The sequence below is a fragment of the Lepidochelys kempii genome, chromosome 1, assembly GCF_965140265.1.
Source record: "Lepidochelys kempii isolate rLepKem1 chromosome 1, rLepKem1.hap2, whole genome shotgun sequence".
Taxonomy (NCBI): domain Eukaryota; kingdom Metazoa; phylum Chordata; order Testudines; family Cheloniidae; genus Lepidochelys; species Lepidochelys kempii.
The window spans coordinates 2,665,874-2,737,627 of NC_133256.1; the positions used below are offsets into that span (position 1 = coordinate 2,665,874).

General features: G+C 46.4%; 2 protein-coding genes across 2 annotated transcripts; both read right to left on the reverse strand.

The window, feature by feature from the left end:
• Window positions 1-7,724: 7,724 nt before the first annotated feature.
• On the reverse strand, window positions 7,725-40,250 carry LOC140905558 (uncharacterized). Its single transcript, XM_073329085.1, has 4 exons — window positions 39,488-40,250; window positions 38,375-38,900; window positions 8,744-8,822; window positions 7,725-7,877 (listed from the first exon to the last, which is right to left on the reverse strand). The coding sequence occupies exons 1-4, from the start codon at window positions 40,065-40,067 to the stop codon at window positions 7,725-7,727; spliced, it is 1,338 nt and encodes a 445-aa protein (XP_073185186.1). The 5' UTR covers window positions 40,068-40,250.
• A 5,851-nt stretch (window positions 40,251-46,101) lies between these two features.
• On the reverse strand, window positions 46,102-47,611 carry LOC140916209 (olfactory receptor 52P1-like). Its single transcript, XM_073357505.1, has 2 exons — window positions 47,566-47,611; window positions 46,102-47,084 (listed from the first exon to the last, which is right to left on the reverse strand). Exon 2 carries the CDS (start codon window positions 47,038-47,040, stop codon window positions 46,102-46,104), a length of 939 nt encoding a protein of 312 aa, XP_073213606.1. The 5' UTR covers window positions 47,041-47,084; window positions 47,566-47,611.
• Between the last annotated feature and the right edge of the window lie 24,143 nt (window positions 47,612-71,754).

Sequence of the window (71,754 nt, forward strand, 5' to 3'; positions counted from 1 at the left end):
ACCAATTACAGTCTTGGTCTCACCAACATCCTCTGGTAAAGAGGCCATCAATGGCTATTAGCCAGGATGAGCAGGGACGGTGTCCCTAGCCTCTGCTTGCCAGAAGCTGGGAGTGGGTGACAGGGATGGATCACTTGATGATTCCCTGTTCTGTTCATTCCCTCTGAAGCACCTGGCATTGGCCACTGTTGGAAGACAGGATACTGAGCTCGATGGACTTTCAGTCTGACCCAGTCTGGCCATTCTTATGACTAAGACAGGATATTATATCGATCTATAAAACTGACTGGTGTGGAGAAATTGAATACAGAAGTGTTGTTTACTCCTTCACATAATTTCATTTGGTGCTCTCTAGTTCTTGTCGTAATAGATAGACAGCAGGTTTAAAACAAACAAAAGGAAACATTTCTTCAGTCAACCTGTGGAACTCTTTGCCAGAGAATGTTGTGAAGGCCAAGACTGTAGCAGGGTTCACAAAAGAATTAGCTAAGTTAATGGAGAATAGGTCATAGATTCATGGAAGATTAGGGTTGAAAGAGACCTCAGGAGGTCATCTAGTCCAACCCCCTTGTTAGCCGAAGACCAAGGATGTTTGGTGAGGTGCCAGCTATGCCCGTTTATACCATCCGTGACTTTAACCGCTAGGACGCACTGTCCCTTCGCGGCGGGCAGCCCAGGCTAGGCTGACGGATGCCCCAAGGTCCTAACCACCCGTGACTTTAACTGCTAGAGCTCAGAGCTCCTTCGCAGTGGGCAATCAATACTGACTGACAGGTGCCCCAATGGCAGCACTAAGAGCCTCTCCACACCCGTGACTTTAACTGCTCGAGCTCAGAGCTCTTTCGCAGCGGGCAGCCAGGATTGACTGACAGGTGCCCCAAGAGTTTGCCCCGTGGAGGCGGCACAACTCAACGCTAGGCTCTTAGTACTCTCACCTAATGGCCAGGCTTTAGAGCCAAAACGGCTGAGGTTCTTTAATTGTGTTGGCTGCTTTACAGTAAACCAGAGAAAACAAGTCAGGCTTATGCACAAATGGTTACCAAAATTTATTACACTAGATTCTAATCATGTGGTTACAAAATTGCTAGTCCCTACTTATTTAAATGTAGAGATGTTACACACACAAACAAGTTACAAAACTGAAGCCACAATCCCAAAGAAAGAAAACAAAGTATAGAGCTCTATTTCAAAATATGTGTACACTAAAGATAGGAGATCAGGTGTGGGTGCTTCTTACCCTCCTTGCATCTCTCGATTCCAGCGGCGCCAAGCCAGGATCGGTCACTCAGTTCCACGGAAAGACGAATAAGGGACAAGGCTTAGGGACCCTCTTAGTTGCAGAAGCCTTGGGAGGCTGTCACTTATCTGACCAGCAGATAGATAGTGAAAAGCACTCAAAAATCATGGTGCTGTAGGTCCCCTACTTATACCTCTGTACTCCTTTATTCTCTTTCTCCTTTCTTATGCCAAATTGAGGCTGGTCTGTCTGGGAGACGCCAGCTTTCGCAAGAGTAGTTTACACTTGCAAGGGAGAGAAACAATAAGTGTCAACTACTGGACATTTCTTTTATCAGGGTAAATATTTTCCCACCTAGGATGTTGGTGTGTGTGCATCACGCTATTTAGTAGGGGCTAAGAGCCATGTCTGTCACAGGGCCTCTGCCTGCTGTGAGCCTAATCCTTGTATCTGTTCCCAGAGGCACACTGGAGCAGCACACCTGTGCTTCTCACCGCTTCAAAGGCTGTGCTGGAATTGATGTTAAGTGCCCTGTTCCGGCTTCCTCCTGTGTTTCCCTCAATGCTGGTCTGAGCGGGGGTGGGCTGGCTGTCTGGCTACACCCCTGCTCAGCTAAATCATCCCAGCCAGGGCTTTGACAAGCCGGGCCTTAAAAACCTCTAAGGATGGAGATTCCACCACCTCCCTAGTGCTTCACCCCCCTCCTAGTGAAATAGTGTTTCCTAATATTCAGCCTAGACCTCCCTCACTGCAATGTGGGACCATTACTCCTTGTTCTGTCATCTGCCACCACTAAGAACAGCCAAGCTCCATCCTCTTTGGAACCACCCATCAGGTAGTTGAAGGCTGCTATCAAATCCCCCCTCACTCTTCTCTTCTGCAGACTAAATAAGCCCAGTTCCCTCAGTCTCTCCTCATAAATCATGTGCCCCAGTCCCCTAATCATTTTCATTGCTGTCCACTGGACTCTCTCAAATTTGTCCACATCCTTTCTGAAGTGGGAGCCCCAAAACCAGATACAATACTCCAGATGTGGCCTCACCAGTGCTGAATGGAGGGGAATAATCACTTCCCTCAATCTGCTGGCAATACTCCTAGTAATACAGCCCAATAAGCCATTGGCCTCCTTGGCAACAAGGTGCATCAGTGTCTATTAGCTAGTTTGTTCAGGGACACAACCTCATGCAACCTCATGCTCTGGGTGTCCTAGCCTCTGATCGCCAGATGACGGGACTTGATATTGATCCCTCAATAATTGCCCTGTTCTATTCTTTCCCGCTGAAGCTCTTGGACACTGTCAGAAGACAGGATATTGGACTAGATAGACCATTGGTCTGATCCAAAGTAGTCAGTCTTATGTTCTTATCTAAGTCTCCTTTTTCTTCTCTGGGTGCTGCAGCTCATAATCAATGGGCCCCACGTGCCTCTCTACCTCAAATGGTCCCTGCCATGGAACCAGTATTAGGAAATGCAACTTGGTAGTAACAATAACACGCAATCACCCAGTGTGAACACACACAGCTGGACTCCTTTTTTGTGGGCTTTTCCTTACAGCAAGAAGGAGGCTGGGGAAGAGTTGGTCCCAGTGTTTGTGTTTGGGATCCCATGCTACAAACTTCATTAACATCACCATGAAAGTTCTGTGAAACCAACCCATCAGTTTAGGGATGGTAAGTCGATGTGCTGAGTGTCATTACCCTCAGTAGATTGCACAGTTCTTTCATTAGTTGTAAAGTAAAGTTAGGTCCTTGATCACTAAGGATTTCTCAGGGTATTGCCACCTGGGAGAAGAATTTCATAAGCTCATTTGTGATGGTAAGTGTGTAGTCCCCCCTCCTGTTCACTGGCCCAGTATGAGGTTGTTCAAGATATAGGAAGCCTGATTTGAGACATTTTACATAACTTTGGGAAACTGGGCCTGAGCCTTCGTTGTGTGCTCTGTACTGTGCGTCAGTGTGTGCTTACCTCAGACCAGACCCGCTCAGACAAATCACAGGAACAAGGCTTTATTCTGTAAAGAACATGGAACTGGAATACAGTCCTGCAGCCTCCTCTCTGCTTGCCTGCTACATGTTCCCGGCTCAGTCAGGGCTGAGACCCCCCGATGGGAGGGCAGAGAGTACATCCTGGCAGGGACCAGGAAGTTCTCCCAACATGCCACAGTTTGTAGTTCATAGCTTGTAGTTCCCAAGGCTGCTGTTGAAGCACACTGGACCTTGGGCTGCAGGTGCATTGGAGGAGCATAAAGGGATGGCTTTGGAGTATGTATTGTGTAGTCAAGGATAATGAGGATATGTTGATATCTCATAGTACTTCTCTCTAGGTGCCCCACAAAGTCCACGCTTATCATTTCAAATTGGTGATCAACATGGGGGAACAGAATGAGAGGGGCCTTACATAGTCCCTTAAGACTGGATAGTGTAGTAGTGAGAGAGAGAGCCTTTAGCATGGGGCCTGGTGCAAGATCCCGGGCCTGAAAAAGAGGCAGGTATTAAACCAGCTGTTCACCAGTTCATTGTCCAGTCTACAAAATTCAGAGGACCTCACCTTAACCCTTTGTGTGGCCTAGGGGACAGCAGAGACTCCTGCTGCTGACTGAACCACTGGGCACTCATGTTAGTATACCTTTAACCATGGAGGAAGGGCCCTTGGGCTATGCCTTCAGAACTATAATCCTGGCCGAGTGCTTTTGTCACTGTGCCTGTGGTCATTCTTTATGAGTAACACTGAGGTCTGCTGAATGAGCAGGCTGCCTTCTCTGCTAATACCGATAACACTAGAGCGCCAAGGACAGAAGTAGTGAGCAGCCTAAAGAGCCTTACTGTGGCAATGACATTCCAGCCTTCAGCATTTAACAACGGCCAGCTGCCTCTGGGCAGGAGCACAACAGTCACCGACTTGCTCGAGAAAGTGGAGCTGTTCACGCCTGGGCTCAACTGGCCACTGTCTGAGTCACTGTGTTCCACCACTTCCCCAGTCACCACAGCAAGCTGCTCACTGGCACGGCTAAGGATAAGATTCTGTCACGGAGATCACAGAACCCACGACTTTCAGTGACTTCCGTGACATTTTCCACTTAGAATCATAGAGTCATAGAATATCAGGGCTGGAACGGACCTCAGCAGGTCATCTAGTCCAACCCCCTGCTCAAAAGCAGGACCAATCCCCAATTAAATCATCCCAGCCAGGGCTTTGTCAAGCCTGACCTTAAAAACTTCTAAGGAAGGAGATTCTACCACCTCCCTAGGTAACGCATTCCAGTGTTTCACCACCCTCCTAGTGAAAAATGTTTTTCCTAATATCCAAACTAAACCTCCCCCACTGCAACTTGAGACCATTACTCCTTGTCCTGTCCTCTTCCACCACTGAGAATAGTCTAGAACCATCCTCTCTGGAACTACGTCTCAGGTAGTTGAAAGCAGCTATCAAATCCCCCCTCATTCTTATCTTCTGCAGACTAAACAATCCCAATTCCCTCAGCCTCTCCTCATAACTCATGTGTTCCAGACACCTAATAATTTTTGTTGCCCTTCGCTGGACTCTCTCCAATTTATCCACATCCTTCTTGTAGTGTGGGGCCCAAAACTGGACACAGTACTCCCGATGAGGCCTCACCAATGTCGAATAGAGGGGGACAATCACATCCCTCGATCTGCTCGCTATGCCCCTACTTATACATCCCAAAATGCCATTGGCCTTCTTGGCAACAAGGGCACACTGCTGGCTCATATCCAGCTTCTCGTCCACTGTCACCCCTAGGTCCTTTTCCGCAGAACTGCTGCCTAGCCATTCGGTCCCTAGTCTGTAGCTGTGCATTGGGTTTTTCCGTCCTAAGTGCAGGACCCTGCACTTATCCTTATTGAATCTCATCAGATTTCTTTTGGCCCAATCCTCCAATTTGTCTAGGGCCCTCTGTATCCTATCCCTGCCCTCCAGCGTACCTACCACTCCTCCCAGTTTAGTATCATCCGCAAATTTGCTGAGAGTGCAATCCACACCATCCTCCAGATCATTTATGAAGATATTGAACAAAACCAGCCCCAGGACCGACCCCTGGGGCACTCCACTTGACACCGGCTGCCAACTAGACATGGAGCCATTGATCACTACCCGTTGAGCCCGACAATCTAGCCAACTTTCTACCCACCTTCTAGTGCATTCATCCAGCCCATACTTCCTTAACTTGCTGACAAGAATACTGTGGGAGACCGTGTCAAAACCTTTGCTAAAGTCAAGAAACAATACATCCACTGCTTTCCCTTCATCCACAGAACCAGTAATCTCATCAGAGAAGGCGATTAGATTAGTCAGGCATGACCTTCCCTTGGTGAATCCATGCTGACTGTTCCTGATCACTTTCCTCTCATGTAAGTGCTTCAGAATTGATTCTTTGAGGACCTGCTCCATGATTTTTCCGGGGACTGAAGTGAGGCTGAACTGCCTGTAGTTCCCAGGATCCTCCTTCTTCCCTTTTTTAAAGATTGGAACTACATTAGACTTTTTCCAGTCATCCGGGACTTCCCCCATTCGCCACGAGTTTTCAAAGATAATGGCCAATGGCTCTGCAATCACAGCCGCCAGTTCCTTTAGCACTCTCGGATGCAACTCATCCGGCCCCATGGACTTGTACACGTCCAGTTTTTCTAAGTAGTCCCGAACCACCTCTTTCTCCACAGAGGGCTGGCCATCTATTCCCCATGTTGTGATGCCCAGCGCAGCAGTCTGGGAGCTGACCTTGTTCGTGAAGACAGAGGCAAAAAAAGCATTGAGTACATTAGCTTTTTCCACATCCTCCGTCACTAGGTTGCCTCCCTCATTCATTAAGGGGCCCACACTTTCCTTGGCTTTCTTCTTGTTGCCAACATACCTGAAGAAACCCTTCTTGTTACTCTTAACATATCTCGCTAGCTGCAGCTCCAGGTGCGATTTGGCCTTCCTAATTTCATTCCTACATGCCCGAGCAATATTTTTATACTCTTCCCTGGTCATATGTCCAACCTTCCACTTCTTGTAAGCTTCTTTTTTATGTTTAAGGTCTGCTAGGATTTCACCGTTAAGCCGAGCTGGTCGCCTGACATATTTACTATTCTTTCGACACATCGGGATGGTTTGTCCCTGTAACCTCAGCAAGGATTCCTTGAAATACAGCCAGCTCTCCTGGACTCCTTTCCCCTTCATGTTAGTCCCCCAGGGGATCCTACCCATCCATTCCCTGAGGGAGTTGAAGTCTGCTTTCCTGAAGTCCGGGGTCCATATCCTGCTGCTTACCTTTCTTCCCTGTGTCAGGATCCTGAACTCAACCAACTCATGGTCACTGCCGACCAGATTCCCATCCACTTTTGCTTCCCCTACTAATTCTTCCCAGTTTGTGAGCAGCATGTCAAGAAATGCTCCCCGCCCCCAGATGTCTCCTCTAGCACTTGCACCAGGAAATTGTCCCCTACGCTTTCCAAAAACTTCCTGGATTGTCTATGCACCGCTGTACTGCTCTCCTAGCAGAAATCAGGAAAATTAAAATCACCCATGAGAACCAGGGCATGCGATCTAGTAGTTTCCGCGAGCTGCCGGAAGAAAGCCTCATCCACCTCATCCCCCTGGTCCGGTGGTCTATAGCAGACTCCCACCACTACATCACTCCTGTTGCTCACACTTCTAAACTTAATCCATAGACACTCAGGTTTTTCTGCAGTATCGTACCGGAGCTCTGAGCAGTCATACTGCTCCCTTACATACAGTGCTACTCCCCCACCTTTTCTTCCCTGCCTGTCCTTCCTGAACAGTTTATAACCATCCAGTTTCTAACTTCAGCCTTGGGGTGGTAGATCCAGAGCTGTGAGTCGGCGGGGGCCCGAGAGCTGTCAGCCACTGTAGGGAACATGGTCCCCAAAATTGCCAGCCATGGTGGTGGCACGTGCTAAACTCAGGTGTAAGCCTGAACGCTACCACCTGGTGCCAGGCCCACAGTAGATATTTCTGTTCATGAACGCAACACAAGTGTGCCTTTTCATGACATCCCAATAATCAAGGATGGTGGCCTTAAATCTGTGGTTATCAGGACCAGTAATAGATTTGCTGGGGCCCAGGTCAGAATCTAAGGTGTGAGCCCACCGCCCAGGGCCAAAGTTTCAGCCCTGTTGCCTGGGGCTGAAGCCTGAGCTGCCTGACATAGCCTCTCACTGCCCCCGAAACATTCCTCCGTGCAGTCACAGTTTGAAAACCTCTGCTTTAGTGTGGTGTATTTCCACTTTTAGATGTTAAATTACTGTAATACCCGCATTACTATATGCACAGTTTTCAGAGGAGCAGCCGTGTTCGTCTGTATCCGCAAAAAGAACAGGAGGACTTGCGGCACCTTAGAGACTAACCAATTTATTTGAGCATAAGCTTTCGTGAGCTACAGCTCACTTCATTGGATGCATTCAGTGGATATGATGTAACACAGATTTGCAGCGCCCCCTCTTGATATCCCCTAATGCTGACCCTGGGGCTAATCCTGAGCAGCCATCAGGTTGAGCCCCCGGTTGCTGGCCTGGGCTGCTCTAGTCAGGATGGCGGTGAACAAGACAGGGGGACACTGCACTGCTACCACCATCTGCTCAAAGGTGGTAAGGAACACCTCACGGTCATCACCAGTGCCCATCTTAAAGAGTTTTCCAGGATCAAAGTGGGATTTGAAGTCTCACTGTCAGATTCCCCACTGCCCCTGGAGACCGGAGAAAGGACAGCGTTTGTTGCACCAGGCATTACTGCTGATCCGTGTCCTATTTCTGCAAGGACAGAGGCTCTGCTGGCCACCTGGCCTCTGTCTGGGAGCTGGGAAGCTAAAGAGCCGCCCCTTTCCCAGAGTTGGCCCCATCTGAATGGAGTTCCCTCCTTTTAACTCTTCCTCCATTTCTGGCGTGATTTGTGCATGGGGTGGGTCAGGGCTCCTCCAGTCCAAAGCAGCTCCTCAACTCCTGCCATGCTGGTCCGGCATTATCTGCCCCATCACACACACACTTTCAAAATCGGTTGCCATTTTTTCATCACCAAATGCCTGAGCCACTGAGTGGACACCTTTTAACCCCATCCCCAAAAGCCTTTTGACATTGCACTAGCTCAAGGGAGGCCTTGTAAGATGCAGCCAGTCTTGCAGTTCGTGCAGTTGCTAGTTTCATCAGTATGTTTCTCTGCTTTGAAGTTTATTTTCCAGCCCTTAACTAGAGCGACACATGACTCTCTGGAGTGCTGCTTGTATTTTGCTGTGTGGATTGTGGGGTAATTTCAGCTGTTATTGTACTCCTTCCACACAGCGATCGTAGGCACACCAGGTCCTGTCGTTGTCCATTACGACCAGTGAACGCATAACTTTCTTCCCACTTGCTGGTACTTGAACCTTTCATTTAGATCACTGTTGCACCACATTTTAGTGTGACAGGATTAAAATCCAGAAAGGACACGCCACAATAAACACAATGCAGAGCTCTGCTCACAATTACTGTGGAACTACACCCTGCTTTGACTTACCTTATGCTTCTCGGGGACGTGGAGTCCAGAGATTGGCAGGAGAGCTGTCTCCCATTGATTGAGCGTGTCTTCATCAGACCTGCAAAATCCATGCCGCTGCATTGACTACAGCAGCTCCAAAACCGTGCTCTTCGGGAGGAGACGCTGGCAGCAGCCTCACAGCGGGCAGCCACCATGGGGAGCAGGGACTGCAGAGAGCTGAAAATCGTTTGCGGGCCAGACTGAATCATCCCATGGACCTATAGCTGGGGCCTGTCCCTTGGTGGCCAGCCTCTCAAAAAAGTCATAAAATCAAAGGGTTAGAAGGGACTGCAAGGGTCATCTAGTATAACCCCCTGCCAAGAAGTCCTTCTGCTGTGCTCTGTCCTCCTCCCTCAACTTCCAGCCATGTTCCAGGAACCATGCCCCCATTCTCTCCTCCAGCTGGGCTACCTCCCTCATCCTCTGCAGCTGCCTCTCCTCCCTCTGTCTCTCTCTGGAGCTCCAGCTGTTCCTCTGCCTTGGCCACACTGTCCTGCAGCATTTTGTCCTTTTCCTTCTCCCACACCTGTCGAGTGTCTGGTCTCCCAGACTCCTGATTCCTTTTCTCTGCCCAGCTGAGCTGTATTAGTATCTAGAAGAAGTACGAGAGCTTACCATACAAAAATCATAAAAAGTTACTAATCAAAAGCCTTTTTATTTTCAGAATCTACATATTTGTTGCCCTATATATACTGAAACGAAAAAGAATTCTTTGTCCTTCAGTGAAACTAACGAGTGAAGGGTAAATGAACTCAATGGAAAGTATGTAATTTTTTACCTTCCTTCTTACCTTTGTTGTCAGTGCTGTGGAGAGTTGTTAAGGCTTCTGATTTGTTACAGCTGCTTTGAACTGCTTCTTGGAGCTCCAGTGTTAGCTGCCTGAGCAGAGGACGCAGCTTGCCAATTCAGCAGACTTCGATGTTACTCCTAAAGACAGACCAAAGGCTCAGTTCAGAGGCGAAGGTAGTTGGCCAGGTTTACTGTAGATGAACCAAAATGGAAACAGATTGCTGGCACTTAGTTTAAAAACTAGTCTATGACCTTTTTAAAGTTAAGGGTTGGGGGAAAGCGAACAGGTGCGAACAAGCATGTGGTTCGGAGATCCCTAAGGGGCGGATCTGTTAATAGAGCATCTCTATGTCCTAGAAAGTGCGAGAGGATGGAAAATGATAAAATTATAGGCAGGATCTGATCAGAAACAGTCAAATAAAAAAGGAGTCCCATTCAATCACATTATGTAATAGCAGACAGCTAAAAGGAGACAAGTTTTTAAAGTGCTTATATACCAATGCTAGAAGTCTAAATAATAAAAGGGGTGAACCAGAGTGCCTAGTATTAAATGAAGATATTGATATAAGAGGCATCACAGAAACTTGGTGGAATGAGGATAATCAATGGGATACAGTAATACCAGGGTACAAAATATATGGGAAGGACAGAACAGGTCGTGCTGGTCGGGGAGTGGCACTATATGTGAAAGAAATAAAAGAATCAAATGAAGTAAAAATCCAAAATGACTCAAACTGCACCATAGAATCTCTATGGATGGAAATTCCATGCTCTAATAATAAGACTATAGCGGAAGGGATCTATTACCGACCACCTGACCAGGATGGTGATAGTGACTGTGAAATGCTATTTAAATAAAAAAACCTCAATAATAATGAGGGATTTCAATTATTTCCATATTGACTGGGGACATGTCACCTCAGGACGGGATGGAGAGATAAAGTTTCTTGACACCTCAAATGACTGCTTCTTGGAGCAGCTGGTCCTGGAACCCACAAGAGGAGAGGCAATTCTTGATTTAATCCTAATTGGAGCATCGGATCTGGTCCAAGAGGCGAATATAGCTGGACCGCTTGGCAGGGAAAACACCAGAGTGGCCCAACATGGTTGCATTTAATTTCAAAGGGGAACTACACAAAAATGGGGAGGTTAGTTAAACAGAAATTAAAGGGTACAGCGCCAAAAGTGAAATTTCTGCAAGGTGCATGGAAACTTTTTACAGACACCATAATAGAGGCTCAACTTGAATGTATACCCCAAATTAAAAAAAAAAAAAACATAGTAAAAGAACCAAAAAAGAGCCATCATGGCTAAACAACAAAGTAAAAGAAGCAGTGAGAGGCAAAAAGGCATCCTTTAAAAAGTGGAAGTAAAATCCTAGTGAGTACATCAGAAGCAGGAAGCCGGCTAAATAACCAGTGGGGCCACTGGACGATCGAGGTGCTAAAGGAGCACTCAAGAACAATAAGGCCATTGCGGAGAAACTAAATGAATTCTTTGCATCGGTCTTCACAGCTGAGGACGTGAGGGAGATTCCCAACCCTGAGCCATTCTTTTCAGGTGACAGATCTGAGGAACTGTCCTAGATTGAGCTATTGTCAGAGGCGGTTTTGGAACAAAATGATAAACTAAACAGCAATAAGTCAACAGGACCAGATAGTAGTTCTGCAATTTCACATTTGAGTTCCTTCGGAACTCCTGGGCGAATACCAACTGTAGTCTGTAACCTATCATTTAAATCAGCTTCTGTACCAGACGGCTGGAGGATAGCTAATGTGACTCCAATTTTTAGAAAGGGCTCCAGAGGTGATCCCGGCAATTACAGGCCTGTAAGCCTGCCTTCAGTACTGGGCAAACTTGTTGATACTATAGTAAAGAACAATATTGTCAGATGCACATGCTTTAGATATATATGTAGATGAGATATAGATGTAATATAGATATAGATGAACATAATTTGCTGGGGAAGAGTCAACATGGTTTTAGTAAAGGGAAATCATGCCTCACCAATCTACTAGAATTCTTTGAGGGGGGTCAACAAGCTTGTGGACAAAGGGGATGCAGTGGATATAGGGTACTTAGATTTTCAGAAAGCCTTTGACCAGGTCCCTCACCAAAGGCTATTAAGCAAAGTAAGCTGCCATGGGATAAAAGGGAAGGTGCTCTCATGGACTGGTAACTGGTTAAAAGATAGGAAACAAAGGGTAGATATAAATGGTCAGTTTTCAGAATGGAGAAACGTAAATGGTGGTGTCCCCCAGGGATCTGTCCTGTGACCAGTCCTATTCAACATACTCACAAATGATCTAAAAAAAGGGGTAAACAGTGAGGTAGCAAAATTTGTAGATGGTACAAAATTACTCAAGATAGCTAAGACCCATGCAGACTGGGAAGAGATATAAAAGGATCTCTCAAAACTTGGTGACTGGGCAACAAAATGGCAGATGAAATATAATGTTGATAAATGGAAAGTAAAGCACATCGGAAAGCATAATCCCAACTATACATACAAAATGATGGGGTATAAATTAGCTTTTACCACTCAAGAATGAGATCTTGAAGTCATTGTGGATAGTTCTCTGTAAACATCCTCTCAACGTGCAGTGGCAGTCAAAAAAGTGAACAGAATGCTGGGAATCATTAAGAAAGGGATAGATAATAGGACAGAAAATGTCATATTGCATCCATGTAAATCCATGGTACGCCCACATCTTGAATCCTGTGTGCAGATGTGGTCGCCCCATCTCAAAAAAGATATATTGGAATTGGAAAACATTCAGAAAAGGGCAACAAAAATTATTAGGGGTGTGGAACTGCTTTCATATGAGGAGAGATTAATAAGACTGGGGCTTTTCAGCTTGGAAAAGAGACGGTTAAGGGGAGATATGATTGAGGTCTATAAAATCATGACTGGTGTAGAGAAAGTAGATAAGGAAGTGTTTTTTACTACTTCTCATAACACAAGAACTAGAGGTCACCAAATGAAATTAATAGGCAGCAGGTTTAAAACAAATAAAATGAAGTATTTCTTCCCACAATGCACAGTCAGCCTGTGGAACTCCTTGACAGAGGATGTTGTGAAGGCCAAGATTATAACAGGGTTCCAAAAAGAACTAGGTAAATTCATGGAGGAATGGTCCACCAATGGTTATTAGGCAGGATGGGCAGGGGTGGTGTCCCTAGCCTCTGTTTGCCAGAAGCGGTGAATGAGTGACAGGAGATGGATCACTTGATGATTACCTGTTCTGTTCATTCCTTCTAGGGAACCTGGCATTGGCCACTGTCAGAAGACAGGACCCTGGGCTAGATGGACCTTTGGTCTGACCCATTATGGCCATTCTTATGTTCTTATGAAGCAGGGTATTTGAGCTAGTACTATTTTCATGGGCATATGTGTGGTGGTGTATCTGTAATCACTAAGACAGCACTGTCAGAACAGCAGTATCCTGTCCCCTTGGCCAGCACAAACATACCTGTCCTGTGGCTTCCCCTTTTATACCTTGATACGAACAAGTTGTGCAGCACACTCCAGATGTTGTCAGTTACCATCCTTATCCTTGTACCTGGTAGAACAAAACATCCTCATCCATTATTTCGTCATTCTCTCTTTATCTTATGAGGTGTTGGTGTGTTCCTGTACCATCTCTTTAGAATATGTTTACATAGATACTTGAAAGATCTGTGTGTTTGTGTACCGTCCTCTTGGTCAGGAATGAGCTGACTTGGTTCACTGGCTCCTGGTCTAACTGAAATGTACCATTAAAACAATATTCACCCAATATACTTTTGGCTTAGAGTTAGCACACCTTGACTTAATCTGTTCTTTCATGTTTTCTTAAATTGTTGAGATTAATTAAAATGTCACAACCAATTTAAATCAGCGGGGGACACTTCACACTGCACAGCCCCTCTGAAGATGGGAGTGGTTATAACCCTGGATTCTGTTTAAATGGTAAACTCTGAGCTCAGCAATAGTCTCTATCATGGGTGCAATGAAGCCCGGTAATAGTCTCCGTGGCTCCCAGCTTGGTCAAAGCCCCAGCAGGCTCTCAGCAGCAGTTCCTGGCTTGGACAGAGCTCCACAAAGCAATCTCCATTCCCCGAGTGGGATCCCAGCTCCCCTCCAAGGTGCAGACTACCGTATGCTCTCCCTGCATCCCCTGGAGTGGAACTCTCTCTCTTTCCCAAGGCATCATGGGAGATGCAGTCTCCAAGGCTGGATCGCGGCCCTCAGGATCTTCCCAACTAGAACACCCCCAACTAAGTTCAGAGGCCTCTCTAGTAGAAGGTGCCTACATAAGCATACCATCCTGACTCAGGAGCTAGTCATGCAGGACTGCAGTCTCTGTGCTGGGAGCAGCTCACAGCACCCAGTCCAATTTAGGGTGATCAGATCGAAAATATCGGGACACATGGGGGGGTGATATATCGTATCATACATAAATACGTAGAAAACAAATTGATATTAATAGTAATGGTATATCCATAACCTCAAGAATTATAATAGAACATCACTAACACAATATATTGTAGACATACATTTATAATTAATCCACAGTATTCATTAAAAACCGGTTTGATCTTCTTATCCTCATTATCTCATTTTCATCTGATAACGCACCAAGGCATAATTACACATTAAAACTCATCTAAAATGGTAATTGATACTGAGTAGTTATAATCCATATTTAAACATTCAGATTTGTTTGTACAGTAAACAAATAACACAGGTAAAGGGAGCATTTTTTTTAATTCAGTCAATAAATCAACTTCACAATTTGCACACATGTCAGACATGCCAGCAGTCTCATACTTCTTTGATGACTTTGCCATAGTCAACATTTGCTTCTGATCAAATCACAAAGCTGTAGAAGTCCTTGCAACTCATCTGGAAATTCATTTTGACAAGGGCTGCACACCGCACCAAATCTATGCTCCTCCAATTCCGGACATTAGTCCATGCACCTTTTAGGATTGCAAATCACACGCTCTGTGTATGCGTTGTTGACTGGTATACAGAGCACATATTGAACCAGCTTTGTCATGTTCAGTAATTCAGTGCTATCGTCCTTGTTTTTCAGCACTTGAGACCAGAGTTCCCCAATTGAGTATTTGCCAGGCCCCATCTTGGGGCTGATGTCTTTGAGATACAGTACTCATCGTAAAGCTGATGAAGACCCATTGTTTTCTGTAGATTTACAGCTGTCATGGCCACAGGCAGATCCCTGTTATTCGAATTCCCTAATAACTTTGATGTTCAAGCACTGGGGATTGAACAAACAGCCAGTTGTCGAAAAACTGAACCATTTCTTCAGATATTGGACTGACACACTGTAAAATTTCATGAAGTCTTTCAGGAGATATTTAGCAACGAGAGGCAGCATTTTAGTTAATACATTTTCAACTTCAAAGCCAAAGAATTTATCATTCTTCTGTTGCTGAAATTTAATTCTCAGATTATTCATTATGGCATACACTTTACCGACTGTCACACTCTCATTTTCCAAACAGAGCACAGCATCATTGAAGACTTTCAGGACATTCTGGGAGAAAAACAGATGAACCTCAACTTTGCTAGGCCCCTCAGCATGTTCACCATTTTCCATGTCAGAGAAAAGCATCCATAGAAGTTTTGGACACCCTTCACTGCTAATAGAAACAAAGTAGCTCCTAACACCCTGCCACATATTTAGAAGCTTGTTTACAGCTGGGAAAAGACTCAACCAGTGTGTCAGAACGTGGTGCAGTAAAGTGGCGTGCTGTATATCCACACACTGATTCAAAGTCAGACATAGTTTCAGTGCTGCTACTCTTTCAGCAGAACTGCTGAAATGACTGAACGTTTTAATCACCAGAGTCTCGTTGTCAGTTTGCAGGGTACTGCTAGCGTGTTTCACAGCATTGTGCACAAGATGCAGAATACGGGCAGGGCTGTTTGCAGGCAAGATATTTTCATTTTTTAAAAATTCTGGTACACGGATTGTCATTTTCCATAATTCATGTTTGCATTCTGAGTGCAGTAGGAAGACACTTTGCTGAGGTCTAGTTTGTGTGTTGCAAGTTTTTCAAGTAAGGTGTCCCTTTTATTCTCTCTCTAGTCTCTTCGCTTTGCTCATAGAAGTCTAATAGTTTATCTCGGACCCCATGTTCAGGTGTGCAGTAGCTCAGTGATAAAGGGCAAGTTTTCTCATTGCCCTTGTTAGAGGCGTCTGTGGCAACGGAGAAATAGGGACCGTCTGGCTTGCTGAGGTCTTTTGAAAAATCTGTCGAGAGTAGCGACAGCATATTTTCGATCAATGCCTCTGTTTTAGTCTGGCCACAGTTGATGTGCTTCACAATCGTTGAATCTGGATAATGTATGGGGAGATTTCGGCAAACCAGTAAAGTGCCTAAAACCACTACGGCTTATTGCTAAAAGCAGCCAAGTCAGCAAGCTGTAAATTGGCCATGCAGCACTCTCAGTTTCACCAAGGCAGGAGTGGGGGGTGGGGGGGATTGGGGTGCCACAGAAAGGGCAGCTTGACCCCGTGTCCTTCCTGATAAGAATTGTGTTCAAGTGGCTGATACATGCATTTTCAAAGAGCAGGATGTGCCCCAGGAATGTCTATTGGGGCCTGAAGGCTGCAACTCTGGAAAAACCCACACCTGGTTAATCAATAATCAGAAGAAACCTCTTGCTTGACCATTGAAACTGCTTGCTTAATAAGTTTTCCTTAAGGGACATGTCATTGTATTACTAATGTATGAAGAAGGGGGGAAAGTTTGAGGTAGTGGGGGACACTTTTTGGACTCTCCCCCTGGATACATCTTGCAGTCCCCACTGGCAGACGGAAGATTTGGCCACCGGAAGCCTGCCGCTGTTTCACTCGAGAGCCACACTCAGCTTTGGTAATTATCAAGGGTTGGGGGTGTTTTACTAACCTTTTGCGGACGTGTGTTAGTGCTTGAGTCTAAGTCAAGTCAAGTGAAACCAGCCTTGTGTTGTCCTGTTTGTGCCGCCATCTATCGGACGGACGGCCGTGTCTCCCCTGATTTATTTCCTGACACCACCTCACACAGTGGAAAAGAGCTTTGGGTTGAAAGAACCCCGGGTAACAATACAAGGTAGGGGCCAGTTTAAGTTCACAGTCACTCAAGCAATAGCAGTGTTAATGGACTAATGTGCGGTAAACTTAATTTTGCTCAGCAGAGATAACCTGTTTTTTGAAGGATTCATTTGGCCTGCTAAAAAATTCGAGACCAGGGTATTGCTCCTGTGAGTCTTGGTGTTGGAAGCGACCTCAGGAGCTCATCTAGTCCAACCCCCTGCTGAAAGCTGGACCAATCCCAACTAATTCATCCCGGCCAGGGCTTTGTCAAGCTGGGCCTTAAAAACCTCTAAGGAAGGAGACACAAACACCTACCTAGGTAATGCATTCCAGTGCTTCACCCCCCTCCTAGTGAAATAATTTTCACACGCCCACTGCTGAGAAGTGCTTTCATGGAGGGTTTTTTTTGTTGTTGTTTTTTTTTTTACAGCAGATGCATTTTTCCATCTAGAGTCCCATCTCAAGTCCCATAAACTAGACAATTCCAGTTGCACTCCCAGTGGGGTGCACTCCAAGCATGATGTGTGCCAGGCTGTGCAAAGAAGGTAAAGAAGCCCTCTAGAGTGTAAAACACATCCTGTTGCTGTCCAGTTTATTTTGCAGGCCTCAACTAAAACCAGCTGTAACTGAGGAGCCATGCAGTGTGTGTCTGTGTGTGTCTGTGTATCAGTGGGGTGACCCTGCAGCAATTTTTGCTTTACTCCATGTATGCAACCTGCAGCCCCATCATCACACTGGGCTACGGCCAGCAAGTCTGCAGTCTCCGATGCTTGTAAAAATTGCTTAATGTTGGGATAGATGGTGCCAGGATCCCCACGCTCAGAGCAATCAGCAAATCCTAGAAATCATTCCTTTATGTCCAGATTTTCTGGGTATCTCACACAGCCTGTCATTTCTTCTTGTTTAAAACGGTGTGCTTCGTTAACAAGAACAGTACAAAACCCCTTCTCCTGAACTTTTGGAATGATTCTGCTTTTCGCAATATCAGCAGGATTTTGTAAAAGCTTGTTTTGAGTTGAGTGGTGTGTGAGATTGAAAGTACCACTCAGGTTTTATTTGTTTTGTTTTTGGTTGTTAGTTTTTTGCTAATATTTCATCACAGTGTGAAAACAAATTGCATAATTCCAGAAAATTTCCACCGTTTGCTGATTCTTCTCTCTCCTCCTGCCCCCACAGTGCAATTCCTTGGTTAGCCAGGTAAAGCAGTACCCTGGTGATTCTTGCAGCGTACTCTGTTTTCATGTGACGCCAGCTTGTGAGAATTTGACAAGTGTACCACTATAGAGCCCACTTCTTTTGACTGTTTGAAAAAATGCCACCTTTTAGATCACTGCTTGTGAATGGCAGAGTGGAAAAATATAAGAAAAAAGCTTCAGAAACATTCAGTCTCTTACTTAGTTTTCCAGGGGTTTGAGAGACCCTGCATTCACTGAAAACAGTCTGCAAGGAAAGCAGAAAACTGCATCTCCCTGCTTGCTGTACCCTAGAAATAAAAATGCCTTCTAATATTACCCCCCTGCCAGCAACCTCCCCCTTACCCTCAGTTCCCCTATGAGAAAGCGGCTGCCTCTCCCTGCAGCTCCCAGCTATTTGGTGCATATGCTCTTTGTTTTCCCCCTTTCGGTCCCTGGCTCCAGCAAGCGCTGCAGGTTGGGGAGAGGCATTCTGTAGGCAAATCCTGAAAGTACCACACAGGGAGGTAGGAGAGGGCAGTAGCCAAACCCTTGCAGAAAACTGGAGGGTTATGTGACCCTGCATACACCCGTAGAACCTAGGCCAGGAAGGGACATTGAGAGCTCGTCTAGTCCAGTCCCCTGCTCTCATCACAGGACTAAGTATTATCTAGACTATTCATGACAGGTGTTTGTCTAACCTGCTTTTAAAAACCTCCAATGATGGAGATTCCACAACCTCCCTAGGCAATTTATCTCAGAGCCTAATCACCCTGACAGTTAGGAAGTTTTTCCTAATGTCCAACCTAAACCTCCCTAGCGGCAATTTAAGCCCATTGCTTATTGTCCTGTCCTCAGAGGTTAAGGGGAATATTTTTTGTCTCTCTCCTTGTAACAACCTTTCAGGTACTTGAAAACTGTTATCATGTCCTCCTCCCCCCCCCCCCCGCAGTCTTCTCTTTTCCAGACTAAAGAAACCCAATTCTTTCAAACTTCCCTCATAGGTCATGTATTCTAGACCTTTAAATATTTTTGTTACTGTTCTCTGCACTTTCTCCAATTTGTCCACATATTTTCTGAACTGTAGCACCCAGAACTGGACACAAGACTCCAGTTGAGGCTTGATCAGCACGGAGTAGAGCGGAAGAATTACTTCTCTTGTCTTGTCTCTTGTCAACACTCCTGCAAATACATCCCAGAACGATGTTCGCTTTTTTGGAAACAGCGTTACATTGTTGACTCATATTTAACTTGTGGTCCGCTATGACCCCCAGGTCCTTTCCCGCAGTACTCCTTCCTAGGCAGACATTTCCCATTTTGTGTGTGTGCAACTGATTGTTCCTTCCTAAGTGGAGTACTTTGCATGGGTCCTTATTGAATTTCATTCTATTTACTTCAAACCATTTCTCTAATTTGTCCAGATCATTTTGAATTTTAATCTCATCTTCCAAAGCACTTGCAGCCCCTCCCAGCTTGGTATCATCCGCAACCATTGTAAGTTTACTTTCTTTGCCACTGTCTAAATCACTGATGAAGATATTTAACAGAACCAGACTTGTAACTGATCCCTGCGGAACCCCACCCATTATGACCTTCCAGCATGACTGTGAACCACTGATAACTACTCTCTGGGAATGGTTTTCCAACCAGTTATGCACCCACTTTATAATAGCTGTATCTAGGTTACATTTTAGGGTGACCAGGTGTCCAATTTTTGACTGGAACACCGGGCCAAAAAGGGACCCTGGGAGCTGCAATCAGCACTGCTGACTGGGCCGCTAAAGGTCTGCTCGATGGTGCTGTGCAGCCAAGGCAAGCTACTCCCCACCTGTTCCAGCCCCGCCCCGCGCTGTGCCCCCGAAGCGGCCAGCAGTTCCGGCTCCTACCCGTGTGGGCCATGGGGCTCCGCGTGTTGCCCCTGACCTGAGCACTGGCTCCGCTCTCCAATTGGCTGGGAACCAGCCAATGGGACCTGGGGGCGGGGGCAGTGCTTGCAGGTGAGAGCAGCAGGCGAAGCCTCCCCCCGGAGCCGGACCTGCTGGTCGCTTCTGGCCTGGGGTGCAGCACAGAGCCAGGACAAGCAAGTAAGCCCGTGCCCCAATCCTGAGCCCCCCTCAACCTGGAGCCCCCTCCTGCACCCCAAACTCCTCATCCCTGCACAATCCCAGAACCCATACCCAGAAACTGTACCCCCTCCTGCACCCCGCCCCCCTGCACCCCAGACCCACACCTCCAACCCAGAGAATTCACCCCTCCCACACCCCAATTCTGTGCCCCAGCCCAGAGCCCCCTCCCACACCCTGAACCCCTCACACCCACCCCATCCCAGGGCTCTCACCACCTCCTGCACCCCAACCCCCTGCCCCAGTCCACAGCCCCCTCCCACACTCCAAATCCCTCATCCCCAGCCGCACACCAGAGCCTGCCCCAGCCTGGAGCCCCCTCCCACACCCAGAACTCTTCATTCCTGGCCCCACCCTGGAGCCTGCACCCCCATTTAGAGCCCTCACCCTCTCCTATACCTCAACCTCCTTCACCAGCCCAGTGGAAATGAGTGAGGGTGGGGGACAGTGAGCCACCAAGGGAGGGGGAATGTAGTGGGCAGGGCCTTGGGGAAGGTGAGGGCTCGGGTGTTCGGTTTTGTGCCAATAGAAAGTTGGAAACCCTATTACATTTCCCTAGTTTGCTTATGAGAAGGTCATACAAGACAGTATCAGAAGCTTTACTAAAGACAAAATACACCACGTCTACCGCTTGCCCCCCTCCAAAAGGCTTGTTACCCTGTCAAAGAAAGCTACCAGGTTGGTTTGACATGATGGAGAGGGGTTTGGCCGGGGCTCGTCCCTCTCGGGGGCAGCGGGGAACCACACCACCTCCTTCTGTCCTCACAGTTGCTGGTGGGGAGTCAGTCTGCCATGGGAGTTTCTCGCCATGGTGGAGGTAGGGGCAACACCAACAGTGATTCGTGCCCAGCCGGTGGTCGGCAGGTACCAATGAGTCAATGGCTCAGGCCCTCTGGCAGGGGTGGAGCAACCATCTATTATAGCCCTGGGTCAGGTCGGGGCAAGAAAGAGTCAGTGGCTCAGGCCCTCAAGCAGGGGCTGAGCAGAGGCAGGTAAATAGCAAGTCCAGGCTCTTGGCTCAGAAGGGCCTGGGAGAGGGGAGACTGCCACCCACAGGTTGGGGGGGGGGGCAGGCCCTCCCGCGCCACTGCATCCCAGCCCGGGGCCCTAGCCGCGGGAGAAGACCCACTGCTGCCTCAGCGGGGATCCTGGCCACAACACACTGACATGGGCTCTGGGCGTGCTGCATCCAGGCTAGGGTCGGCTGCCCCCGGGCTACTTCCGAACTCCCCCTCTGGAGGTACCTGGGTCAAGACGGTATCCTCTGGGGAGTCAAGCACCATGGGGTCCTCCGGGTAACTGGCGAGGGGCAGGCTGGGCAGCTCCTCCTGGCTCTGGTCAGCATCAGGCATTGGCAGGTCAGGCCAGTCCTCAGTTCTGCCGCAGGTTCTCCCAGCCGGAAGCTAGACCAGAGGCATCTGGCCTCTCCGGCGGCTGCTCCATGAGTGAGCTCTGTGGCTGGGCTTTTATACTTCCTGTCCTGCGCCTGACCCTCTGAGGGGTGCGTTCGGAGCTCTCTGAGTCTGCCCACTCTGGTGTTTATAGGGGCTCATCCCTCTGCTAGGCGGTGGGGAACCCCCCCCCCCCTTTTACACATGAATTGTTTTTCATTAATCCATGCTGATTGTTACTTATCACCTTATGTTTGCCAATGGATTGCTTAATTATTTGATCCATTATTTTTCCGGGTACTGATATTAAGCTGGCTCATCTGTTATTCCCAGGTTGTCCTTATTTCCCCCTTTATAGATCAGTGCTATATTTGCCATTTTCCAATCTTCTGGAATCTCTCCCGTCTTTCATGACTTTTCAAAGTTAATCGTTAATGACTCAGATATCTCCTCAGTCAGCTTCCTTAGTATTTTAGGGTGCATATCATCAGGCCCTGGTGACTTGAAGACACCTATCTTGTCTAAGTAATTTTTAACTTGTTCTTTCCCTATTTTAGCTTCTGATCCCAACTCATTTTCACTGGCATTCACCACAACCTTTTTGGTGAAAACTGAAACAAAGATGTCATTAAGGACTTCTGCCACTTCCACATTTTCTGTTATTGTTTCCCCCCACCACCACATTGAGTAATGGGCCTACCCTGTCCTTGATCTTCCTCTTGCTTCCAATGTAATTGTAAAATGTTTTTGTGTTGCCCTTTATGTCTCTATCTGGTTTGATTATTTTTTGTGCCTTGGCTATTCTAATTTTGTCTCTACATGCTTCTATTATTTGTTTATATTCACCCTTTATAATTTGACCTAGTTTCCACTTTTTGTAGGACTCTTTTTCAATTTTTAGATCATTGAAGATGATCCTTAATAGGCAGCAGGTTTAAAACAAATAAAAGGAAGTCTTTCTTCACACAACATACAGTCAACCCATGGAACTCCTTGCCAGAGGATGTTACGAAGGCCAAGAGTTTAACAAGATTTAAAAAAGAACTAGATAAATTCATGGAGGATAGGTCCATCAATAGTTATTTCCTGGGATGGTGTCTCTAGATTCTGTTTGCCAGAAGCTGGGAATGAGCAACCAGGGATGGATCAGTTCAGGGGTGGTCATAAGTTCAAGATCTTCAATCCCAAACTGCTAAACTTGGTTTCCTGTTTCACAAACTCCAACATGAAATCTCAACACCTATTTTTGGTGTCTTTGACCACAGAAATAGCCAGTGTGTATTGTAAAAATTCCATCTGAAATAAAACTCCAAAATCATGTGTGCAAGTCAGTAAGTTGTGATTTAGTTGGGTAGGATTTGGGAATGATTTAGTTGGGGTTGGTCTTGCTTTGAGCAGGGTGTTGGACTAGATAGCTTCTTGAGGTCTCTTCCAACCCTAATCTTCTAAGATTCTAAGTTATTTGACTCAAAGGCGATATCATAGTTTAACACAGCAGTCATGTTCTCAAAAACAGACCGTTTCATAACTGTCAACAAGAAGCTCTCCTAGAATGTCCTCAATTCCTGCAGCAGCTTTCCTGTATTAGCACTTTCCAAATGAAACATTTGGTTTATCTTCCAGGCTTCCTGAAGGATTAGACATAGAAAGATCAGGTAAATTTTGTTAACTGGATCACTGCATATTTGATAAAGAAGTTCAGCCTTGTAGTTTCTTTCTTTGACTTTGGCAATCTGAAAGCATAGCTTCTGTTTGTCTGAACAGATCCAGAAGCCTGTTCACACAGGGACTAATGGAAAGCCACTTTGTGTCAAAAAGCTGCAGTTTTCTTTTGGTGTTCTGGAAGTAATAGAAAGGCTGAGTAACAGGATGTGTGGGAGTGGGGAAGGATGGGTGATGCTGATAGAAAACAGGTGATGGTCAGAGAGAAGAAACTCAGCAACAGAGAGAACAGTGTTTGATCATGGAATGAAAAGACCATAGGTGTGAGGAAGTTCTCAGATTGTAAACTCCCACAACGTTGAGCTCAGCCAAAATGAAAAAGAGCATCCTTGACTGATGAGGATATATCCTTCCTCCTCTTGTCATGCAGGTTTAAAGTCAGTGGCCCCCAGCGATCACCTTCTGCAGGTGCATTTGCCCACTTGTCACAAAGCTCTTTGGTTTTGACCCTGTACATGATAGGGTTGAGCGTGGGTGGTACGATGAAACAGAGGTTGGCCAAGATGATGTGAACATGCGGAGCAATGCCCTGACCAAACTGGTGTGTCAGAATGGAGAAGTGGATGGGAGTATATGATGTCAGCATGACACAGAACAGCTTCCAGGCCAGGGATACCCATTAGGATGAATAATGAAGGGGTGAAGTTGAAAGCTGCCATCAGTTGACTGATGCATCGATTGGGCTCAGAAAAAGTCAAGATGCCTGTGAAGGGAGAAAAGCAGAGTGAGGGAGGTTACAGGCTTTTTAACAAATACTATGGTTAATATTTTGTAGTTATTAAAAATCTGGAAAGTTGCCAACATTTGCAAATGACACCAGAGTACTTAGATCACAGTCAAGTCCAAAGGAGATGTCAGATGGAGCTAACCATGCCAGTGAATGGGCAGCATGATGGCAGATGAATTTCGATGTCAATAAACTGTGATGTGTATGCCCATTGGAGGGAAAAGCTTGAACTCCTCAAACACCTAATAAGGTTCTAATTTAACTGTATGAACTCTGGACAGAAATGAAGCAAAACACTGCAGTCCAGGAGCAATAGGGTTGACAATCATACACAAAATACAATTCCATGAGAGCAGTCAATGTTTCACCCTCCTCTGGACTCCTCTGTGTCATACTGGGCACCCTTCTGAGACAGTACATTACAGAACTAGAGGGGGATCAGGGAAGGGCAATGAGAATGATCAAGGCCCTGGGGAAACTCTCATATGAAGAGAGGTTGAAAATACTGATTTTTGCCTTAGAAAGAAGATGAACAAGAGGGGGCACGAGAAAAGTCTGTAAATTACTGACTGGCAGAGAATATATCGAGAATGTGTTTCCCCGGTCTCATAACACAAGATAAAGAGGACACTCAATTAAACTGAAATGTAGCATATTCAAAACATGAAAAATGTGGAATTAGGCTGAAAAAACAATGAGGAGTCCAGTGGCACCTTAAAGACATTTATTTGGGCGTAAACTTTCTTGGGCTATAACCCACTTTGTCAGATGCATGGAGTGGAAATTACAGTCGGCTGGTATAAATATACTAACACATGAAAATTTGGGAATTACTTTACCAAGTGGAGGACCAGTGCTAATGAGGCCAATTCAATCAAGGTGGATGTGGCCCACTCCCAACAGTTGACGAGAAGGTGTGAATATCAAAGAGTGGGGGAAATTACTTTTTGTAGTGAGCCAGCCATTCCCAGTCTCTGTTCAGACACAGTCTGATAATGTCACATTTGCAAATTAATCCCAGCTCTGCAGTTTCTCATTGAAGTCTGTTTTGGTGAAGAGTGGCCACTTTTCAGTCTGTTACTGAGTGTCCAGGGAGATTGAATCATTTTTTAATGTTACCATTCTTGATGTCTGAATATATGAATTTCAGCATTGCTGCCCACCTCTCTGTGTACACCTTCTGTCTGCCCTATAACCCCCAGTGCTCCCCACCTCGCCATCTACATAACCCTGCCTCCCCACATACTCCAGCGCTTGCCTGATTGTCTGTGTACCCACTGCTTTCCCAAACAACACCCAGCACTGCCTGCCTGTCCATATACACCCCATGCCTAACTCTGCAAGGTCCAGAAATGCCCACCTGTCCTTGTAGACCCCCTGCCTGCTCCCACATCCCCCAGCACTGCCTATCTGTCTGTGTATACACCCTGATTGCTCCACAACTCCCAGAGCTGCTGCTTCTCTGTGTTGACTATGCTATTTGCCCCCACAACCAACAGCGCTGCCCGCCTGTCCATGCACCCCCTGCCTCCCCACAAGCCCCAGCACTGCCCGCTTTTCCATGTACCACCTGCATGCCCCAACAACCAACGGTGCCGCCCGCTTGTGTGTGCACCTGCCCCCTGCCTCCCCGCACAGCCCTGAGCATCGCTTGCCTCTCCATGTGGGGCCTCCACACTCACGACTTCCAGCCCTGCCACACAGTGACACCCCTCACCCAGGACCAAAACCAGGTGCCAGACCCGATAGCGACAGCTCACAGAAATACCTTCTCAGACAAGGTTAAACTCAGTGTCTGCCTGCACCGGTGAAACAGGGGAGATCAGAATGAACAGCCTCTCCGGAGGCGAAGGGAACCCCAGCAGCTGCTCAGCCTATGCAGGGTGTTGGAGGTAGAAATTGAGAGAACGGGAAGGTTTGACTCGGGAGTCAGGACCATTCACTCCATTATCACTGTTCATTGCATCAGAGTTGCTATGGATAGTGCACTCCCCCTCCCGCGCACACACACACTGTGCATTCCTGGACCTTCTCTGCTGAGATTTCCAACCCTGCCTGGTTTCCTCCGTGCCAGAAACATGCTTTTCTTTTTACTGCTTTTTGGTGTTTCTTGTCCTCTCCAGAACCAGAGATGCAGGGGCACAGAGAAAGTAGAGCCCTCCTGCTCGCTGAAAAATTTACTATCCTCATTGTTCTGAAACTGTAAACCTGTGAGTTTGAGATTTCAACAGTTCTCTTCTCAGTTTTTCTTCAGGCCAAACAAGCTCACCCATTCTTCGAGGCCACAGAACGACTCCAGTTGAAGTCACTGGAGGCTCATGGCCGGTGTAAATCAGGGCATTTATTTAAGTCCCCACATGTGAATTTAGAGTGAATTCCTGTTGAGAGTTTTGCCATTGAAATCAGTGAAAGCAGTTTCTCCTTTACTGTTTAACTTTCGGCTCTGAGATGTGAAAATCACGGCTTCAGGTCCTGCTCCAGAGAGTGCTATTCTGTTATGGTTAGGGTTAGGGTCATGGTGCTCAAAGAGTCTGAAGGAAATCCCCAGTTTATATGGCATTCTGAGACCGGGTATGAAAGATGAGGATTTCAAACATGTGAGCCCTGAATTTGCTCTCAGGGAGGACAGTGTCAAATGGGAGTGACCAACTGAGGGCAGAATGTGAGAGCAGAATCTGCCCAGTGTGTGACCCATTCTTGTTGTGAACCCTGTGATAACACAAATACCCACTGCAGAGGCTTTGGCTGCATTTCCCAACAGGGCAGTGGAGTCGCTGAATTAGAAAACTTGAGCAAACCAGAGGAAAAACTAGACAGCCCCCAAAAGGCAGCGAATGAGACAGAGAGAAGGACTCAGGAAGGGTTCCGAGGTTCAAGTCAAGAACCGTCTGAGTAGAAATTCACCACCACGGCAACCTGAACGTTTAGTATTGTCAGAAAGACCAAGGGATTTACCTGGTAAATTGGAACTACAAATGGACTAGAAATCATCTAGACAAATTCTCATTTTAAGATCAGTTCCTTGTCTCTGACTGAGCCCTGAGCACTAACTTTAATGCAGAAACAAGAAACTCACCAAAATCCTGATCAGCAGAGAGCGGAAATCTCCTTCCAGTGACAGGAAGGCAGAGCCCTGAGAATCGGTGTAGGAATTTCACATCTCCCACTCGGCATGCTGGACAGTATCCTTTGTGTCTCCTGTACTGTCCCTGAGGACTCTCTGGTTGGCCAGAACTCCTGGAGAATTCCCTGAACTCCGTGAAGAACGGAAAATAGACCCTGGAAAAATTCATCCTGAAAGCCTCCCCAGGGAGTGAAGAAATGATTTGCAAACACCAGGAGCTCAGATTACCAGGGCAAACTGAATCTCACAGACTGTTCATTTTAGCAATTGGTGATGGCTTTCTTTTCTGTGTGTAGCCTCTACAAAGTCGCTGCCACACTGTGAGATGACATGATCCTGAATTGATACAAGCTGAAGGGGCTGGAAAAGGCTTTCTTCTCCCAGGATTCTGGCATCAAGAGTATTTGCCAGTGTCCCTTTGTGAGATCTAAAATTGAATATATATCTGGCAGCTCCCAGTGTTCATCTACTCTTTGCAGCAGGTAAGTATTTCAATACTGTGTTGATCTTTCAGAAATCCATGCAGAAATGGGTTGTACTAACCTCTGTGAGAACTAATACAATGGGGCTTCTCCACTCACTGTGTGATTCCTTCACCACTCCGAAGTCCAGAATCACCTGGAATTCACTGAGATTCCCTGAGATTCCCAAATCTGTTGTCCAGGGGCCATTTTTATTTTATTATTTTATGTTATGTCTGGATCTTTTCTTCCGGCTACATTCCCTCTCCCATACTTGCATCACAGATGCCTGAGTGACTAATTTGCATTTCAGACGGTATGAGTGTTAGGGGATGTCACCTCCGGGGAGCAGTCTGGGAGCCGTGCAAACTGCTGTGCCCCTCTAATCACCCAACTGAGCTGATCCTTGTTCACACTGTTTTGCTCGTAATTCAGTGTCTCCAGGTCCTGTTATCACCCAGCATGACAGCAGAGGGTGAAAACACACCCAAACGGAGCTACCTGAGGGCTTACCTAAGCCACAGAAGTGCAGACAATGGACATCAGCCGATTTCCCAACTCCTGAGGCTCCCAACCCCCAATGCAGTATAAACCGACATTTATACTGTCTTGCACTGCACAGGGATTTGTACAATGGAGCTCATTAATAGAGTTTGCCCTCCCCTTGTTGTGGGAAGGATATGCAACAAGTCCGCGTTAATCAAGCTGAGATTTTCTCCAGACACTCAAGGGCACACTGATTTAGATTTAAATAAAAAAAGTGTAACTAAAAAACAATGGATTTTAACCAATTAAAAATGATCCTAACCAGGTCAAAGCAGATTACCTAGCAAATAAAAAAAAAAACCCAAACTAAGCCTAAAATACTAGATAGATTGGATATGAATTAGCAGTTTTTCATCCTAGTTGGTGATACAAGCAGTCCACTGGGTTTCCATACACAGGCTAGAAATGCTTTCAGCCTGGGACCAGCACTTCCCCCAGTTCAGTCTTTTTTTCTCGGGAGACAAGTGTCAGAGGGGTAGCCATGTTAGTCTTTCAGGTGCCACTGGACTCCTCGTTGTTTGTGGATACAGATAAACAGATTTAATTGGGCATAAGCTCTTGTGGGTAAAAAATCCACTTCTTCAGATGCAACATGCATCTCAAGAAGTGGTTTTTTTACCCACAAAAGTTTATGCCCAAGTACATTTGTTAATCTTTAAGGTGCCACTGGACTCCTTATTGTCTTTCTCGGGTGTTTCCAGGAGTTCTCTTGCGTGGGGAGTGAGGGCTCTAGATGATGTCACACCCAACCTTATATATCTTTAACATATGGGGGAAATCCTTTGTTCCCCCCCAAAAAAATTCCACTTCTAGTTTCTGGAAAAATACACCTACCCATAATGGAGTTCCATGTCATGTGCTCTGGTCACATGTCCTGCTGAGTGAAAGCAACCATTATCCAAAGGCTATCTGAAGCGGCAATCAGAAGAGAGACAAACACAGGGAATTTGCCTGGGGGGAGTTACCACAGAGTTTTTTGCCTTTCAGGTTTCTGTGAGCAGTAAATACAACATTTGAAGAGGCTTTTAGAAGGAAGACAATATGGATTGTGAGTGATCAGCTGTTGTGACCTGCAAAGGATATGCCATGTTTGTCCTTCTCCCAGAGGATAGAAGCGACTTTGTCTGTATAAAGTGCAAGCTGGTCTCCATATCGGAAGAGAAGGTTAAAGGACTAGAGACCCAAGTATCAACCCTGCATTGCATCGGAGAAAATGAAGACTTTCTTCAGTTGGTTCTGCAGGCACAGCATACTGAAGAATCAGAGAGGGCAGCGCAGAAGGGGGAAGAAAATTGGCAGCATGTGACGTCCAGTAGAAGAAAGAGGAGAACCCTTGTACCCGCAATGCCCATAGAGGTCAGAAACCGTTTTCAGGTTCTCTGCACAGGTACTCTGGCAGAGAACAGTTTGTACAGTAGAAAGAGAGTCTGAAATAAGACCCTGAACTAGAGGCCCAGTATCAGGCCTTCACCCTGAGCAAGAGTTGTAGCTCAAAGCAAGCACTGCTCACAGGTGCAGCATAGCTCAGCCAGCCTCTCGGTCAGACTGTGTGTGGAAAAGTCCAGCCACTGGCAGGAAAAGAGCTGAGGCTGAAAAATAAACACATCTAGGATAGAATCATAGACTCCTGTGCCTAGCATTAGGAGCCCCGGGACATGAAGCACTGAGACATCCTGACACCAGAGAGATAACTAGAACCTTCTGACCACCAAGGTATCATTACGCAATGAACAGAGATATTTTGGTTATACCACCCCAGACATGGAGATGGGTAGGCTTCGGTGACATCACAGGGTGATACATGACCTTGTCAGAGGGTGAGGAGCACAAGCGTCCGGGGGGCAGTACAATCCCTACTCCCAGTATGGTGTAAATAACAGTGAACTATAAAACAACTTGTTCGTCCCAGGGGATGCTGACAAGTCCACTCAGTGTTCCAGCTGTTCCATTGTATCAGAGTGCTCAAATTTGAAGGGTCCTCTAAGATATAGGATGCTTCTCATTGTGCTTCACGACAATAAACCAGTGCTTGGGTGCCTTTGTTGCTCAGTTAAACTGTGGTTGTGTCAATTTCTTCGATCACGGAGTGTTGTCTCAGTTACCTGCAGAAACTGAGACAGCATACAGGCAGGGGTACACACACAGCCCAACATCTGTCAGCACTCTCAACGAACATTAAGGACAGTTTAGAGGAGCCATCTGTGGGAAGGGATCAGAAGTAGACCCCATCGACCGGAAGGCATGAGATGCATTGTTGTAGGGATGTGGGTTCCATGAACACCACTCCCAAGAAGAGTTGACAGTTGGTGGTCATGGACTCCCTCCTAAATCCAAAAGTGGATGCAATACTCCAGATGTGGCCTCACCAGTGCCCTATAGAGTGGAATAATCACTTCCCTCACTCTGCTGGCAATTCTCATACTAATGCAGACCAATATGCCATTAGCCTTCTTGGGAAAAAGGGCACACCACACATAGGATGGAAAAATACCAGGCACTGCTACAGGCTGGAGACTGATTAGCTAAGCGGCAGTTCTGAAGAAAAGCACATGGGGATTACAGTGGACAAGAAGCTGGATATAAGTCAGGAGTGTGCAACTCAACCCTGGGCTCAGAGTGTCAGCTGGCTGTTGTTAAGTGCTGAAGGCTGGAATGTTGTTGTTTTGGTAACGCTGTTCGGGCTGCTCAGTACTTCTGTCCTTGGGGCTCCTGTGTTATCAGTATTCACAGGTAAGGCAACCTGCTAATTCAGCAGACCTTGATGTTATTCATTAAAAAAACCCACCAGAACGTTTCCGTGACAAAGTCACCCAACCAGCTTTATTACCTTTTAGACATATTCTTATCACCGTAGCTGTGAGCCAAATGAGGAAATGAGTTACAGTTTACCAGACAGGGCTCATGTCTAACAAAGTACAAACACAGGATATGGGGTCCTGTCTCTGTCTGGTGAGCTGCCGGCAGAAGGTGCATGACAGAAAACCCCAGAACAGCGAATTTAGAATCCTAGAATATTAGGGTGGAAGAGACCTCAGGAGGTCATCTAGTCCAATCCCCTGCTCAAAGCAGGACCAACACCAACTAAATCATCCCAGCCAGGGCTTTGTCAAGTTGGGACTTAAAAACCTCTAAGGATGGAGATTTCGCCACCTCCCTAGGTAACCCATTCCAGTGTTTCACCACCCTCCTAGTGAAATAGTGTTTCCTAATATCCAACCTAAACCTCCCCCACTGCAGCTTGAGACCATTACTCCTCGTTCTGTCATCTGCCACCACTGAGAACAGCCAAGCTCCATCCTCTTTGGAACCCCCCCTTCAGGTAGCTGAAGGCTGCTATCAAATCCCCCCTCACTCTTCTCTTCTGCAGACTAAATAACCCCTGTTCCCTCAGCCTTGCCTCATAAGTCATGTGCCCAGCCTCCTTATCATTTTTGTTGCCCACCACTGGACTCTCTCCAATTTGTTTGCATCCCTTTTGTAATGGGGGGCCCCAAACTGGACACAGTACTCCAGGTGTGGCCTCACCAGTGCCGAATAAGAGGAAATAATCACTTCCCTCCTTCTGCTTGCAATGCTCCTACTAATACAACCCAGTATTAAGGAATAACATGTCCACTGTTTTCCCCTCATCCATAGAGCCAGTTATCTCATCATAGAAGGCAATTAGGTTAGTCAGGGATGACTTGCCCTTGGTGAATCCATGCTGACTGTTCCTGATCACTTTCCTCTCTTCTAAGTGATTCAAAATTGATTCCTTGAAGACCTGCTCCATGATTTTTCCAGGGACTGAGGTGAGGCTGACTGGCCTGTAGTTCCTCAGATCCTCCTCCTTCCCTTTTTTAAAGATGGGCCCTACATTAGCCTTTTTCCAGTCATCCGGGACCTCCCCCAATCGCCATGAGTTTTCAAAGATAATGGCCAATGGCTCTGCAATCACATCCACCAACTCCTTTAGCACCGTTGGATGCAGCACATCCGGCCCCCATGGACTTGTACTCGTCCAGCTTTTCTAAATAGTCCTGAACCACTTCTTTCTCCACAGAGGGCTGGTCACCTCCTCCCCATGCTGTGCTGCCCAGTGCAGCAGTCAGGGAGCTGACCTTGTTCGTGAAGACAGAAGCAAAAAAACCATTGAGTACATTCGCTTTTTCCAAATCTTCTGACACGAGGTTGGGGTGTGGGAGGAAGTCAGGGCTCTGGGCTGGGGGTGCAAGTTCTGGGGTGGTGCCAGGGATAAGGAGTTTGGGGTGTCGGAGGGGGCTGCTGGTTTGGGAGGTCTCTGGGTTGGGGCTGGGGCATGGGTTTACCTTCCTGTCCTGGCTCCGTACTGCTCCCCGGGCTGCAAGCAGCCAACAGGTCTAGCTTCTGGGGGAGGCTCGGCCTGCTTCTCTCACCTGCAGGCACCACCCCCCAGGTCCCATTGGCTGGTTTCTGGCCAATTGGAGTGTAGAGCCAATGCTCAGGGAGGGGGCAGCACATGAAGCTCCCTGGCCCCCATAGGTAGAAGCCAGACCTGCTGGCTGCTACCGCGGTGCAGTGCAGGGTGGGGCTGGAAGAGGTAGAAATTAGTTTACCTTGGTTCTGCAGCACCACTGATGGGACATTTAATAATCCAATTGCCAGTGCTGACCAGAGCCTCCAGGGTCCCTTTTCAACCAGGTGTTCCAGTTGAAAACCAGAGCCCTGGTCACTCTTAAATGCAACCTACATGGAACTACTGTAAGGTGGTTATATAACTGGTTGGAAAATCATTGAAAGAGAATAGTTATTAGTGGCTCACAGTCATTCTGGAAGGGCATAACAAGTGGGGTCCCTCATGTATCAGTTGTAGGTCTGGCATAGAGAGTACACTTACAAAGTTTGTGGATGATACCAAGCTGGGAGGGGTTGCAAGTGCTTTGGAGGATAGGATGAAAATTCAAAATGATCTGGACAAATTAGAAAAAATGGTTTGAAATAAATAGGATGAAATTCAATAAGGACGCATGCAAATTGCTCCGCTTCTGAAGGAACAATCAGATGCAAACATACAGAATGGGAAATGACTGCCTATGAAGGAGTACTGAGGAAAGGGATCTGGGGGTCATAGTGGACCACAAGCTAAATATGAGTCAATAGTGTAACGGTGTTGCAAAAAAAAGCAATCATCATTCTGAGATGTATTAGCAGGAATGTTGAAAGCAAGGCATGAGAAGTAATTTTTCAACTCAACTCTGCACTGATCAGGCCTCATCTAGAGTATTGTGTCCAGTTCTGGGTGCCACATTTCAGGAAATATGTGGACAAATTGGAAAAAGTCCAGAAAGAGCAACAAAAATGATTAAAGGTCTAGAAAACATGACCTATGAGGGAAGAATCAAAGAATTGGGTTTGTTCAGTCTGGAAAAGAGAAGACTGAGAGGGGACATGATAACAGTTTTCAAGTACATAAGAGATTGGTCCAAGGAAGAAAGGGAAAAATTGTTCTTAACCTCTGAGGATAGGACAAGAAGCAACAGGCTTAAATTGTAGCGAGGGAGATTTAAGTTGCTCACATTAGATAAAACTTCCTAATTGGTTAGGCACTGAAATAAATTGCTAGGGAGGCTCTGGAATCTCCATCATTGGAGATTTTGAAAAGCAAGTTATCTTGACTTTAGCAAAGCCTTTGATGCAGTCTCCCACAGTATTCTTGGCAACAAGTTAAAGAGGTATGGATTAGATGAATGGACTATAAGGTAGATAGAAACCTGGCTAGATTATCAGGCTCAAAGGGTAGTGATCAAAGGCTCGATGTCTAGTTGGCAGCCGGTATCAAGCGGAGTGCCCAAGGGGTCAGTCCATTTTTGTTCAACATCTTTATTAATGATCTGGATGATGGGATGGATTGCACCCTCTGCAAGTTCACAGATGACACTAAGCTCGTGGGTGAGGTAGATACGCTGGAGGGTTGGGATGGGGTGCAGAGTGGCCTAGAAGAATTGGAGGATTGGGCCAAAAGAAATCTGATGAGGTTCAACAAGGACAAGTGCAGAGTCCTGCACTTAGGACAGAAGAATCCCATGCACCGCCACAGCTAGGGACTGAATGGCTCGGCAGCAGTTCTGCAGAAACGGACCTAGGGGTGACAGTGGACGAGAAGCTGGATATGACTCAGCAGTGTGCCCTTGTTGCCAAGAAGGCCAATGGCATTTCGGGATGTATAAGTAGGGGCATAGCGAGCAGATCGAGGGACGGGATCTTTCCCCTCTATTCCTCAGTGGTGAGGCTTCATCTGCAGTACTGTGTCCAGTTTTGGGCCCCACACTACAAGAAGGATGTGGAAAAATGGGAAAGAGTCCAGCAGAGAGCAACAAAAATGATTAGGGGACTGGAGCACATGACTTATGAGGAGAGGCTGAGGGAATTGGGATTGTTTAGTCTGCGGAAGAGAAGAATGAGGGGGGATTTGATAGCTGCTTTCAACTACCTGAAAGGGGGGTTCCAAAGAGGATGGATCTAGACTGTTCTCTGTGGTGGCAGATGAGGAGTAATGGTCTCAAGTTGCAGTGGGGAAGGTTAAGGTTGGATATTAGGAAACACTATTTCACTAGGAGGGTGGTGAAACACCGAGTATAGCTTTCTTGAGGTCCAGCTTAAAGGTTACCAAGGAAAACAAAAACACCTGGGTTTAGCAAAGAGGAATCCACAAGCCATAAAGAAATAAAAAGTGATAAACCTAATTGCATCTTCTTAGGGTATGTCTACACTACGAAATTAGGTCGAATTTATAGAAGTCGTTTTTTTTTAAAATCGGTTTTATATATTCGAGTGTGTGTGTCCCCACAGAAAATGCTCTAAGTGCATTAAGTGCATTAACTCGGCGGAGCGCTTCCACAGTACCAAGGCAAGCGTCGACTTCCGGAGCGTTGCACTGTGGGTAGCTATCCCACAGTTCCCGCAGTCTCCGCTGTCCATTGGAATTCTGGGTTGATATCCCAATGACTGATGGGGCTAAAACATTGTCGCGGGTGGTTCTGGGTACATATCGTCAGGCCCCCGTTCCCACCCTCCCTCCCCCCGTGAAAGCAAGGGCAGACAATCATTTTGCGCCTTTTTTCCTGAGTTACCTGTGCAGACGCCATACCACGGCAAGCATGGAGCCCGCTCAGGTAACCGTCACCCTATGTCTCCTGGATGCTGGCAGACGCAGTACGGCATTGCTACACAGTAGCAGCAACCCCTTGCCTTGTGGCAGCAGACGGTACAGTACGACTGGTAGCCGTCATCGTCATGTCTGAGGTGCTCCTGGTCGCCTCTGTGAGGTCGATCAGGAGCGCCTGGGCAGACATGGGCGCAGGGACTAAATTTGGAGTGACTTGAGCAGGTCATTCTCTTTAGTCCTGCAGTCAGTCCTATTGAACCGTCTTATGGTGAGCGGGCAGGCGATACGGACTGCTAGCAGTCGTACTGTACCATCTTCTGCCGAGCAGCCATGAGATGTGGATGGCATGCAGTCCTTCTGCACCGTCTGCTGCCAGCCAAAGATGTAAAAGATAGATGGAGTGGATCAAAACAAGAAATAGACCAGATTTGCTTCCCCCCCTCCCCTGTCTAGGGGACTCATTCTTCTAGATCACACTGCAGTCACTTACAGAGAAGGTGCAGCGAGGTAAATCTAGCCATGTATCAATCAGAGGCCAGGCTAACCTCCTTGTTCCAATAACAACGATAACTTAGGTGCACCATTTCTTATTGGAACCCTCCGTGAAGTCCTGCCTGAAATACTCCTTGATGTAAAGCCACCCCCTTTGTTGATTTTAGCTCCCTGAAGCCAACCCTGTAAGCGCCCCTCCCAGCGTCAGAGCAATGGCAAACAATCGGGCATCTGAGAGTGTTGTCCAGAGCACTCACAATGGAGCACTCTGATGGGGCTAAAACATTGTCGCGGGTGGTTCTGGGTACGTGTCGTCAGGCCCCCGTTCCCTCCCTCCCTCCGTGAAAGCAAGGGCAGACAATCGTTTCGCGCCTTTTTTCATGAGTTACCTGTGCAGACACCATACCACGGCAAGCATGGAGCCAGCTCAGGTAACCGTCACCCTATGTCTCCTGGGTGCTGGCAGACGCGGTACGGCTTTGCTGCACAGTAGCAGCAACCCATTGCCTTCTGGCAGCAGACGGTGCAATACGATTGGTAGTCGTCCTCGCTGTGTCCGAGGTGCTCCTGGCCACGTCGGCTGGGAGCACCTGGGCAGACATGGGCGCAGGGACTAAATTTGGAGTGACTTGACCAGGTCATTCTCTTTAGTCCTGCAGTCCTATTGAACCGTCTTATGGTGAGCGGGCAGGCGATACGGACTGCTAGCAGTCGTACTGTACCATCTTCTGCCAGGCAGGCAAGAGATGAGGATTGCTTGCAGTCGTATTGTACCATCTTATGCCAGGCAGGCAAGAGATGAAGATGGCTAGCAGTCGTACTGTACCATCTTCTGCCAAGCAGCCATGAGATGTGGATGGCATGCAGTCCTTCTGCACCGTCTGCTGCCAGCCAAAGATGTAAAAGATAGATGGAGTGGGTCAGAACAAGAAATAGACCAGATTTGTTTTGTACTCATTTTCCTCCTCCCCTGTCTAGATCACACTGCAGTCACTCACAGAGAAGGCGCAGCGAGGTAAATCTAGCCATGTATCAATCAGAGGCCAGGCTAACCTCTTTGTTCCAATAACAATGATAACTTTGGTGCACCATTTCTTATTGGAACCCTCCGTGCAGTCCTGCCTGAAATACTCCTTGATGTACAGGCACACCCTTTGTTGATTTTAGCTCCCTGAAGCCAACCCTGTAAGCCGTGTCGTCAGTCGCCCCTCCCTCCGTCAGAGCAACGGCAGACAATCGTTCCGCGCCTTTTTTCTGTGCGGACGCCATACCAAGGCAAGCATGGAGGCCGCTGAGCTCATTTTGGCAATTAGGAGCACATCAACCACCACACGCATTATCCAGCAGTATATGCAGCACCAGAACATGGCAACGCGATACCGGGCGAGGAGGCTATGTCAGCGCGGTCACGTGAGTGATCAGGACATGGACACAGATTTCTCTGAAAGCATGGGCCCTGACAATGCATGCATCATGGTGCTAATGGGGCAGGTTCATGCTGTGGAACGCCGATTCTGGGCTCGGGAAACAAGCACAGACTGGTGGGACCGCATAGTGTTGCAGGTCTGGGACGATTCCCAGTGGCTGCGAAACTTTCGCATGCGTAAGGGCACTTTCATGGAACTTTGTGACTTGCTTTCCCCTGCCCTGAAGCGCATGAATACCAGGATGAGAGCAGCCCCCACAGTTGAGAAGCGAGTGGCGATAGCCCTGTGGAAGCTTGCAACGCCAGACAGCTACCGGTCAGTTGGGAATCAATTTGGAGTGGGCAAATCTACTGTTGGGGCTGCTGTGATGCAAGTAGCCCACGCAATCAAAGATCTGCTGATATCAAGGGTAGTGACCCTGGGAAATGTGCAGGTCATAGTGGATGGCTTTGCTGCAATGGGATTCCCTAACTGTGGGGGGGCCATAGACGGAACCCATATCCCTATCTTGGCACCGGAGCACCAAGCCGCCGAGTACATAAACCGCAAGGGGTACTTTTCGATAGTGCTGCAAGCTCTGGTGGATCACAAGGGACGTTTCACCAACATCAACGTGGGATGGCCGGGAAAGGTGCATGACGCTCGCATCTTCAGGAACTCTGGTCTGTTTCAAAAGCTGCAGGAAGGGACTTTATTCCCAGACCAGAAAATAACTGTTGGGAATGTTGAAATGCCTATATGTATCCTTGGGGACCCAGCCTACCCCTTAATGCCATGGCTCATGAAGCCGTACACAGGCAGCCTGGAGAGTAGTCAGGAGCTGTTCAACTACAGGCTGAGCAAGTGCAGAATGGTGGTAGAATGTGCATTTGGACGTTTAAAGGCGCGCGGGCGCAGTTTACTGACGCGCTTAGACCTCAGCGAAACCAATATTCCCACTGTTATTACTGCTTGCTGTGTGCTCCACAATATCTGTGAGAGTAAGGGGGAGACGTTTATGGCGGGGTGGGAGGCTGAGGCAAATCGCCTAGCTGCTGGTTACGCGCAGCCAGACACCAGGGCGGTTAGAAGAGCACAGGAGGGCGCGGTACGCATCAGAGAAGCTTTGAAAACCAGTTTCATGACTGGCCAGGCTACGGTGTGAAAGTTCTGTTTGTTTCTCCTTGATGAAACCCCCCGCCCCTTGGTTCACTCTACTTCCCTGTAAGCTAACCACCCTCCCCTCCTCCCTTTAATCACCGCTTGCAGAGGCAATAAAGTCATTGCTGCTTCACAGTCATGCATTCGTTATTCATTCATCACACAAATAGGGAGATGACTACCAAGGTATCCCAGGAGGGGTGGTGGAGGAGGGAAGGAAAATGCCACACAGCACTTTAAGCACAGCACTTTAAAAGTTTACAACTTTAAAATTTATTGAATGACAGCCTTCTTTTTTTTGGGCAATCCTCTTTGGTGGAGTGGCTGGTTGGCCGAAGGCCCCTCCACCGCGTTCTTGGGCGTCTGGGTGTGGAGGCTATGGAACTTGGGGAGGAGGGCGGTTGGTTACAGAGGGGCAGCAGTGGCAGTCTGTGCTCCAGCTGCCTTTGCTGCAGCTCAACCATACACTGGAGCATTCTGGTTTGGTCCTGCAGCAGCCTCAGCATTGAATCCTGCCTCCTCTCATCACGCTGCCGCCACATTTGAGCTTCAGCCCTGTCTTCAGCCCGCCACTTACTCTCTTCAGCCCGCCACTTACTCTCTTCAGCCCTCCACCTCTCCTCCCGGTCATTTTGTGCTTTCCTGCACTCTGACATTATTTGCCTCTGCGCATTCGTCTGTGCTCTGTCAGTGTGGGAGGACAGCATGAGCTCGGAGAACATTTCATCGTGAGTGCGTTTTTTTTTCTTTCTAAGCTTCACTAGCCTCTGGGAAGGAGAAGATCCTGTGATCATTGAAACACATGCAGCTGGTGGAGAAAAAAAAAGGGACAGCGGTATTTAAAAAGACACATTTTATAAAACAGTCACTACACTCTTTCAGGGTAAACCTTGCTGTTAACATTACATACATAGCACATGTGCTTTCGTTACAAGGTCGCATTTTGCCTCCTCCCACCGCGTGACTACCCCCTCAACCTTCCCCCCTCCCTGTGGCTAACAGCGGGGAACATTTCTGTTCAGCCACAGGCAAACAGCCCAGCAGGAATGGGCACCTCTGAGTGTCCCTGAAGAAAAGCGCTCTATTTCAACCAGGTGACCATGAATTATATCTCACTCTCCTGAGGATAACACAGAGAGATAAAGAACGGATTTTGGTTGAATGCCAGCAAACATACACTGCAATGCTTTGTTCTACAGTGATTCCCGAGTACGTGTTACTGGCCTGGAGTGGTAAAGTGTCCTACCATGAAGGACGAAATAAGGCTGCCCTCCCCAGAAACCTTTTGCAAAGGCTTTAGGACTACATCTAGGAGAACCGCAAATGCCAGGGCAAAGTAATCCTTTCACATGCTTGCTTTTAAACCATGTATAGCATTTTAAAAGGTACACTCAGCAGAGGTCCCTTCTCCGCCTGCTGGGTCCAGGAGGCAGCCTTGGGTGGGTTCGGGGGGTACTGGCTCCAGGTCTAGGGTGAGAAACAGTTCCTGGCTGTCGGGAAAACCGGTTTCTCCGCTTGCTTGCTGTAAGCTATCTACAACCTCCTCCTCATCATCATCTTCTTCGTCCCCAAAACCTGCTTCCGTATTGCCTCCATCTCCATTGAAGGAGTCAAACAACACGGCTGGGGTAATGGTGGCTGAACCCCCTAAAATGGCATGCAGCTCATCATAGAAGCGGCATGTTTGGGGCTCTGACCCAGAGCGGCTGTTCGCCTCTCTGGTTTTCTGGTAGGCTTGCCTCAGCTCCTCCAGTTTCACACGGCACTGCTTCGGGTCCCTGTTATGGCCTCTGTCCTTCACGCCCTGGGAGATTTTCACAAAGGTTTTGGCATTTCGAAAACTGGAACGGAGTTCTGATAGCACGGATTCCTCTCCCCAAACAGCGATCAGATCCCGTACCTCCCGTTCGGTCCATGCTGGAGCTCTTTTGCGATTCTGGGACTCCATCATGGTCACCTGTGCTGATGAGCTCTGCATGGTCACCTGCAGCTTGCCACGCTGGCCAAACAGGAAATGAGATTCAAAAGTTTGCGGTTCTTTTCCTGTCTACCTGGCCAGTGCATCTGAGTTGAGAGTGCTGTCCAGAGCGGTCAGAATGGAGCACTCTGGGATAGCTCCCGGAGGCCAATACCATCGAATTGTGTCCACAGTACCCCAAATTCGAGTCAGGAACGTCGATTTAAGCGCTAATCCACTTGTCAGGGGTGGAGTAAGGAAATCGATTTTAAGAGCCTTTAAGTCGAAATAAAGGGCTTCACTGTGTGGACGGGTGCAGGTTTAAATCAATTTAACGTTGCTAAATTCGACCTAAAGTCCTAGTGTAGACCAGGGCTTAGACATTTCCTTATCTACTTACATATCTGTGGTTTTAAATGAGTATTTTCTAGGTATGATACTGATGATTTTTCATACCTGGCCTCAAGTCTCTTACAGTGTAGCTGCTGCCTGTTTCTTTCTAGCCGAGAGAACAATAATCAGACAAAGCGAGGGGCGGGGATTCACAATTTTAGAAAAAGTTCTGGCCTTCCCATTGGCTCTTTTGGCCAGGTGCCCACTCACTTCATAGCGGTGAGACTTTTTAACTCTTTACAGGCAAGGCAATCAGGGTACAGCTGCTAAGGAGGATTCTGTAGCTAACTGAATGGTTGGGTGATCATAAAAGGGAGCTACCCTCCCCCCGTCATTTATCACAGGTGCTAACCTGTGTGGAGCCAGGTGTGTGCTCCCCTACCTACCATCACTGCCGGGGAGAAAGAGCAAGCCCTTTCCTGGGCAAGTGTGGGGCTCTTAGGGGACAAAAGTGCAGGCCCAACCCCACTGCAACCTAGATAGCCGGGAGGCTCCAAGTGCTCGCTAGGACACATAGACCTGTTGGAACGTGCACCCCTCAACCTTCCCCCCACCAACCTCAGCCACCCATCCGAGAGATCTGATTGGGAGCCTCTTCCAGCCCAGCCCCACTCCAGGCATGACTGTAATGCAGTGGGCCCTCTGTCCTGGGAGAGTTGGGAGCCCTGTGCACCCCTGCTTCCATTGGAGGAGTTACCTGGATGAGTGTCTGCCTGCTCAAGCTGCCGCATGGGTTCACTATTTCCAGTGCTGCATGTCTATTGTCTGGCTGCCTGCCTGCCTGCCTCTGTAAGCCCAGCTGGCTCTTGGATGGCGGATCAGATCAGGTGGGAGGTATCAAACAGTGCCCCCTTTAGGACGTCACCCTGGGTCTTCACCTGGACTGTCCATGACACACATTGCGTTTGACCCCCAGTCTCACTGTGATCTCTTAGGACTGCACTGGGCAGCACAGCATGGGGAGGAGGTAGCCAGCCCTCTGTGAAGGAAGAAGTGGTTTGGGACTATTTAGAAAAACTGGACGTACACAAGTCCATGGGGCCGGATGCGTTGCATCCGAGAGTGCTAAAGGAATTGGCGGATGTGATTTCAGAGCCATTAGCCATTATCTTTAAAAACTCATGGCGATCGGGGGAAGTTCCGGAAGACTGGAAAAAGGCTAATGTAGTGCCCATCTTTAAAAAGGGGAAGAAGAATGATCCTGGGAACTACGGGCAGGTCAGCCTTACCTCAGTCCCCAGAAAAATCAAGGAGCAGGTCCTCAAGGAATCAATTCTGAAGCACTTAGATGAGAGGAAAGTGATCAGGAATAGCCAGCATGGATTCACCAAGGTGAAAGTCATGCCTGACTAATTTAATGGCCTTCTATGCCGAGATAACTGGTTCTGTGGATGAAGGGAAAGCAGTGGATGTGTTATTCCTCGAATTTAGCAAAGCTTTTGACACAGTCTCCCACAGTATTCTTGTTAGCAAGTTAAAGAAGTATGGGCTGGATGGATGCACTAGAAGGTGGGTAGAAAGTTGGCTAGATTGTCGGGCTCAGTGGGTAGTGATCAATGGCTCCATGTCTAGTTGGAAGCCTGTATCTAGCGGAGTGCCCCAAGGGTCGGTCCTGGGTCTGGTTTTGTTCAGTATCTTCATTAATGATCTGGAGGATGGTGTGGATTGCACCCTCAGCAAGTTTGCGGAAGACACTAAACTGGGAGGAATGGTAGATACGCTGGAGGGTAGGGATAGGATACAGAGGGACCTAGACAAATTGGAGGATTGGGGCCAAAAGAAATCTGATGAGGTTCAACAAGGACAAGTGCAGAGTCCTGCACTTAGGACGGAAGAATCCCATGCACCGCTACAGACTAGGGACCAAATGGCTAGGCAGCAGTTCTGCAGAGAAGGACCTAGGGGTGACAGTGGATGAAAAGCTGGATATGAGTCAACAGTGTGCCTTGTTGCCAAGAAGGCCAATGGCATTTTGGGGTGTATAAGTAGGGGCATTGCCAGCAGATCGAGGGACGTGATCTTTCCCCTCTATTCGACATTGGTGAGGCCTCATCTGGAGTATTATGACCAGTTTTGTGCCCCACACTACAAGAAAGAAGTGGAGAAATTGGAGAGCGTCCAGCGAAGGGCAACAGAAATGATTAGGGGTCTGGACACATGACTTATGAGGAGAGGCTGAGGGAACTGGGATTGTTTAGTCTACAGAAGAGAAGAGTGAGGGGGGATTTGATAGCTGCTTTTAACTACCTGAAAGGTGGATCCAAAGAGGATGGATCTAGACTATTCTCAGTGATAGCAGATGACAGGACAAGGAGTAATGGTCTCAAGTTGCAGTGGGGGAGGTTTAGGTTGGATATTAGGAAAAACTTTTTCACTAGGAGGGTGGTGAAACACTGGAATGGGTTACCTAGGGAGGTGGTGGAATCCCCTTCCTTAGAAGTTTTTAAGGTCAGGCTTGACAAAGCCCTGGCTGGGATGATGTAGTTGGGGTTGGTCCTGCTCTGGGCAGGGGGTTGGACTAGATGACCTCCTGAGGTCCATTCCAACCATGAGATTCTATGATTCTATGAAGGGCTAGGGGGCCCACACTCTGGGGCACTCTCTCTGCACCAGCACTTCCCTGACCTGCTGATCACTTCATGACATTCATTTATTAAACAGCAATGGTAAGAAAAATAAGGAACAAATGGAAAATGTTCAGGGAAACAAGGATCTCACTCTATGGGCACGGGAAACATCAAAACCACACATCTCTGGGATGCAAGAAAAGTTCAGTCTGTTCCTCACACATCCCAGGCCTCTCTCCCAGCCCTGGATGCGCTGTGCTGATACCATGGGTAAAACACTTGCTCTGTGGGTGGCCACAGGCCCTAAAGGTCTAGGTGGCAGGCACCTTCCCCACAGCATCACCCTCCCCCTGCATCGGGTTCACAGCCCCCTCTCTGAGTCCAGCCTTCAAAGCACTCCTGTCTAGCAATCTCTCCCTGTGCTGGGCCCTCTGCCGATGGCCCCACCTTGCTTCCCCCACCCACTCATCACCCTCGGCTGCTGTGTTACTTGTGCCAGGGCCGACACCCACTGTCCTGACTCTGGCCCCGCAGCTGCGTGCTGTAGCTCAGCCCTGATTCCCCACAGGAAGCTACTCCTGTGCTGCCCCAGCTCCTGCCTCTGGTCTGCTTCAGCCCCCCACCTCTGCCTCAGTGCTCCTCTGCTGCCTCTGGCATATCTCTGGGCTTGTGGTTGCCAGATTTCTACTGCATTAATGGCCCAAACTCACTTAAAAACTAACCCTAAAGAAGCCCAATCTATTTACTGAAACAAAGGAGTGGGTTTTTATATTAACACAGTAGTCTATACATCAAGTAGCAAATGAATTTTTTTCTTTGATAGATAGTAGAGATCTGATTTTCAAAAAACAAACAAACAACCAAAAATCCCCACAAGCCCCAGCAGGAGTTCACTCACATTAGCAACAAAGTGAGATGAAAATCAAATTATCATTCAAAACCCTAGTACTGGTACTTGTCTCCTGACTGAGATGTTTGAAACCAAAAATGGTGAATGACAGTGTTAAAAATAACCGAGATGTAGCCCAAAACTTATGTAGTGCAAAAACAACAATAGGTACGAGAGTATTGTAACCGTAACTTTACGAGATTATTTATTTCTAAGGCATTGAATCATGGTCGCCAATGTCCATATTTTGAGTTGAATTAGTTTGTTTCTGTTAGCCTCCAACAGGCAACATTTCATCTCTGCCGTCTTCGTCAGAAGTAGAATATTTCTCCTGCTAGTTATACATCAGTAGTGACACGTGCAATCATTTCTTTCATTGATGTAAACTCTTCACAGCAGATTTTGTACTATTGCATCTACGCCCTGACATGAAGAATGTTTTTTAAAGTTCCTTTTGCATCTTGTTGTGAACTTTTCTTTTTATCTGGTTTGTAGCGAAGTTGAGGACTCAGCAGTGCCGTGACTCCTGCTGGTCATCCTGGGAATTATCTCTCCGGTATATGGAGTGCCTCCTGCCAGTGGTTCGCCTGCCTCAGGCTCCCATATCCCTCCCAGACCCTGGTAGCACTTTACCTTGGGGCGCTGCCCCCTGGCACTGCCCCCACACTCTGGGTCTCCTTGCCCAGGGGAACCCCCAACCCTCTATTCCCACCTGGCCTCAGTGGCTACTGCCACTCACCATCTAGCCCCCGCTCAATGGGGCAGACCGCAGTCTGTAAACCACCCATCACTGGCAAGGAGGTTTTGGGCCTGCTGCCTTTCCCTGCAGCGCTTTAGGCCTTGCAAAAGGCATGCAGCCTGGGGAGATGCCAGGCTGGAGCTTCCCAGCTCTTCTTGCCTTTCTCCAGCACTTCTCTACCTCTGGTACACTGCTCCCAGGCAGATAGGTCCTTCTCTCTCCACTGCTAGAGAGAGACTCCTCAGCTTCTGGCCCACAGCCCTCTTATTATGGACAGCTGGGCCCTGATTGAGCTGGCCACACCTGTGGTCAGCTACTTACTCAGGTGTTCTAACTGCTTTTCCTCAGCCACAGCTGTCTCCAGGGCTGCTTTTATCTCCTGTTCTTCAGGAGTGGGGCAACCACCCCACTATGGAGTTCATCTGAGAAAACAATCTTTCTGCTTCCCCACTGCCAAAAGGTTGTGACAGCAAAGAAAGAGAAAACAAGCCAAGTTCACTAAAGTCTTTCTCCTCAGTGGCATCCGTGTGTTCAAGATCTTCAACTCAGAGCTGCATAACTCGCTTGTCCTGTTCCACAAACTCCATCATGAAATCTCAACACCTATTTTTGGTTTCTTTGACCACAGAAATGGCCAGTGTGTATTGTAAAAATTCCATCTGAAAAGCAACTCCAAAATCATCTGTGCAAGGTGGTGCGTTTTGATTTAGTTGGGTAAGATTTGGGAATGGTTTAGTTGGGGTTGGTCTTGCTTTCAGCAGAGGGTTGCAGTAGATGGCCTTCTGAGGTCTCCTCCAACCCTAATATTCTATGATTCTATGATTCTAAGTTATTTGTCTCAAAGGCGATATCATAGTTTAACACAGCAGTCCCGTTCTCAAAAACACAGTTTCAAAACTCTCAACAACAAACTCCAGTAGAATGTTCTCAATTCGTGTAGCAGATTCTTGTATTAGCACTTCCCAAATTAAACAATTGGTTTATCATCCAGGCTTCCTGAAGGATTGGATATGGAAAAATTAGGTACATTTTGTGCACGTATGATAAAGAAGTTCAGCCTTGTAGTTTTTTTCTTTGACTTTGGCTATCAGAAAACATAGCTTCTGTTTGCCAGAACTGATCCAGAGCCCTGTTCACACAGGGACTAATGGAAAGCCACCGTGTGTAAGAAAGTTTCAGTATCTTTTAGTGATCTGGAAGTCATGGAAAGGCCAAGTAGCAGGGTGTGTGGAGCGGGGGCTGATGGGTGATGCTGAAAGGAATCAGGTGATGGTCAGAGAGAGGGAACTTAGCAATGGACAAAACAGTGCTTGATCATGGAGATATAAGATAGGTGTGAGGAAGTTCTCAGACTGTGAACTCCCACAATGTTGATCTCAACCAAACTGGAACATATTACCCTTAACTGATGAGGAGATATCCTTCCTCCTTTTGTCATGCAGGTTTAAAGTCAGTGGCACCTAGTGATCACATTCTGCAGGTGTATTTGCCCACTTTGTCACGAAGCTCTTTGGTTTTGACCCCGTAAATGATAGGGTTGAGCATGGGGGGGATGAAGAAATAGAAGTTGGCCAAGATGATGTGAACATGGGGAGCAATGTCCTGACCAAACCGCTGTGTCAGAGTGGAGAAGAGGGAGGGAGTATAAGACATCACCATCACACAGATGTGTGCTGTGCAGGTTTTGAGGGCTTTCAGGTGGGCTTTCTTGGAGGAGATTCTGAGGATGGCCCTGACAATCAGACAGTAGGATAAGGCAATAAGCGTCAGGTCTAACCCGATGACTACAAACGCTGTCACTGAGCTGTACGTCCTGTTGACTGTGATGTCCCCACACGACATCTTTGCCACAGTCATGTGCGTACAGTACGTGTGGGGGACAATATGGCTGGCACAGAATGGCAGCTTCCTCAAGAACAGGGGCTCAGGCAGGATGAAGAGAACAGCTCTTGTCAAACCCACAAGTCCTATCTTAGCTATTCGTGAATTGGTAAGGATGGTGGCGTATCTCAGAGGATCACATATGGCAATGTAGCGATCAAAAGCCATTGTCACAAGAATGGCTGAGTGCATAACAGCAATTGCGTGAAGGAAGAACAACTGGGTGAGGCAGCCATCCATTGTAATTCCTTTCAAATTGAACCAAAATATAAGCAGTGCTTTAGGCACTACAGAGGTAGACATGCCAATGTCTGTGAGCGCCAGCATGCAGATCAGCAGGTACATCGGCTTGTGCAGGGTCTGCTCTTTGCCTACAACAAATAGAACCATGAAATTTCCCAACAGGCAGATAATGTAAAAGGTAAAAAAAGGGAGGGACATCCAGATGTGAGCAGCTTCCAGGCCAGGGATGCCCGCTAGGATGAATATTGAAGAGTCAGAAGGGGTGAGGTTGAAAGCTGCCATGAGGTGGTTGATGCGTTGATCGGGTTCATAAAAGGTCAAGCTGCCTGTGAAGGGAGAAGAGCAGAATGAGAGGGGTTACCTTCTTTATAACAATTAGTATAGTAAATGTTTTATAGTTTATATATATATATTATAGTTATAAACGGGGTGAGCAGTGCATTGCCAACATTTACAGATGGCACCAGAATATTTAGATCATAGTCAAGTCCAGAGAAGGCCTCAGATAGCACTAACCAAACCAGGTGAATGGGTAATATGATGGCAGATGAACTTTGATGTCAGTAACTGCGATATGTATTCCCATTGGAGGGAAAAGCTTGAACTCCTCAAATGCCTATCGAGGTTCTAATTTAACTGCATGAGCTCAGGACAGAGAACTTGGCGTCATGGTGTACAGTTCTGTGAAATCCTCCTTACACTTCAAATCCAGACAAAAACTGAGAAAAACATTGGGATCCAGGAACAGTGGAATGGGGAATCTTACAAAAAATACAGTGCCATGAGATCAGTCAGTCAGTGTTTCACCCTCCTCTGGACTCCTCTGTGTAGCACTGGGCACCCTTCTCACATGGGATATTGCAGAACTAGAGGGGTTCAGGGAAGGGCAATGAGAATGATCAAGGGCTTGGGGAAACTCTCATATGGATCAAGGAGAGAGGTTGAAAAGACTGGGATTGTTATCTTACAAAGGAGTTGAATAAGAGGGGACATGAGAAAAGTCTATAAATTAATGACTGGTAGAGAGCAGATGGAGAATGTATTTCCCTGTCTCATAACATAATATCAAGAGGTCATTCAATTAAACTGAAATGTGGCAAATTCAAATGAAGTAAAAAGGGGAATTAGGCTGAGAAACTCATTTCCATACGAGGTTGAAATTATGATGAGACTATCCAGTTTCAATCATTTCAGATAAATAAATATTTTGGAAAGCCTATATGGTCACGTGTTTCAGGGCACAAGCCAATCTCTAGCTGTTAGGAATTAGGTGACCCGCTCAGGATGGTCAGGTCATCTCTGCATCCACCTGCTGCTGCGTTTCTTATACCTTCTTCTGCAGCATTTAGGGCTGTCACTGTCAGAGGGTGGACACTGGATTAGATGGACCATAAATCTGATCCATGATGCAATTCCTATGTAGGAAAACAATCAACTTTTCCCCATGGAAACAGACATTATCCTGCTGGGCTTTGACTTTGTTCTCAACAGAATGGGCATGACGGCCATAAGTGTCTTGGTATTTAAGGCCACAGGCCTCAGAGCTGTCCCATCCACAGCTCCTCCACCCTGCCCCCACTTCATGGGGACGCTTCAGGGTCAGGGTGGCAGGGGGCTGGGCAGCAGTGCTACTGGCCTGGCCTGGCCAACCCCAGCTTCTCTGCCCCACCCCCACATTAGGGGATGGGTAGGGGCCAGGGAGATGCAGGGCCAGGGGATGGCAGCAGCTCTACTGGCTCGGCCCTTCTCTGACCCACCAGCTCCTGGCATCACTCGGGGTGGGATACCGGAAGAGGGCTTAGGGGTTGGGGTGAAATGGAGTGGAGCAAGGACGGGAAGAGGCAGGGGTTTGGGGGAAGGAGTGGAGTGGGGTTGGGTTCTGTGGTGGATTTGGGGGAGGGTTGTCCCGGGATTCGCAACCACGTAGAAACTGCCCTGACAGGCCTGCACTTCTGTTCCATCCTTTTTTTTTTTTTTTTTTTGGTTAGACTTTCGTGCAGGAGCCCATCTTCATCTGAGACATCAGTGTGACACTCTATACCTCAGGGGAGCACTCTGTAACCCCCATATTCCTCATGTATGTATAATTGTGATATTGCATATAAAGCATGCCATGTGAGATATCAGGGGAAAGGCTCTGATCTGCTGAAAGTCATTGTTCTAGCTAAATATGGATATCATTAGTGCAACTGACATTAGGAGATCAGGTTGCATGATTGTCACTAAATCATGCTGTAAGTTGGGAATCAGCAGCTCCCCAGAGACAACAGCAAGGAAATGTTTCCAAAGCCTGGGCAGGTGTCGAACAACCATCAGCAGCCACTGTCCAGCAAGGGAGTTACAGTGCAATGACTCACCTGAATAAGGCCACACCAGGAGAATTGCTCAGCCTTGGTTTATGCAATGCCCACCAGATATGCTGGACTTGTGTTCTCCAAGTACATGAACTAAGGGTATAAAAAAGAACACAGGGGCCCCATGCTTGGCCTTTTCTCTTCTCCCCACCTATGCAGCCAGCAACAAGGATGCTCAGAAGATTGAAGACTCCAACAGAGGAGTCTGGGGGATGTTTAAAGGTGAAAACACTATATGATTAACTGCAATATAAGCTGTGTAATCTAGATGTTGTCCAGTCTGATAGGGTTGAGAGTTTAGACTGCGTACTTATATATATATATATATATGGTAACTAACGTTTTTCCTATTGCTTATAATCACTTAAAATCTATCTTTTGTAGTCAATAACCTTGTTTTATTGTTGATCTTTACCAGTGAGCTTTCCTGAAGTGTTTGGTAAATCTGTTCAAGTTTGCAAAGGCTGGTGTATATCCACTTTCCATTGATGATGTGGTGAAACAATTAATAAATACGCACTGCTCGTCTTGAGCAGAGCAAGATGGCTTATTCCTGAGATAAAAGGAAAAGGCATCAGCCAAATCCCCCCAGCTCCCAGCCTGTGCAATTCATAAGTGGCTCTGGAAGCATTCATGCAATCTAGCTAGGTGTGGAGCTCCACATTTGGTTTTGCTTCTGATAACAGCACCTGGAGGGGTTTCCTGCTCTTCACTCGCAAGGCATTGTGAGACACGGCCCAGGCTGGGGACTTAAGGAGGCACAGCCATCCCACAGTCCCAGGCTGCACTCCGGGGATCCCATCACAATAAGTTAGTTGTTAACTGAGAAGTATAAGCAGCGACATGTGTCAGCGACAGAGCTGCTTACCCTTCTCATGCCTGAATATTGGTAAAATATGCAGATGACACAAAAATTGGGTGACCGTAAATAATGAAGAGGATGGGTCACAGATTTGTTGGTCACTCTGGATTGGTTGGTAACCTGAGTCAAAGCAAACAATATGTGTTAAGCATTGCCAACTTTCAAACTGTATATAAGCACCCCAACTTTCACAATAAGTCAAAAATCAAGCTAATCCCATTTCAAAACAAGGCCAGAAGAAGCCAATCCCTAAAAGAACCACAACACTCTGTGACTAAATCCCCGGCATGCAATGTGAGACTGTGGTGGGCAGCTGTGCACCTCTGAACCCTCTCCCCGACTTTCCCCTGCTTCCCCCTCCTTCCCTCACCTTGCCAACACTCAGGTAACAACCAGAAAGAAATGGCAGCAAAGAAGATAACAGTTTGGAAAAAAACCAAATTGGTAAAAAAATATTAGTGTCACTTTACCCGGGTTTCTTTCAACCCAAAACTCTTGGTAGCGTTTACTCTTTACGAGGTCGTGTCAGGAAATAAATCAGGGGAGACACGGCCGTCTGACCGATCGATGGCTGTCACAAACAGGACGACACAAGAGTGCTTTCACTTAAAGCTAAATTTTACTTAGTCTCAAGCACTTACACATGTCCGCATCAGGTTAGTAAAACACCCCCAACCCTTGATAATTACCAAAGCTGAGTGTGGCTCTCGAGTGAAACAGCGGCAGGCTTCCGGTGGCCAAATCTTCTGTCTGCCAGTGGGGACTGCAAGATGTATCCAGAGGGAGAGTCCAAAAAGAGTCCAACTACCTCAAACTTTCCCCCCTTATTTATCCATTAGTGATAGAATGACATGTCCCTTAAGGAAAAATTGTTAAGCAAGCAGTTCCAAGGGGCAAGCAAGAGGCTTTCTTCTAATTATTGATGAACCAGGTGTGGGTTTTCCAGAGTTTGCAGTCTTAAGGCCCCAATAGACATGCCTGGGACACATCCAGCTCTTCTAAAATGCATGAACCAGCAACTTCAGCACCATTTGTATCAGGGAGGACGTGGGGTTCAGCTGCCCTTTCTGTGGCACTCAAACCCCCCTCCCCTCCTGCCGAGGTCAAGCTGAGTTTGCTACATGGCCATTTTACGGCCTGCTTACTTGGATGCTTTTAGCAATAAGCCATAGTGATTTCAGGCACTTTAATGGTTTGCTGACATCTCCCCCTATAGTTCTCCTCCTTAAAGGTCACCTTTTACACAAGGGGGCCTTTACATGATCGCTGTCACACCTTTTCTGGATGCACCTGAGTTGAGATCCAATGAAAGCTCAAGGCTCTCAGCTGAGACCGAGCAAATGATCTTCTTCTTGGTATCTCATACTTAGCACACCAGCAGAGCAACTAACAAACGGTCATTTTAGCCTACTCTCTCATTTGAGGGAGGGGAGACAAGTTCAATATGTTTCCTTCCCAGGGGTACAATTGCCGGTGGCAGTAACCACTGACTCATCTGTTGGGGGACTTGAAATCGCCAGATTGTGTGCCAGGTCCAGCATGTCATTAGGCTGGTAACAAAACCCACTACTATTTGGTACCCCAAGATTACTATGATGGGGTGTAGAGCCAAATTCAGGATGCCTGTGCCAGTGGGGGACCATCCCAATAAGACTTCCCACCAGTGGTGTGACCGGTCCTGACCAATTCTTGCAAATACCCATTTAATTTCATTGGCATTATGATGAAGGGTAACCATGAGTCTGTGCCCTTCTTGTTCTGCAGTATATGGCTGGTTCTGTAAATCAGGGAGTACAAGCAATGTTTGTAAAGCAGTTAAATCCATTCCAAGGGGCACAGGTATTACACGAGAACACAAAGTATAAGACATTTTTAACTGACTATATTTAAATTCAGGTACATGAAATTCCAAATCACATCCCCTGATTGCTATAATATGACAGAAACATTTATAACATAACTTCATTTGTTTGCCAGTACCTCTATGTTAGTAGCATCCAGCAGTCACACTTCTAATCCAATTCCACCCAAAGCAGTTCAATACGTTTATTGGGAGCCTTTTCTTTAGGCTACCCACCCCTCCCGGCTGCTCGGCAACTCCAATAACCTTCAGTCGTTCACATTGAGACAGTATTAGGGAAGGTGTTGCAATGGCTCTTCTTTCCTTACATCCAATGTAACACAACACCCAGGTGCATTCAGCTGGGCTTGCACGCTGGAAGTTGACTAAGAAGTACTAATTGGCAAGTCTTACTCTTTTAGTAACCAGTGTATTTACATTCCCTTTTTTTCCCTTGGTAATTTCACTTTGTGCTTTAAAAACTTTGTATGTCCATCCTTTTATTTCCACAAACAGATAAGCCTTGTGTCTCATGCATATTTTGCTTTTAAATGTGCCTTTACCACCTAAGGATGTTTTCCTGTTAACAGACTGGCATTTCTGTAAATACAGTTAAAATGCTTGTTAATCCTTTTCTTCCTGATGCAGTATTTCCTTTTTTTGTAACACAATACACAACAATGCTAGCAACAAGACAACCACCACAAAACAAAAGAAAACAGAAAATCCAATCTTCATCATGACAGTAGATCCATGGTATTCTGGGTTGCTCTTCAGCTGGTACCAGCTTTTCCTGATTTTCCGAAAGACAAAAAGAACATGTTTCTACCCCTTTTGGGATGGCAGGTTATTGCTTAAAATATCCCTTCCATTTACAAATATCCTTGCTGAGTGCAGGCAAATCAGAGGAATTACCTCCATGCTTTCCTTTGTTTTTCTCCTATAGGCAGGCCAGGTTTCAATGGCTCTTACCTTTTAAGGGTTTAGGGGAAATTATCCCACTGTTCAGTTATTAAATTCATGAGGTCATGTACCTCAGTTTTCCTTCTTATACAACAGACCAGGTTTGTAATGTTTTTCTGCTGTGCTAAGCTTTAAGTGTATTCACAGGTAATAGCTGAAAAGCATTGTTACCATATGACCTTAAAGGTTTTTCCAAAAATCAGACTCACTATACATTGTTATAGGGGTACTTATTGATATTACATTTATCCCAGTGTTTAATATTAACATCAAATCTGTCAAAACTTCAGATTTTAGCACTGCATACACACACACAATATTTTTTTCCTACGTAGGGTTAACCTTTCCCTCTCTTATTTTTAGGTTTGACTTCGTTTTCCACCTTCCTCTACAGGGTCATAATTTGAGCCTTTTGGTTTCAGGTAGTTTGCATTAACACAGATGCTGTCTGGCTTGCTTTTGGATCCAAAGCCATCAGCAGCTCAGAGACCCTCTCTTAAAAGGGACACAATCAACTTCCACCCGAGTTTTGATTTCTTTTCACTTCCTGCTTCCAAAACACACAGCGATCTGAAAAAGAAAACACAACCTACTGTTTCAGAGTAGCAGCCGTGTTAGTCTGTATTCGCAAAAAGAAAAGGAGGACTTGTGGCACCTTAGAGACTAACAAATTTATTTGAGCATAAGCACAACCTACTGTGGCTCCCTTTAGAGCCTGAATAGGATTTTAGTGAAGTAGTATGCTTTGTTTGCATTTCTTTTGCCCCTTCTCCAATATACACTGCACGTGTCCTGGGAAACATGCACCTTCCTTTCATAGTTTAACTTCTATAGCATTAGACTAGTCACGTCAATTTTTACATAAGGTGTAATTGTTTCTTTTGTGCTCACAGAATTTTCATGTACCTTTATCAAAGTGACAGTCTGATTACTCAGAGCCACCTTAAGGCTCAGTGTTTCTAATGTTGCTTCTCTTTTTTGTGCACCTCACCCCTGCTGTCTCTCCAAAGAGGCATGTCTTTTTTTAATGTATTATTCTTTTACTACAGCTCTTATCTGCTCTTTTGTTACCAGAAATAAAGGATCCTGAATTTCTCCCCATTCTCCTGGGTTTGACTGCCCTGCTGCAGCCATGACTTTGGTCTTTATGAAGCTATCAAACTTTATAAAGCATTGGGGTAGATTAAATGCTAAATACCGCATCCAAACAACACTAGTTACATGTGCCTGGCAAAAAGTGTCTGTCAGTTTTGCAACTTTGAATGAAAGATTAATTTGCATTCTTCATGGTATTATTTAAAAAACAAACCAAAAAACAATTTATCTTAAACCTACAAATCAGAGTTTTACAAGCCAGGAGCACCGGCCTAGGTCCCAAAAACTCCACAGACTTACCCAATATATTGATATACACACACAGAGAGATACATACATACTCTTTTGCTTAACATCCCTTACATATATTACATTGGTATACATTTGGGGTCAGTTAAGTTCCAATAGAAACCCTGTATGTTCTTTTAGCGAATTTGAATAAATTGTTCAGTCAAATGATTCAAAGCAGACTGTCTTTTCCCCTGGCTTATTTACAAACATTCCTTCGGAAAAGGGCCCATTTCCCCTTCAGAACAGCTGCAAGAAACCAAGAATTATTTTTCTATAACACTGTCTCTGTTAGCATTTGTACAAGGTTCAACTGCTTAATTCCCTCCAGCCTCTGCAGAGTTAACTTCTCACTCTCTTTCCTTAAATCACTTGCTTATCTCCCCAAATGACACCTTCATCAAATCAGATGTTACCATTCCAAGTATTGTCCCAGGGATCTGAATTCCCCATGCCTGTACTTACTCCTTTCCTTACCCCTGCCAGTATGCCCCTCAGGGCTCCATACCTGTTTTTCAATCTCTTTATCCATTGCCTGCTAGCTTGTCTGGGTCTGATCCTGCTTTCCTCACTGAACCACCCCTTCCCATGGGCATAGGCTTTGTTCCACTAACCATTTAGCAAGGCAGGTGAGCTCCTCAACTAGCCCCCACCCCTCCTGGTCCCTTTTCTTTGTTCCCGTTCTCTCTTGTTGCTCTGGGGTGGTCATTCTGCCAGATAGGTAGCGACCCTTTCTGACAGAAGGCACAGGTACTTCACTGCTGTTTACTGTCTTAGACTCTGTCAGTTCAGTCCAAAAGCCCTTAGGCTGCCTGCATTCTCTCCACCAAATTTGTTACCTGCACAAAATTCTCTGTTACTCACACATTCAAGGGCACCCACCTTTTCCCAGTTCCTAGGGCACCAGGCAAAAAGCACCTAACTTTACCCCTCTGTGGGCTCCAGGCTCCATGGCCTCCAGGCCAATACCTATTCCCTGTGGACTCAGAGCAAAATCCCTTTCCCTGTGGACTCAGGGCTTTGTCCTTTGTGGGGTTATGGGGTCTTTTACCAGTGATAGAACCCTACTAGTAATATCCTACCTAACCTCTACTTCTTAAGAATCACCAAAAAGAGATGGCACACGTTACACGTACAGTGCTCATCACTCCCAGTAAGACAGATGGACTTTTCCTGATGGCCAGTCAGAATCAGGTCCATCTAGGGGACTCCAGTTTCTGCACGGTGTCATTGGCAGAGTGTTAAGGTCTGGCAGCTCTGATCTTTGGGGCTGTATCCTGGAGTTGGTTCCCTGTCTCTGAACATAATTTCTCCACTCAAGCAGGCAATGAGCCTGAGTTCTGAGTCCCAGTAACGGAATTTATCTGTAAAATAACTTGCAAACTGCGACTCGGGAACTTGTAGGGAGCGACCCCACCCTGCCATTTTTTACCTCCGATTGCAATGGACAAACTACAAACTGTTTGTACCATCCGTCTCCTTCCTCTCTACCAATCCTTGCTGGGGCTTCCAAATTCTGTTACCCGGGGTTCTTTCAACCGAAGCTCTTAGTAACTTTTACTCCGTGCAAGGTGGTGTCAGGAAATAAATCAGGGGAGACACGGCCGTCTGACCGATCAACGGCTGGCACAAACAGGACGACACAAGAGTGCTTTCACTTAAAGCTAAACTTGACTTAGTCTCAAGCACTTACACATGTTGGCAACAGGTTAGTAAAACACCCCCAACCCTTGATAATTACCAAAGCTGAGTGTGGCTCTCGAGTGAAACAGCGGCAGGCTTCTGGTGGCCAAATCTTCCATCTGCTGGTGGGGACTGCAAGATATATCCAGGGGGAGAGTCCAAAAAGAGTCCCCCACTACCTCAAACTTTCCTCCCTTCTTCATACATTAATAATAGAATGACATGTCCCTTAAGGAAGACTTGTTAAGTAAGCAGTTTCAATGGTAAAGCAAGATGTTCCTTCTGATTATTGATTAACCAGGTGTGGGTTTTTCCAGATTTTACAGCCCTGAAGACCCAATAGATATTCCTGGGGCACATCCTGCTCTTCTAAAATGCATGTATCAGCAACTTCAACACCATTCGTATCAGGAAGGGTTTGGAGTCAAGCTGCCCTTTCCGTGGCACTCAAAACCCCCTCCCCTCCTGCCTTGGTCAGCTGAGTTTGCTACATGGCCACTTTAGGGCCTGCGGACTTGGCTGCTTTTAGCTATAAGCCATAGTGGTTTCAGGCACTTTATCGATTTCCTGACATCTCCCCGTAAAAAAATGGTAACTATAAACCGGGCGAATAAATTCCCTGATATTACTGATCCTAAAGTGTGACTGATGCTAAGTATGGCACCAGTTATTCCTATCAATCTTGTTCAGTGTCTGGCTACCAATATTAAATCCTGACACAGCAAAGCTACTGGTGTATCACAGAGCAATAAAACCAATGGATCAGAGAAGCCGTTCCTGTTTCCTGCCCAGTGAAATTTACCAAAGGTGACAACCAGCAAAATGGATGAATGACATGAATGAACAGTACTGTGCAGTAACTCATTACGTTTACAGATAAAGACATTTATACATACAGGCCGCGTCTGTAATGGCATTACTCCAAATTTCTGTTTTACTTCTCACACACATAGGACTGTGGAACACACTGTAACAATGCCAATCCCAGTATTTCAGAACACTCAAGCTACTGCCAATAGTAACACAGTGGTAACCGTAATTGCCCTAATAGGAATTTGCCACAAGGGCCAAACCTCACCACCCAGACTGGAAATGGATTGTTGTTTAGATATAAATTGCTCTCATATATACACATACTTTCTGTGCACACATACCCATAGGTATCATACAAATATAAACACCATATCTATATTTCTCAGTGCCAGTTGTGTGCGCAGAGCTGGAACAGCACACAGCCAAACACCTAACCACAGTGACCAGGGTGAGGGTGCTCTTGGAATCAGGCCAGCCTGGGATGGGGAAGGAGGGAACAGACAGTGGGTCAGAATATGATGGGAGGTTGAACCAGCTGGGGAGCAAAGATCAGTGATTCTTTCTACTGGTGAAATGCCTGAAGTTACGTAAATAACATTCAATAAAAACAATTGGAAACCAAACTGAGTAAAGTTTGTGAAACCCAGGCTGCAGTTCTGTGGCTTGCAGGTGCAAAGAGGTCCTGAGGCGCACCCACAGGTACTCGGGGCCATGAAAGATCCCAGCGTTGCACTTGAATCAACAATCAAAATGAAAATAGTAATTTCAGCAGTGGTGCACACCTGTCTATGAACAACCTCTGCCTGCCCCACAACCCCCAGTACTCCCCACCTCTCCGTCTACATACCCCTGCCCCCTCACATACTCCAGCACTTGCCTGATTGTCCGTGCACCCTCTGCTTCCCCAACAACTCCCAGCACTGCCTGACTGTCCATATACACCCCATGCCTAACTTTGCAAGGTCCAGAACTGCCCACCTGTCCTTGTAGATCCCCTGCCTTTCCCCACACCCCCCAGCACTGCCTATCTGTCTGTGTATACCCCCTGATTGCTCCACAACTCCCAGAGCTGCTGCTTCTCTGTGTTGACTATGCTATTTGCCCCCACAACCAACAACACTGCCCGCCTGTCCATGCACCCCCTGCCTCCCCACAAGCCCCAGCACTGCCCGCTTTTCCATGTACCACCTGCATGCCCCAACAACCAACGGTGCCGCCCGCTTGTGTGTGCACCTGCCCCCTGCCTCCCCGCACAGCCCTGAGCATTGCTTGCCTCTCCATGTGGGGCCTCCACACTCACGACTTCCAGTCCTCCCACACAGTGACACCCCTCACCCAGGACCAAAACCAGGTGCCAGACCCGATAGCGACAGCTCACAGAAATATCTTCTCAGACAAGGTTAAACTCAGTGTCTGCCTGCACCGGTGAAACAGGGGTGATCAGAATGAACAGCCTCTCCGGAGGCGAAGGGAACCCCAGCAGCTGCTCAGCCTATGCAGGGTGTTGAGAGTAGAAATTGAGAGAGTGGGAAGGATTGACTCTGGAGGCAGGATCATTCACTCTGTTATCACTGCTTATTGCATCAGAGTTGCTATGGATAGTGCACTCCCCCTCCCGCCCACACACACACACTGTGCATTCCTGGACCTCCTCTGCTGAGATTTCCTCTACAGAACCAGAGATGCAGGGGCACAGAGAAAGCAGAGCCCTCTTGCTCCATGAAAAATTTACTATCCTCGTTGTTCTTAACCTTTAAACTTGTGAGTTTGAAATTTCAGCAATTTTCCCCTCAGTTTTCTCTAGGACAAACAAACTCACCCATTCTTAGAGGCCCTGGGACAACTCCAGTTGAAGTCACTGGAGGCTCATGGCCGGTGTAAATCAGGGCATTTATTTAAGTCCCTACATGTGAATTTAGAGTGAATTCCTGCCCCTGTTGGGAGTTTTGCCATTGAAATCAGTGGAACCAGATTCACCTTTACTTTTTAATTTTCAGCTCTGAGATGTGAAAATCATGGCTTCAGGTCCTGCTCCAGAGACTGCTATTCTGTTAGGGTTAGGGACACATAAACTGGGGATTTCCTTCAAATATGTGGGCCCTGATTTTGCTCTTAGGGAGACCAGTGTCAAATGGGAGTGACCGACTGAAGGCAGAATGTGAGAGCAGAATCTGTCCAGTGTGTGACCCATTCTTGTTGTGAACCCTCTGGTAACACAGATACCCACTGCAGAGGCTTTGGCTGCACTTCCCAACAGGGCAGTGGAGTCGCTGAACTGGAAAACTTGAGCAAACCAGAGGAAAAAACAGACAGCCCCCCCAAAAGGCAGCTAATGAGAAAGAATGAAGGACACAGGAAGGTTTCCAAGGTTCAAGTCCAAGAATCATCTAGGCAGAAATTCACTAGCATGGCAACTTGAACTGTTTAGTATTGTCAGAAAGACCAAGGTATTTACCTGGTAAATTGTAACTACAAATGGACTAGAAATCATCTAGACAAATTCTTGTTTTCAAGATCAGTTCCTTGTCTCTGACTGAAGCCTGAGCACTAACTTTAATGCAGAAACACGCAACTCACCAAAATCCTGGTCAGCAGAGAGAGGAAATCTTCTTACAGTGACAGGAAGGCAGAGCCCTGAGAATCGGTGTAGGAATTTCACATCTCCCACTCAGCATGCTGGACAGCATCATTTATGATTCTCCTGTACGGTCCCTGTGGACTCTCTGGTTGGCCAGGACTCCTGGAGAATTCCCTGAGCTCTCTGAAGAGCGGAAAATAGACCCTGGAAAGATTCATCCTGAAAGCCTCCCCAGGGAGTGAAGAAATGATTTGCAGATACCAGGAGCTCAGATTATCAGAGCAAACTGAATCTTGCAGACCGTTCAGCCTAGCAATTGAAGATGGCTTTCTTTTCTGTGTGTAGCCTCTGAAATGGGGCTTCTCCACTCACTCTGTGATTCCTTAACCACTCGGAAGTCCAGAATCACCTGGAATTTATTGAGATTCCCAAATCAGTTGCCCAGGAGACATTTTTATTTTATTATTTTGTTTTACGTAGGCGTGCCCTGCTGGGGTGAGAACACTGTGATAAAGGAACCAAACAACTGCTATGTCTGGATCTTTTCTTCTGGTTGCAGTCCCTCCCCTGTGCTTGCATCACAGAAGCCTGGGGGCCTAATTTGCACTCCAGAGGGTCTGAGTGTTATGGGATGCCAGCTATGGAGAGCCATCTGGGAGCCGTGCAAACTGCTGTGCCCTTCAAATCACCCAACTGGGCTGGCCCTTGTTCACACTGCTTTGCTGGTGATACAGCCTCACCAGGCCCTGTTATTACCCATCATGACAGCAGAGGGACCACACACCCAAACAGAACTTCCTGAGGGTTTACCCAAGCCACCCAAAGCAAACAGAAGACATCAGCTAATTTCCCAACTCCTGAGGCTCACAACCCCCACGGGAGTATAAAACCACATTTATATTGCCTTGTACTGCACAGGGATCTGTACAATGTGAGCTCATTAGCAGAGTTTGCCCTCCCCTTGGTGTGGGAATAATATGCAACAAGTCTGTGTTAATCAAGCTGAGATTTTCTCCAGTCACTCAAAGGCACACTGATTTAGATAAACGAAAAAATAAGTGTAACTACAAAAATATGGATTTTAAGAGATTAAAAGTGGTTGTAAAGAGGTCAAAACAGATTACCTAGCACATAAAAAACCCAGCAAACTCAGCCTAAAATACTTGATAAATTGGAGATGAGTTAGCACTTTTTCATCCACACAACAAAAACACTAACCCAGGAACCTATCCTTGCAACAAAGCCCGTTGCCAACTGTGTCCACATATCTATTCAGGGGACACCATCACAGGGCCTAATAACATCAGCCACACTATCAGAGGCTTGTTCACCTGCACATCTACCAATGTGATATATGCCGTCATGTGCCAGCAATGCCCCTCTGCCATGTCCATTGGTCAAACTGGACAGTCTCTATGTAAAAGAATAAATGGACACAAATCAGATGTCAAGAATTATAACATTCAAAAACCAGTCGGAGAACACTTCAATCTCTCTGGTCACTCGATTACAGATCTAAAAGTGGCAATTCTTCAACAAAAATCTTCAAAAACAGACTCCAATGAGAGACTGCTGAATTGGAATTAATTTGCAAACTGGGTACAATTAACTTAGGCTTGAATAGAGACTGGGAGTGGATGTGTCATTACAAAAAGTAAAACTATTTCCGCTTGTTTATTCCCCCTCCTACTGTTCTTGTAAAGTGCTGGAAATGGCCCACCTTGATTATCACTACAAAAGTCTCTCTCCTCCCCCACTCTCCTGCTGTTAATAACTCACCTTTCTTGATCACTCTTGTTATTTTCTGTATGGTAACACCCACTGTTTCATGTTCTCTGTGTATATAAAATCTCCCCACTGTATTTTCCACTTTATGCATCCAATGAAGTGAGCTGTAGCTCACGAAAGCTTATGCTCCAATAAATTTGTTAGTCTCTAAGGTGCCACAAGTACTCCTTTTCTTTTCATCCTGGCGGGTGATACAATCAGTCCATTGGGTTTCTATATACAGGCTAGAAATGCTTTCAGCCTGGGACCAGCACTTTTCTCACTTCAGTCTTTTTTTCTCGGTAACAAGTATCAGAGGGGTAGCCATGTTGGTCTGTATCCATAAAAAGAATGAGGAATTTGGTGGCACCTTAATGACTAACAGATTTATTTTGGGCATAAGCTTTCAGGGGTAAAAAATCCACTTTTTCAGATGCAACTTGCCACAAAAGCTTATGGCCAAGCACATCTATAAGTCTTTAATAAGGTGCCACTGGACTCCTTGTTGTCTTTTGTGGGTGTTTCCAGGAGTTCTCTTCTGTGAGGAGTGACACCACTAGATGATCATAGAATATCAGGATTGGAAGGGACCTCAGGAGGTCATCTAGTCCAACCCCTGCTCAAAGCAGGACCAATCCCCATTTTTTGCCCCAGAACCCTAAATACCCCCCTAATGGATTGAACTCACAACCCTGGGTTTAGCAGGCCAATGCTCAAACCACAGAGCTATCCCTCCCCCGAATGTCACACCCAACCTTATATAGCTTTAACATATGGGGGAAATTCTTTATTCCCACCCCAAAAAATTCCACTTCTGGTTTGTGGAAAAATAGAGCAACCCATAATGGAGTTTCATGCCATGTGCTCTGGTCACATTACCTTGGATGTCCTGCTGAGTTAAAGCAGCCATTATCCAAAGGCTATCTGAAGCAACAATCAGAGGAGAAGCAAACACAAGGAATTTGCCTGGGGGGAGTTACCACAGAGTTTTTTGCCTTTCAGATTTCTGTGAGCAGTAAATACAACATACGAAGAGGCTTTTAGAAGGAAAACAATATGGATAGTGAGCGATCAGCTGTTTTGACCTGCACAGGATGTACCATGTTTTTCTTTCTCCCAGAGGACAGAAGTGACTTTGTCTGTATGAAGCGCAAGCTGGTTAAAGGACTAGAGACCCAAGTATCAACCCTGCATTGCATCAGAGAAAATGAAGAGTTTCTCCATTTGGTTCTGCAGGCACAGCATGCTGAAGAATCAGAGAGGGCAGCGTAGAAGTGGAAAGAAAATTGGCAGCATGTGACCTCCAGTAGAAGAAAGAGGAGAACCCATGTACCCCCAATGCCCATAGAGGTCAGAAACCGTTTTCATGCTCTCTGCACAAGTACTATGGCAGAGAATGGTTCATATAGTAGAAAGAGAGTCTGAAACAAGACCTTGCACTAGAGGCCCAGAACTAGGCCTTCAACATGAGCAAGAGTTGTGGCTAGAAGCAAGCACTGCTCACAGGTGCAGCATAGCGCAGCCAGCCTCTCAGTCAGACTCTGTGTGTGGAAAAGTGCAGCCAGTGGCAGGAAAAGAGCTGAGGTTGCAAAATAAACACATCTAGGATAGAATCATAGACTCCTGTGCCTAGCATTAGGAGCCCTTGGGACATGAAGCACTGAGATATCCTGACACCAGAGAGATGGATAGGCTTAGGTGACATCACAGAGGGTGAGGAGCACAAGCATCAGGGGGATAGTACAAGCCCTACTCCCACTATGGTGTAAATAACAGTGTACAATAAAACAACTTGGAGTGCCCCAAGGGTCGGTCCTTGGGCCAGTTTTGTTCAATATCTTCATAAATGATCTGGATGATGAGATGGATTGCACCCTCAGCAAGTTTGCAGATGACACTAAACTGGGAGGACAGGTAGATACATTGGAGGGTAGGGATAGGATACAGAGGGACCTAGACAAATTAGAGGATTGGGCCAAAAGAAATCTGATGAGGTTCAACAAGGACAAGTGCAGAGTCCTGCACTTAGGATGGAAGAATCCCATGCACCGCTACAGACTAGGGACCGAATGGCTAGGCAGCAGTTCTGCAGAAAAGGACCTAGGGGTGACAGTGGACGAGAAGCTGGATATGAGTCAACAATGTGCCCTTGTTGACAAGAAGACCAATGGCATTGTGGGCTGTATAAGTAGGGGCATTACCAGCAGATCGAGGGACGTGATCATTCTCCTCTATTCAAAATTGGTGAGGCCTCATCTGGAGTACTGTGTCCAGTTTTGGCCCCACACTAGAAGAACAATGTGGAAAAATTGGAAAAAGTCCAGCGAAGGGCAACAAAAATGATTAGGGGTCTGGAACACATGACTTATGAGGAGAGGCTGAGGGAACTGGGATTGTTTAGTCTACGGAAGAGAAGAATGTGGGGGGGGATTTGATAGCTGCTTTCAGCTACCCGAAAGGGGGTTCCAAAGAGGATGGATCTAGACTGTTCTCAGTGGTAGCAGATGACAGAACAAGGAGTAATGGTCTCAAGTTGCAGTGGGGGAAGTGTAGGTTGGATATTAGGAAAAACTTTTTCACTAGGAGGGTGGTGATACACTGGAATGTGTTACCTAGGGAGGTGGTGGAATCTCCTTCCTTAGAAGTTTTTAAGGTCAGGCTTGACAAAGCCCTGGCTGGGATGATTTAGTTGGCTATTGATCCTGCTTTGAGCAGGGGGTTGGACTAGATGACCTCCTGAGGTCCCTTCCAAACCTGATATTCTATGATTCTATGATTCTAACTTGTTCGGCCCAGGGGATGCTGGCAGGTCTACCCAGTGTTCCCGCCGTTCCACTGTATTGGAGTGCTCATATTTGAAGGGTCCTCTAAGATATAGGATGATTCTCATTGTGCTTCACTACAATGAACTGGGACTCGGGAGAAACTGAGACATCACACACACAAGGGTATGCACATAGCCAAACAACATTGGTCAGTGCTATCAAAGAACAATGATGACAGTTTGGAGGAGCCATCTGTGGGAAGGGATCAGAAGGAGACCCCATCGACTGGAAGGCGTGGGATGCATTGTTCCAGGGATGCGGGTTCCACGACCATCACTCCCAAGAAGAGTCGACACTAGGTGGTCATGGACCCAAAACTGGACACAATACTCTGGATGTGGCCTCACCAGTGCTGAATAGAGGGGAATAATCACTTCCCTCGATCTGCTGGCAATTCTCATTCTAATGCAGCCCAATATGCCATTAGCCTTCTTGACAACAAGGGCACACCGCACTGAGGACGGAAAAATCCCAAGCACTGCTACAGGCTGGGGACTAACTGTGTAAGCGGAAGTTCTGAAGAAAAGGACCTGGGGATTACTTTGGACAAGAAGCTGGATATAAGTCAGCAGTGTGCAACTCACCCCTGGGCTCAGAGTGTCAGCCGGCTGTTGTTACGTGCTGAAGGCTGGAATGTCGTTGCCTCGGTAACACGGTTCAGGCTTCTCAGTGCTTCTGGCCTTGGAGCTCCAGTGTTATCAGTATTCACAGGTAAGGCAACCTGCTAATTCAGCAGACCTCAATGTTATTCATAAAAAAACAACAACACCAGAATGTTTCCATGACAAAGGCACCCAACCAGCTTTATTACTGTTTAGGCATAGTCCTGGCACCCTCGCTGTGAGCCAAATGCGGAAATGAGCTTATGAAATTCCTTTTTCCGGGTGGTAATTGTGGGGGGCTGATGTTACAGTTTACCAGACAGGTCTCATGTCTGACAAAGTGCAAACACAGGGTATGGGGGCCTATCTCTGTCTGGTGAGCTGCTGGCAGATGGTGCATGACAGGAAACCTCAAAGCAGAGAGCTTGCAGGTGTTCCACTTATAGAATATAACCAAGTGCTCATAAACAACCCCCCTAAGGAAGCAAAAGTTCATGGCAGAGGTAAACATAAACGGGGTGGAGAATTTAAGGTAATAGAGGATAATTATTGGGCCTGGACCAAGAGAAGAACTGCTCACCTGGGTAGGGGGAGGGCTAATGCTTACAATAAAGGGGAAATGCAAACAAACCTCAGGGTTCATTTCCAGGGATGTGTGCCGGGGGGTGAATGGGTGGTACAGCTATGCTTCTGCAGGGTGTACTTGAGCTCCTGTTACAATAAACCAAGCCATAACTGAAGGCTCCAATCTCCTCATCTTCCTGTGTGGCCATTGGTCGTGTCTGAGGACAAGGGATGCCCCACCATTTGGCATCACAAACAGGATTCAGAGACAGAGAAGAGGCTGATCACTGCTGTTCACCATGGACCATTGTAAGTTCAATGAACCATTTAGATGTAGTCAGGAGCTGGTGGTGGGGATTTTGGAATCCCTGGGGTAAGTGTTCTTTTGGATAAAAGGACATGGGAGAATCAGGGCCCATTCCAGGTATGAGGGTCCACCCCAATGAGATTTTAGGGGACCCAAAGGGATGGGGGATGGCTGAGTGGCCTACCCTCTTTGGTAAATGGTTAGCAGAACGCGGTCCATGTCCATGGGGACAGGACACCTGCAAAAAGTCAACAGACATGAGAAAAGCCTTGGGACTGGCCTGTGGTTTGGCGCTGGGTGGATACGGTCCTGAGATCAAACACACCCTCCGTTAAAAAAGAAGGGGGTAGAAGTTCAGGAATTGGTTAAGAAAATAAAGGTCCTCTGGGAGGTGGCCCGAGAGGCAGTCGTGTGGATGAAAGATTCTCTTCTTCTCCTCCTTCTTCTCAGTCCACTGTTTTCTACCGTCCCCCCTTCACTCTTGTTTTCTGACATTTAATGAAGGGTGCTTTGGATACTTCTGTAAAATATTTTTGGACAAAGCAAGATAAATATCTGCTGGATTCCACTGACATTTTTTGGAGTAAAAGATCCATGGGTCACCATGGAGACAAATGTTTTACTGCCTTTTAAGCAATCCCAAGGTAAAACCTGCACAGGGGTAAGGCAGCTATTGCAAACCAGGTTTGTTGTACAAAAGGGGAAACTGCGGTGCACAACCCCATAAATTAACAAACAAAAAATGGTAAAGGCAATTCTTTTATTTCTTTTCCTGTGATCAGCAAGGAAATTTGTAAAATGAAGTATATCTTTAAGCAATAATTGATCCCCATCCGGGGGTGGCAGGCAGGGAAATGTTTCTTTATTTTTAGACACTCTACAGGCAAGCTTGTGCCAGCATAAAAGCAGCTCAGAACACCATGGATCTATTGTCACAACAAAAATTGTGTTCTTTGTTTTGTGTTGTTTGTCCTGTTATCACTGTTATTTTGGTGAGTATTGTAAATTGGGAGATTTGCCATTGTCATTGTAGAATGGCAATTTGACATTTATCATTGTGGAATGTTTTCTTGTTCACCTTTATGTCTCTAGCTAGTTTGATCTTGTTTTGTGCCTTGGCTTTTCTAATTTTGACCCTAGATATGTGTGTTCTTTATATTTATCCTTTGTAATATGACCTAGTTTCTACTTTTTGTAGGACTCTTTTGGATTTTTAGAAAATTAAAGATCTCCTGGTTAAATCAGAGTGGTGTCTTACCCTACTTCCTATCCTTCTTCTGCAGTGAGATCGTTTCTTCTTGTGCCCTTAATAATGTCTCTTCGAGAAGCAGCCAACTGTGTTCAATTGTTTTTCCCCTTAAACTTGCTTCCTATGACAGGTTTCAGAGTAACAGCCGTGTTAGTCTGTATTCGCAAAAAGAAAAGGAGTACTTGTGGCACCTTAGAGACTAACCAATTTATTTGAGCATGAGCTTTCGTGAGCTACAGCTCACTTCATCGGATGCATCCGATGAAGTGAGCTGTAGCTCACGAAAGCTCATGCTCAAATAAATTGGTTAGTCTCTAAGGTGCCACAAGTACTCCTTTTCTTTTTGCTTCCTATGGAATCTTACCAACCAGCTCCCTGAGTTTCCTAAAGTCTGCCTTCTTGAAATCCATTATCTTTATTTTGCTGTTTTCCATCCTACCATTTCTTTGAATCATGAACTCTGCCATTTCATAATCACTTTCACCCAAGCTGCATTCCACTTTTAAATTCTCAAACAGGTTTTCCCTATTTGTCAAGATCAAATCTAGATCAAAATCTTTGTTTTAAACCTGCTGCCTTAATAAGCATCAGGGGTAAAACAAACAAAAGGAACTGTTTCTTCACACAACACACAGTCAAACTCTGGAACTCCTTGCCAGAGGATGTTGTGAAGGCCAAGACTTTAACAAGGTTAAAAAAAGAACTAGATAATTTTTTCTTGGAGGATAGCTATTAGCCAGGATGGGCAGGGATGGTGTCCCTAGCTTCTGTTTGCCAGAAGCTGGGAATGAGTGACAGGGGATGGATCACTTGATGATTAACTGCTCTGTTCATTTCCTCTGGGACACTGGCCACTGTCAGAAGTGGGCGAGATGGACCTTTGGTGTGACTTAGTATGGCAATTCTTACGTTCTTATGTAGAACAGTCTCTCCCTAGTAGTTTTGTCCACCTTCTGAAATATAAAAATGTCTCCAACACATTCCAAAAACTTGTTGGATGATCTGGGCCCTGCTGTGTTATTTTCCCAACAGATGTCGCAGTAGATGAAGTTCCCCATAACTATGCAGTCCTGTGCTTTGAATGATTTTGTTAGTTGTTTAAAAAAATCTTCATCCACCTCTTCTTCCTGGTTAGGTGGTCTGCAGTAGACCTCTACCATGACATCAACCTTGATTTTACACCTTTTATCTTACCCAGAGAATTTCAGTAAGTCTGCCTCCTATCTCCATCTCAACCTCAGTCCAAGTGTGTACATTTTTTTACTATATAAGGCAACACCTCCTCTCTATTTTTACTCCCTGTCCTTCCAGAGCAAGCTGTACCCTGCAATACCAATATTCCAGTTATGCGTGTTACCCCACCAAGTCTCTCTGATGCCAACTGTCTCAGTGGTTCTCAAACTTTTGCACTGGTGTCCCATTTCACATGGCAAGCATCTAGGCAACCCCCACTTCTAAATTAGCACACTTTTTAATATATTTAACACCATTAAAATGCTGGAGGTGAAGCAGGATTTGTGGTGGAGGCTGACAGCTAACAGCGGGATTTCGGGTGGAGGCTGACCCCCATGTAAGAACCTCATGACCCTGTGAGGGGAGCCGACTCCCATTTTGAGAACCCCTGAACTATGTAATAGTTGTTTTTTATTTATTAGCATTTCAAGTTCTTCCTGCTTATTTCCCATACTTCTCGCATTAGTATACAAACATGTATACTACTGATTTAATTATCCCCCTAATTCTGTCATCTCTCCCTTTTCCCTGTTATAACAGCCCATGTCCCCTCAGATTCTGACGCTTCTGCCAGTTCTCTATTTTTTTGACTTACCATGTATCACCTCTCTGCTGGGGAGGGATGGGAGCAGGCTGCAGCCCCCTTGGTTAGTATGGTGCTGTCAAGGCTGATTCCCCACTCTGGCACTTCAAGTGCAGAAGGTGGGGGCCCGCAAGGACTCTAAAAATTAATACTTGCCACTCCAAGCTTGAATTACACTGTCAAAGTTACAGCTTTTCTCAGACCTTGGATTGGTAGCTGCTGCCACCACCCAAGTGCAGAGCCCCTTTTGAGAGCCCAGGAAGGGGCACTTGGGAATTCCTTCCTGTGGGGTAACCTCAAGCCCTTTCATAACCCCTCCAGGGAAGAGCTGAGAAAGGAAAAGAAAAAAGAAATCAGCTGTTAACACCAGCTAACTAACAAGCATGTGCCCAACTCTCTTAAGACACAGAAATCCAATCATGTTCTTAAAAAACATAAATTTTATTTAAAAAAGAAGAAAGAAAATACATCTGGAAACTCAGGTTGTTGCTAGATTTTAAAAGAGTAACTGCAGGAATTAAGCACCAAGAATAGCTTTCTCGTGGTCCAGCTTAAAGATTACTAAGCAAAACAAAAACTCCTGGATTTAGCACAGAGGAATCCACAAGCCATAAAGAAATAAAAAGAGATAAACATAACTGTGTCTTCGTAGACATTTCCTTATCTACTGACATAGCTGGGGTTTTAAATGAGTATTTTCTAGGTATGATACTGATAATTTTTCACACCTGGCCTCAAGCTTCTTACAGTATTGCTGCTGCCTGAAAATCAAATTAACATTAAAAACCCTAATAGTGGTACTTGCCTCCCGATTGAGGGTTGGCAGATGTTTGAAACCAAAAACGGTGAATGACAGTGTTAAAAATAACCCAGATGTAGCTCAAAACGTATGTAGTGCAAAAACAACAATAACAGTACTAGATTATTTATTTCTAATGCATTGAATCATGGTAGCCAATGTCCATATTTTGAGTTGAATTAGTTTGTTTCTGTTAGCCTCTAAAAAGGTAACATTTCATCTCTGCTGTCTTCGTCAGAAGTAGGCTATTTCTCCTGCTGGTTATACATCAGTAGTGACACGTGCAATGATTTATTTTATTGATGTAAACTCTTCACAACAGATTTTGTTTCATTGCATCTACGTCCTGACATGAAGAATGCTTTTTAAAGTTCCTCTAGCATCTTGTTGTGAACTTTTGTTTTTTTTCCAGTTCATCTGAGAAAACAATCTTTCTGCTTCCCCACTGCCAAAAGGTCGTGACAGCAAAGAAAGAGAAAACAAGCCAAGTTCACTAAAGTCTTTCTCCTCAGTGGCATCCGTGTATTCGAGATCTTCAACTCAGAGCTGCATAACTCGCTTATCCTGTTCCACAAACTCCATCATGAAATCTCAACACCTATTTTTGGTTTCTTTGACCACAGAAATGGCCAGTGTGTATTGTAAAAATTCCATCTGAAAAGCAACTCCAAAATCATCTGTGCAAGGTGGTGCGTTTTGATTTAGTTGGGTAAGATTTGGGAATGGTTTAGTTGGGGTTGGTCTTGCTTTCAGCAGAGGGTTGCAGTAGATGGCCTTCTGAGGTCTCTTCCAACCCTCAACTTCTATGATTCTATGCTTCTAAGTTATTTGACTCAAAGGCGATATTGTTGTTTAACACAGCAGTCCCGTTCTCAAAAACAATTTCAAAACTCTCAACAACAAACTCCAGTAGAATGTTCTCAATTCGTGCAGCAGATTCTTGTATTAGCACTTCCAAAATTAAACATTTGGTTTATCATCCAGGCTTCCTGAAGGATTGGATATAGGGAAATTAGGTACATTTTGTGCACGTATGATAAAGAAGTTCAGCCTTGTAGTTTCTTTCTTTGACTTTGTCTATCTGAAACCATAGCTTCTGTTTGTTCAAACTGATCCAGAGCCCTGTTCACATAGGGACTAATGCAAAGCCACATTGTGTCAGAAAGTTTCAGTATCTTTTATTGATCTGGAAGTCACAGAAAGGCTGCTTTGTAACCAGGCACTGCTAACAGGGAGTTTCAAGAGGGAGTTCTCCAGGTGAAGAAGGAGCAAATACGGACCCTTGGGGTAATTTCTTGATACTTTGTGTGTTTGTGTTTGGGGGTTACTTGCTTTGTGCTGAGCTTCTGTTTGTTTGTTTGTTTGTTTGTTTGTTTGTTTGTTTGTTTGTTTGTTTGTTTGTTTGTTTGTTTGTTTGAAGGACCATGTGCTCTGGGTGGCAGTTGGAAGATGTGAGCTTCTAAAAGAGGTCTGAGATCTAGAAGACTCTTTTCATTGGCTGTGCCTTAGTCAGGGGGGCAGGACTATCTAGAAGGCCAGGGTTTTATAAAGCAGTGAGCAAGCGACCAGCAACCTTTGCAACCAGGGACTGCTAATAGGGAGTTCCGAGAGGGAGTTTGGAAGGGGAGTGGAAAGGGGGTGAGGTACACTTGCCATTCTTTAAATCCTTTAAACTAAACTATAATAAAAACTTCTTGATTTAAACAAAAACCCTATCATTAACCTAGGTAGCTGTAGGAGAAAATGCAGGCAGAAGACAGCAGCAGAGTGGGGGCTATCCTGTTTATTGCACTCAGTGTAGCATGTAGGATTACCTGCTCTGTGGGTGGGTGGCGTATGTGTGCATTCGGTGCAAGGAGCTCCTGGCTCTCAGAGACCATGTACGGGCTTTTGAGGCCAGGGTCGTGGAACTGGAGGAACTAAGGGAGGCAGAGAGGTATGTTGATGAGGCTTTCCGGGACACTGTAGATTTGTCCCACCTCCGGTCAGACAGCCCCTGAGCTGTTAAGAAGGATGAAAGGCCCAGAGAAGGAGAGCAGCCAACAGGAAGAGAGGGAAACCTTCCCATAGTTGGTATCCTCCTTCCAGATGATGTTGGGGTATAGTACTTGGGAGGAGCCGGTGGTCATGGTATATGTAGGTACCAATGATGTAGGAGAGACATCCTAGAGGCCAAATTTAGTCTGCTAGGAAAGAGACTGAAATCCAGGACCTCTACGTTTGCATTCTCAGAAATACTACCACTTCTACGCACAGGGACAGGCAGGCAGGCAGAGCTTCAGAGTCTCAATGCATTGATGAGACGATGGTGTAGAGAGGAGGGGTTTAGATTTATTAGGAACCGGGGGAACTTTTGGCATAGGGGAGCCTATACAGGAAGGATGGGCTCCACCTAAACAGAAGCGGAGCCAGACTGCTGGCACTTCACATTAAAACGGTTGCAGAGCAGTTTTAAACTAAGAGAGGGGGGTGGGGGAAAGCCGATTGCTGCAGAGGCGCATGTGGATTAGACAGAGACTTCTCTTAGAGGAGAGACTATTGATAGAGATTCTCTAGCTTTTAGTCAGGAGGAGAAAATGGAAGAGGATAAA

What these genes read in the sequence shown, in the direction of transcription:
- LOC140916209 (XM_073357505.1), bottom strand. Translation starts at nt 47,040, where the DNA reads ATGGCAGCTTTCAACCTCACCCCTTCTGACTCTTCAATATTCATCCTA.
- LOC140905558 (XM_073329085.1), bottom strand. Translation starts at nt 40,067, where the DNA reads ATGCAGAGCTCATCAGCACAGGTGACCATGATGGAGTCCCAGAATCGC. An exon ending in TGCCCAAAAAAAAGAAGGCT is followed by an intron (nt 8,823 to 38,374) that starts GTCATTCAATAA and finishes TGGATTTTGCAG; the next exon opens with GTCTGATGAAGACACGCTCA. An exon ending in ACGTCCCCGAGAAGCATAAG is followed by an intron (nt 7,878 to 8,743) that starts GTAAGTCAAAGC and finishes AAACTCTTTAAG; the next exon opens with ATGGGCACTGGTGATGACCG.